Below are 60,948 nucleotides of genomic sequence, written 5' to 3'. Positions count from 1 at the left end.
TCATAATTCCAAAGGAGGAAAAACTAACAGGAGAGAATGATTGTCTACCTGAGTCTCATCAACAAGAAGAATTGCAGACATGATTACTAAGTTGCTATCAGTAACTTTTTAAAATATTATGGAGGGCAGCTAGGTGGTGCAGTGGATAGAGCAAAGGTCCTGGAGTCAGGTGGACCTGAGTTCAAATCCAACTTCAGACACTTAATAATTGCCTAGCTGTGTCATTTAATCCCATTGCCTTAAATAAATATAAAAAAGATTAAGAAAAGCAAAAGTACAAAAGAGGAACGAATGTCCCAATTTTCAATACAAGGGAGAATGGAGGATACAAATTATAGACCAGTGAATTTGACTTCCATTCAGAAAAACTTCAGAATGCACTTTTAAGGGAATTATTCGCAAACACTTTGGGAAGTCAAGACCACAATAAACCAAGTTGACCATCAAAAACAGGTCATAGTAGATTAAAATAATATCCTTTTTCTTTTCTTTTTTGGAGGGGATGAGTAACTAGTCTGGTAGATCAAAAATACTACAGATGTAATACACTTAGATTTTTGCAAAGTATCATTTGACAAAATCTCTCATGCTACTCTTGGAGATATATGGGCTGATGGAACCAAAAAGTAGTCATTAATGAGTAAATTTCAACTTGTGCTGTAATTTGAGTAGATTATTTGAGGAACTGTGGATGGTCCTGTGATATCCAACTTTTTATCAATAACTTGGATAAAAGCATTGGCTTGTTCAAAATATAGATGGCATGGAAGTATAATCAGATGATAATTTCAATGTCATCATCTGGACTTCAAAATATTTCAAAAGACCAGAATAATGGGTCAAGCCAAATAATATTAAGTTTAACAGAGATAGATGTAAAGTCTACATTTAGGTTTAAAAAATCAAATTCAAAATAAAGAGGGAACTAGAACTAGACAACAGTTCCTATGAAAAAGATGTGAATATTTTAGTATACTACAACATCATTTTGTGAAATGCAAAGCTTTTCTGCACTATATCAAGAGATCATAAATCCAGAACAAGGAACATAATAGTTCTGTTGCAGTGTGCTTGGGCAAACGTTTTGGGTTAGTACTTTTATCAATTCTTAGTAGCACATTTGAGTAAAGATATTGACAAGATGTAATGTGTCCAGAAAAGAGGAACCAGGATGATGGGAGCACCGGAAAAAGATACTATATGAGATTTAGTTTAAGAAACTTATGTAAAGGTTGAAGTTATAAAGAGGCAGATTTAGATTTGATATAAAGAACAACTTCATAATAGATTAGAACTATCTAAAAATGAAATATGCTACCTCAAAAGGAAATGAATGTTTATTCACTTGGAGATCTTCAAGCTAAGGCTCGAAAACTGGGTTGGATTAATAGGCCTCCTAGATATTTTCCTGTACTGAAATTCTGTGAATTTGGCATAACATCAAGAGATTATAACATCCAGAGGGGAAAATGGAGAAAGAAATGAGAGTGATGAGGAAAATCATGGAAAGAGAATCAACATCTTGGTAAAAGAGGTACAAATAATATTGAAGAAAACAAAAAACCAAAACTGGACAAATTGAAAAGGAGGTATATAAGTTCTCTGAAAAAATAATTCCTTAAAAATTGGAATTGGACAAGTGGAAACTGACTATGAGACATCAAGAAACAATAAAACAAAATCAGAAGAATGAAAAATAGAAGAAAATGTAAAATGTTCATTGGAAAAAAACATGATCTGGAAATAGTTGAAAGATAGACAACCTAAGAATTAACTCAGTTACCTGAAAAGATTTTTAAAAAGAGTTTAAAAGGTGTGCTAGATGGCCCAGAGGAGAGAGTGCTAGCCCTGAAATCAGGAAAACCTGAGTTCAAATTCAGCCTTAGACACTTAATAATTACCTTGGGCAAGTCACTTTAACCCCATTGCCTTGCAAAAAAACAAAAAAGAGCCTGGACATCATAGTTCATGAAATTATCAAGGGAAACTACTACAAGGTCCTAGAACCAGAGGGAAAAAATAAAAATAGAAAAAAAATCTACCAATCATTTCTTAAAAGAGATCCCCAGATGAAAACTCCCAGGAATTTGTAGTTAAATTCCAGAGTTCCCAGATCAAAGAGAAAATATTGCAAGCAGCCAGAAAGAATTCAAATAACATTTCTGAGGCAATCAGAGTTAAGTAACACATAAGTGTTGAGTATCTGAGGTTGGATTTGAATTTAAGTCCTCAGGGCTTGTGCTTATCCACTGCACCACCTAATTGTTCCAGTTCTACTGGTTCATATCTGGCCATTGGACCCAGATGACGACACTGGAGGAAAAAGTTAGACTTGTGTCTTTGCAAAGCACCTGCCTCACTCAAATCCAATTCACGTGTATGTCATGGCATCACCTCCCGGATGTCATGGTCTTCTTTGAGAATGAAGTAAAACAAGAACACAAGATTTAGCAGCTTCTACATTAACATATATGAGGTCTTGGAATGTGATATTCTATGGGGCAAAGGAACAAGGATTAAAATCTATAATCACCTAATCCAGCAAAACAATATAATCTTTGGGGGGGGATGGATATTCAATGAAAAAAAAAAGATTTTAGGGATCCCTGATGAAAAGATCAAAGCTAAATCTTTTAAGAATTCTGATATAAGACTCTAGAGAAATATAAAAAGAGAAATCATAAGGGATTCACTAATATTAAAATGTTTATATTTCTATATGGAAAGATGATACTTATAATTCCAAAGAACTTTCTCATTAAAACAGAAATATAATTAGACAGCAAAGATGGGGATTGATCATGAAGGGATAGCTTAAAAATTAATGGAGGAAAAAGATATATATATATTAGGAAAAGGGAGAAGGGAGAGTTAGAATGGAGTAAATAATCTCACATAAAAGAGGCACAAAAGGAAAAGATTTTTCCTGTAGAATGGAAAGATGGGTATAACACTTGAATCTTACATTTACTAGAATTGGTTCAAAGAGAAGTTGGATATAGAAATCTCTCACTAAATAGGGAAGCAGGAGGGGAGATAGGTAAGAGGAGAGGACGTTTACAGGGATGGTAGCTTAGGATAGGTGGGAGTAAGATGAAAGACAGACTTTTGAAGAGGGAGAGAAGGATTAAATGGTGGGCAGTGGGATGGAGGGAAATACACAGTAATCACAACTGTAACTGGGAATGAGAGGAACTCATTTATAAAACAAAAGCAAATAGCAGAGTGGAATAAAACCCAGAATCTTACAATATATTGATTTCAAGAAACAGAGATACATACACAAAGTAAATATAAGGGTCTGAAGAAGAATCTATGCTTCAGCTGAAGGGAAAAAAGCAAGGATATCTATCATAATCTCAGATAAAGCAAAAACAAAAATAGTTCTAATTAAAGAGCTAAGTATAAGAAACTACATCTTGCTAAAAGATACTTTGGTCAATAAAGTAATATCAATACTAAACATTTGTTCCAAATTATATAGCACCCAAATGCTTTAAAAGTATTTTTACAATTACATGTAAAGATAGTTTTCAACAGTCATTTTTGTAATATTTTTGTATTCAATATTTTTCTCCTTCCCTCCCTTACTTCCCACAGTAAGTAATCTTATATAGCTTATTCATGTGCAATCATGTTAAACATATTTCTATATTAGTCAGGTGAAAAAAGAATCAAAACAAAAGGGAACAAACTTCAAGAAAGAAAAACAAAAATTTTTTTAAATAGTATGCATCCAAATTTTTTAATGAAAAAGTAATGAGTTATAGGAGGAAATTATAAAATTATATTAGTGGGAGACTTTAATTTTGCCCTCTCAGAACTTGATTCATCTAGCTATAAATAAGAAAAAAGGAGGTGAATGCAATTACTAAAAAGACAGATATGAGAGTTCTGAAGAAAATTGAATGAGAATAGCAAGGAGTATATTTTTTTCTCAGGGGTAAATGACATTTACCCAAAACTTGATTATGTAATTAGGCATTAAAACCTCACCATCAAATGCAGAAAAAATAAATATTAATGCATATTTTTCAAATTATAATGCAATACAATTATATTCAATTAAAGGCTGTGGAAACAGATACTAAATAATCTAATACTGAAAAATGAATGGATCAAAGAATAAATCAAGGAAAAATAATTTCATTAGAGAGAATGAAAGAATGAAAGAGCATACCAAAATTTTGGGGATACAACCAAATCAATACTTGGAGAAATTTTTACATCTCTAAACACTTACAATCAATAAAATAAAGAACAGATCAATGAATTCGACAGCCAAATTTAAAAAAAAAACACTAGGAAAACGACAAATTAAAAATCTTCAATTAATCACCAAACTTGAAATCCTGAAAATCAAAGGAAAGGATAATAACGTCGAAAGAAAACCACTTAACTAATAAATAAAACTAGGAGCTAGTTTTATGAAAAAAGAACAAGAAAATAGATTAAACATTGCTTTATTTGACTTTTAAGAAGAAAGCATAAAAATAATCAGTATCAAAAATGAAAATTCATTATCTCTAAGATGAAATTAAAACAATACTTAGGGCCTCTTTTGCCAAATTATAAACACCAAAACATCTGAAAATCTAAGGAAATAGATGAATATTTATGAAAATAAAATTGCCCAGATTAATAGAAGTGGTAATGAAACAGTTAAATAACCTTCTTTTAAAAAGAAGAAATTGAACAAGTCATCAATGAACTGCCTAAGAAAATTCCTCAGGATCATATGAATTCAGAAGTGAATTCAACCAAGGATTTAAAGAACAATGTATTTCAATACTATATATATTATTTGGAAAAATAGACAAAGAAGGATTCCTACCAAATATGGAGGAAGAGGGAAAAACAAAGAAAGGAAACTATACAGATCATTTTCCTTAATGATCACAATTTTAAAATAAAATATAGCAAGGAAATTAGAGCAACATATCACAATGACCAGATGTTATTTATACCAGGAATGAAAGGTTGATTCAATATTAGGAAAACTATCAGCATAATTGTTAATATCAATAACAAAAGCAACAAAATCATAAGATTATCTCAATAGATACAGAAAAAGCTTTTGATGAAATACAACTCTTATTCCTATTAAAATGCTGGAAAAACATAGGAATAAATTGAGCTTTCCTTAAAATGGAAAGTAGTTTTAATCTAAAACTATCATCAATCATTATCTATAGCAGGAATAAACTATAAGCCTTTCCAATGATATTAAGGGTGAACAAGGATGCCATTATCTTAAGATATTATTCAGTATTGAACTAAAAATGCTAGCTATAGTAATAAGAAAAGAACTTTAATGAATTAGATAGGCAATAAGGCAACAAAATTTATTCTTTGCAGATAATATGATAGCATAGAGAATCCTAAAGAATTAACTAGGGGCGGCTAGGTGGCATAAGTAGATAAAGCACCGGCCCTGGAGTTCAAATCTGGTCTCAGACACTTAATAATTACCTAGCTGTGTGGCCTTGGGCAAGCCACTTAACCCCATTTGCCTTACAAAACCCTAAAAAAAAGAATTAACTAAAAAATTAGATTTACCGCAAAATTGCAGAACAGAAAATAAACCAAATCATTAGAATTTCTATATATTACCAACAAAGTAGGTTGAATCAATATAATAAAATGATAATTCTACCTAAATTGAATGTCCTTTTCAAAACTAAACCAATCAACCTTGAAAAAATGATAAAATTCATCTGGGAATAATATAATGTCAAAAATGTCAAGGGAGGGAGGCTTCCAGGGCAGAGTTAAGTTGGCAGCATGAAGTTATCATGCTCCCAGAGCTTTTCCCTACACAACATTAAATGAAGCCTATACACAGATATTAAAGCTATAGATCCCAGCAAAAAAAAAAAAAAAAGACAAGATCAAAAAAAAATTTTTAATTGAAGACAGTGTGCAGGATCTTTAGTGAAGATTTGTCTCTTTGGGAGAAAAGGGGACGTAAAGCCCAGCTACACTGAAGAACTGGAAGGCCAGCAGGAGGCTTCTAGCCATCATGCAGTCCTGGTCCTGGCAGCTAGATAGCAAGCTAGCAAGGAGGGATCTAACCTCAAACAAAGACTGAACCCTGGGAAAACCCCACTGGATTGGGAACATACTATTGCATAGGCAGAGCCATAAAAGAGGAAATAAAATTCTGCATAGGCATAGCCTGGGCTTATAGGCAACATCTTGGCCAGTGATAAAGCCAGGGATCAGACCCAGCTCCAGCACAAAAGGCTTGAGTCTATACTTCCTATACCCGAGGAGCAGAACTCAAACAATCAAAAAAAGCTCAAAGAGTGCAATGATAAAAATGCTACCTCGGAAGAAAAAAAAAGTGACAAATTACCTACATGGGAAGTCTTAAAGAATTCTATGAATTGGACTCAAATCCAAAACCTCAAAGAAGACCTTAAAAAGGAATTTAAAAACCAAAGAACAGGAGCAACTAGGTGGCATAGTAGATAGAGTACTGGCTCTGGAGTCAGGAGGACCTGAGGTCAAATGCCGTCTGACACTTAATAATTACCTAGTTGTGTGACTTTGGGCAAGTCACTTAATCCCATTGCCTTAAATAAAATTTTAAATAAAAAAAATAAAGAAGAGAGGAAGAAGAAAAAATTGGAAAAAAAGAAATGAGAGCCATGCAGGAAAATTATGAAAAACTTGACAAAAGAAATTAACTCCTTTAAAAGTAAAAACAGACAACTGCAAAAGGAATGCAATTCTTCAAAAAATAAAGTCAATCGACTAGAAAAGGAATACAACTCATCTAAAACTCAAATTGACCAATTAGAAAGGGAATGAAACTCAGCAAAAGGTAAAATTAACCAAGTGGAAAAGGAAACACAAAAGCTAACTGAAGAAAATAAAACTAAAAATTAGAATTAGACAAATAGAAACTAATAAATCTATGAAACATCAAAATTCCATCAAAGTAAAAAGGCTTAAAAAATGGAAGAAAATATAAAGTACTTTTTAGGAAAAAGAAATGACCTGGAAAATAGATCCAGAAGAGATAATTTATGAATTACTGGTCTACTAGATTAAAAAAAAAAGAGCCTGGAAAATGTATTTCAGGAAATTATCAGGGAAAACTGTCCGCTAGATCAAGAAGACAAAATAACCATTGAAAGAATATGCAAAATTCCTCCAGAAAGAGACCCCCAAGATAAAAACTCCAAGTACTATCAGCTAAATTCCCAGAATTCTCAAATTAAGGAGAAAGTACCATAAGCAACAAAAATGAAGCAATTTAAATACAAAGAAAGCACAATCAGCATTACATAGCACTTCAACATTGAAGGAATAGAGGACCTAGAATACTATATTTTGGTGGGCAAAGGATCTTGAATTCCAACCAAGAATTTACTATTCTGCAAAATTCAGCATATTCTGTCAGAAGAAAAGATGGATATTCAAGGAAACAAAGGACTTCCAAAATTTCTCATAAAAAGACCAGAAATGAACAGAGAATTCAATTTTCAAATACAAGACTCAAGAGATACATAAAATGATAAATGGAGGGGGGTAACCTCCAAAACAAATATTTGTCAAGAATATTAAAGTATATATAACACTATAAAAGAAAATAACATAACTTTTGAGAATTGTATTTCTCTTAGGATAGTTAATGTGTTGAATATAGTTGAAAAGATGGAATTTAGAGGATATGGGTATGGTTGGTTCTTGTCCTATCAAAGAAGATAAAAATGATATCACTATGTTTGAAACAAATTACAGGGTATCTGACTGTGACTGATCAGACCAATAAAAGCTCAGAAGATTCTATCACAGATCATACATAAATTGGACAAGTGAAAAGCTGGCGTTTACTCTAAACTTATCATGTTTCCTTTGAGATACCTTAATTCTACTTTTCTCATAGAGCTCAGTACTTTCTCTGATGAAGGCATCCTATACTGGGCAGTCCTGTGCTAGTGTCTCCCATTCCTTACATTCAGTTGTAAGAGAGACATTCAGAGTGTTCCAGTACTTAAAGACTCTATGCTTAATTAAATCCAAAGTGACTTTACTAGATACTTAGAAATACTTAAGCCATGGGGCAGAATGTGGAAATCTACTTAGAATTTATCTCAATCCATACTTTAGTTAGGGTTTAAGTACCATTGATGGGGTGCTAAAGGGGGTGAGTATGGGAGAGAGTATGCTGGGGGTGGGGTGGGGAAGGAGGTACAAATAGTTCAAGAAATGATTTTGCTTTGCATGATGCTTTGACTCATGAGGATTGTGTGTTCATGGAGGTTACTTAAGTGATTATAATTTGATGTAATTCATGATTCTTGAGAAATGTATTTCAAATTAGACAGAAGGGGGAGGGTACTTAGTGATTATGAAGCATTGTTGCTTATCAAGCAAGCAACCAACCAACCAATCAGTCAACCTTTGATTGATGGTACTTTGATTGATAGTATTTCAATAAAGTTAGATAAAAGGAGTATAATTTGATAAAAACATATAAGTATAAGACAAGGTTGAGGTTAAAACAATAAAAAAATAAAAGGCAGAAGAAGGCTAGGCATTAGTGAATAAATAACACCAGGTGAAGAAGCACAAATATCTATTGCAATAGTGGGAAAGAAGAGAGGGTGTGAACACTGAGTAAATCCTATTCAATAGGTTTAAACAGAGAAGGAATAAGATACATTTCCAATTGTGAAGTGGGGTGGGAGAAAGAAGGGAAAGAAAAGGGAAGAAGGGACTGATAAAAGGGAAGGTGGAGGTATAAGCGAAAATAAACTGAAAGTTAAAATTTTAAAGAAAAAGGGGGAAAGCGAGTAAAACATTGGTTAGGAAGAATAAAAGGAAAGGAAAGAAAAAAGTATAAATGAGAAAGCTAGCATGGAGGGAAGTACAGAATTGGTAATCTTTTTTTTTCTTTTTTACAGAATTAGTAATCTTAACTATAAATTGTGAATGTGATGCACTCTCCCATAAAATGTAAAAGGAGAGCAGAATAAATTAAAAATCAGAATCCTATGATATATTGTTTACAAGAAACATATTTGAAGCAGGGTAAAGATAAAAGACTGGAGCAAAATATATTTTACTTTAGTGGAAGAAAAAAATCAGGGGTAGCAATCCTCATCTCAGACAAAAGCAAAAGGAAAGCTACATCTTCTTAAAAGGTATATAGGCAATGGAGTTACATCATTATTAAACATACATGCACCTAGTAATGGAGCATCCAAATTCTTAGAGGAGTTGAAAGAATTACAAGGAGACCTGGCAAAAATTTATTAATGGGAGACTGCAATCTCCCTCTTTCAGAACTAGATAAATATAACCACAAAATAAACAAGAAGGAAGTTAAGAAGGTAAATGAAATCTTAGAAAACTTAAATATGATAGACCTCTGGAGAAAAATTAAATTTAATATTTATATATTTTCATTTTGTACAAATAGTGTTTTTTTATACATTAATAAAATATTCTTGTTTAAGAGTAAACAAAATACCCCCTCCCCCCCAAAAAAATATGGACTCACTTGAGCGATAAAGTAAAGGGGAGAGAAAAAAATTAAAATTAAAATTAAAAAAATAGTAATAATTGTAGGTATGGCCAGGTGGCACAGTGGACAGAGCACCAGCCCAGGAGCCAGGAGCACCTGAGCCCATATCCGGCCCCGTACACCCAACAATCACCAAGATGTGTGACATGCAAGCCACTCCAACCCCACTGTCCTGCAAAAACCAAAAAAAGGAAAAAAAACACCTAAAATAAAATAAAATAGTGATAATAGTAGGGGCTGCTGGATGGTAGACAGAGCACTGGCCCTTGAGCCAGGAGCACCTGGGCCCAAATCCAGCCTCAGACACCCAATGGATCACCCTGCTATGCGGCCCCAGGCAAGCCATCCAGTCCCATTTTCCCTGCACCCCCCAAAAATAATTAAAAATGTGCTTTAGTCTGTGTTCCAACACCACCAACTCTGTTGCAGGTGGATCACATTCTTTATGATAAGTCCATCACAAAAGTTACTTCCATATTTTTCCACCATTGCCATTGCTGCTCGCAATTCACTCCTTTTGTATTTCTTCACTACCATATACTATATTTTCTCTCTCCTTTCACTCTGACTCTGCTGTAGGGTAGCTGAGGTGGCGCAGCAGACAGATCCCTGGCCCTGGGGCCAAGAGGGCTGGAGCCCCCATACCACCCCTTAGGCCCAGCATCCACATGGCCCTATGGTCCCGGACAGGCCATCCAATCCCAGCCCCTTGCAAGAAGTAAAAAAAGAAAATGTGTTATATCTGACCATTCTCCCCCAATGATCCATCCTCTCCTCCTTCATTCACATCCCCACCCCTTCTTCTTCTCTCTCTCCTTCCCCCCTCTTCTTACTCCAATGTCTATACCCCATTGAGTATATATGCTGTTTCCTCTCCTAGCCATCTCTGATGAGAGCAAAGATTCCCTCATTCCCCCTTGCCTTCCCCCCTTCCATATCATTGCAATAGCTCATTGTAACAAAGAAAAATCTTATTATATGAAATATCTTGGCCTATGCCTCCCTCTCCTTTTTCTTTCTCCCATTACATTTACCTTTTTGCTATTGACTCCATTTTCCCACCATATTTTATCTTCAAATTCAGCTTTCTCCTGTGCTTCATCTATAAAAGCTCCTTCTACCTGCTCTGTTAATTGAGAAGGTTCATATGAGTATTATCAGTGTCATTTTTCTATACAGGAATACATGCAGTTCATCATCATTAAGTCCCTCATATTTTCCCCTTCTCCTCCAATCTCTGTGCTTCACCTGAGACCTGTATTTGAAGATCAAATCTTCTGTTCAGCTCTGGCCATTCCAACAGGAACATTTGAAATTCCCCTGGTTCATTGAAAGTCCATCTTTTTCCCTGGAAGAGGACATTCAGTTTTGCTGGGTAGTTGATTCTTGGTTGCATTCTAAGCTCTTTTTGACTTCTGGTATATTATATTTCAAGCCCTACAAGCTTTTAATGTAGTTGCTGCTAAGTCCTGTGAGATCCTGAGTGCAGCTCCATGGTATTTGAATTGTGTCCTTCTGGCTGCTTGTAATATTTTCTCTTTGACTCGGGAGTTCTGGAACTTGGCTATAATATTCCTGGGGGTTGTTTTTTGGGGATCTCTTTCTCAGGGGGATCTGTGGATTCTCTCCATTCCTATTTTTGCCCTCTGCTTCTGGGATATCAGGGCAATTTTCCTGTAGTAATTCTTTGAAAATGATGTCAAGGCTCTTTTCCTGATCATGAATTTCAGGTATTCCAATAATTTTTAAATTTTCTTTCCTAAGTCTGTTTTCCATTTCAGTTGTTTTTTCAATGAGATGTTTCACATTTTTTTCTAATTTTTCATTCTTTTGGTTTTGAAGTATTGAGTCCTCATTTCTCATAAATTCAGCAATCTCCCTGAGTTCTATTCTTTGAAGGATTTGTTTTCCTCAGAGAGATTTCTTATCTATTTTTCCATCTGGCCAATTCTGCTTTTTAAAGAATTCTTCTCCTCAATAACTTTTTGAACTGTTTTATCCATTTGACCTAAGCTGGTTTTTAGCATATTATTTTCTTCAGTATTTTTTTGGATTTCCTTGACTAAGCTGCTGACTTCATTTTCATGTTTTTCCTGCATCTCTCTCATTTCTTTTCCCAGTTTTTCTTCTCTCTCATTTTATTTTCATAGTCTTTTTTTTAGCTCTGTCATAGCCTGAGCCCAATTTCTGTTTTTTCTTGGAGTCTTTAGATGCAGGAGCTTGTGCTTCCTCATCTTCAGACTGAATGTTTTGATCCTTCTTGATCTCACAGGCAAAATAATTCTCAGTGGTGTTCCTCTTGTTTCTCTGCTTGCTTATTTTCCCAGCCTAAGCATGACACTCCCACAAGGATCTCAGTGTGTGAGCCTCTGTCCTCCCTCCTGGTCTGTGAATGACCATAAGTGCCCCCTTCTGTCACAGGGCTGAGGTTGGGGGGCTGCTGTTCTATTGGGGGGCCTAGACTGCAATCAGGATCTGAATGTGGTCAGAACCCCAGAGTCCTGTTCCAGGGGCTGAGGACAGAGCTTGGCAGCCTCTCTTCACTCCCCTCCCTAGGCTCTGCACTCATGCCCTGGGGGCTCCTGCTTACCAGCTTCTGCTTCCTGTTCCTGGATCTGGGCTGCTGCAGATCACACTGCTCGCTGTGTGCCCTGAGGGCTGGACTTCACGTGCTCACTCTGGCAGAGGTGCCCCTGCTCTTCCCCCAAGTTGTGCCCAGTGCTCCCCAAGGCAAAGGTCAGGAAACTCCCCCCCCAGCGAGGCTCCTAGTGCCCTGGGGCTGCCTCCGGGAGGCTGAAGTTCTTTAGCTCTGGCAGGCCTCCCTTCCGACCCCGGGGAGCAGAGCCTTTCTGCTCTTTTCCAGGTTACCTTGAGTAGGAGAACTGCTTCACTGTGTCCCTCTGTGGGTTTTGTCTCTCGAAAATTTAGTTAGAGTCCTTAGTTTATAAATTTTATGAGAGAGTGCCTAAGAGAGGATCCTCTCTTGTCCCATCTTGGCTCTGCCCCCTCTGGAGAAAAATTAATGGGGATTTCTCAGCAGTACATGGCACCTATACTGAAACTGACCATTTACTAGGGCATAAAAACCTAATAATCAAATGCAGAAAGGCAGAAGTAATAAATACACACTTCTCAGACCAAGATGTAATAAAAATTGCATGTAATAAAGGGTCATGAAAAGTTACACTAAAAACTAATTGAAAACTAAATAAGTTTATCTAAAATAATGGGTGGATCAAACAGCAAATAATAGAAATAATAATTATATCCAAAAAAATGATATTAATGAGAATCATACCAAAATTCATGGGATGCAGCCAAGGCAGTTTTGAGGAGAAACTTTATATCTCTAAATGCCTTTAAGAATAAAACAGAAAAAGAGGAGATCAATGAATTGGGTATGTAACTAAAAAGCTAGAGAAAGACCACATTAAATATCCTCAATTAAGTACCAAATTAGAAATTCTGAAAATCAAGGAAGAGATTAATAAAATGGAAAGCAAGAAAATCATTGACCTAATAAATAAAACTTAGTTGGTTTTTATGAGAAACCAATTAAATAGATAAACCTTTAGTTAATCTGATTTAAAAAAAAAGAAAGACGAAAAACAAATTACCAGTATCAAAAATAAAAAGGGTAAATTAAACTCACCACCAAAGAGGAGGGAATTTAAGAGATAATTCAGTTATTTTGCCTAACTGTGTGCTAATAAATTTGATATCCTAAATGAAATGGATGAATATTTACAAAAAAACACAAACTTCCCAGATTAACAGAAGAGGAAATAAAATATTTTAGCTGATTTCAGAAAAAAGAATTGAAGAAACCATCAATAAATTCCCAGGGGTGGCTAGGTGGCACAGTAGATAGAGCACCGGCCCTGGAGTCAGGAGTACCTGAGTTCAAATGCGGCCTCAGACACTTAAAAAAAATTACCTAGCTGTGTGGCCTTGGGCAAGCCACTTAGCCCCATTGCCTTGCAAAAATCTAAAAAAATAAAAAATAAAAAAAATAAATTCCCCTAAGAAAAATCTCCAGGTTCAGATAGATTTACAAACAATTAAAGAACATTTAATTCCAATTCTACATAAGCTATTTTTTAAAAAATAGAAGAAATTATGTCAAATTCCTTTTATGACACCAATATAGTGCCAGCATCTAAACCAGGAAGAACCAAAACAGACAAAGAAAATTATAGAGCAATCTCCCTAATGAACACTGATGCAAAAATCTTATATAAAACTTTAGCAAAGAGATTACACCAGATTATTACTAGGGTAGTACACCATGATCAGGTAGGATTTACACCAAGTAGGCAGGGATAGTTCAATATCAGAATAATACTCAACGTAATTGAACAAATCAATAACAAAAAGCAACAGAAATGAGATGATGCAGATAAATCATGAGAACCAAGTCAGCAGCTTGGTGAAAGAAATACAAAAAAAAAAAAAAAAAAAAACAACTGAAGAAAATAAAATAAAATAAAAATAAAAGTTTAGGCCAAATGGAAAAAGCTGCCAGAAACCAACAATTCAACTACCTTGGCTCTATAGTCAGGATTACACAGGATCTGACAGCATCTACATTAAGAACTCATAGGAATTGGAATACGATATTCTGGAAGGCAAAAAATCTTGGTTTACAACTAAGAATCAACTACCCAGAAAAACTGAACATCCTTTTTCAAGGGAAAATATGGACTTTCAATGACACAGGGGACTTTCAAACTTTCCTATTGAAACAACCAGAGCTGAACAGAAAATTTAGTCTCCAGGGACTCAGGTGAACCATAGAGGGGGTGAACAAGAAGAACTAGTTATGAGGAACTTAATGATGTTGAACTGTCTATATTCCTGCATGGGAAGAAGATACTGGTAACTCATATGAACTTTCTCATTCATAAGAGCAGTTAGAAGGAGCTTATATAGACAAAGCACAGAAAGGAGCTGAATATAATGATATAATATAGTAGTAATAATAATATGGAGTCAATGGGTGATAAAGGAAAGTCCTGGGAGGAAGGGAAAGGAGAGGAAGAAGGGGCTAAGGTATTTCACACAAGAGTCAAGATAAAACTTTCACAATGGAGAAGAATGGGGGGAAGGTGAGGGGTAATGAGTGAGCCTTCATTCTCATCAGAAATGACTCAAAGAGCCATTGTGCATGTTATAAATACACTTAATAGGATATAGAAATATATCTTACCCTAGGGAAAAATGAGAGAAAGGGATGGGATAAAGGGGGTATGGGGAGGGAGGGAAGGGGGGAGTAGGTGACAGAAGAGAGAGTACTCAGATCATGGGAGAGGGTACTTAGATACAACTCACTTCTGAGCAGGGACAGGGTGAAAGGAGAGAGAGAATAAAATAAATGAGAGTGGGGAGGAATTGAGTGGAGGGAAATACAGCTAGTAATAGTGACTTTAGGAAAAATATTGAAGCAACTTCTCTAGTGGTCTTATGATAAAGAAGGCAACTCATCCCAGAGACAGAGCAATTGGCATCTGAACACAGACTGAATTATACTTCTCTTTCTCACTATTCTTGATGTTTCTTATCTTTTTTGGGGGGGCATTATGTTCACTGTCACAAGATTATTGTAATAATATAAAATAAACAACCCCCCCAAACAAAGATTAAACACTTCCTAACATTGTGAGTAATCTAAGTCCAAAATAATAAACTGTCCTAAGGTAGTAAGTTTTCCAACAATGGATGGCTAGTAGTAGATGATATTGTAGAAAGGATTCCCAATTCAGAGTTCCTTTCTACTTCAGACTCAAGTATTCTAATGATAACATTTAATAAGGTGAATAATATTTCACTCTCAATTATTCATGACAATGGAAGACAGGGATGGGGGAACTCAAATACCCACTAATCTAAATAAATTTCATTTCAGTTGATTAAAAAAAAAGAGAGAAATATGGCTTTTAGCCTGCAACCATCATTTATTGTACACATTGCTTCAACACATCCATCTAGTTGATTGGATTTTCTTCTAATTCAAGGTTTCTTTTCCAGATTTTTTGAGAAGATCAATATTGATTCCAAATGGCTCTTTCTCTACTTGTTTCACGTGAATTTCTCTAACCTGGGTCTCATTGCTATCACTCTCTGTAAAATTTTAAAAAACAAACGTACGTCAAAAGTCAAATATCTGCCACAAAATCTTTATTAATATTTAATGAATGACTAAATATAAATGAATCATTCAATTTTCTTTTGTACTTCAATGATTGCAAAGTGATTACCTCACAATAATCCTGTGGGATTAGGTAGTATTATTATCACCCCCATTTCATCTGAAGAAAGGCTCAGAATTTTGATATGACTTTGACCAGGATTACCCAGGTTTCCTGACAGCAAATGTATTTTTTAAAAAATGTTTATACCAAAAACTAGTTGCAGATTTGATTTGTCAAAACATTTTATGACTACCCAATTCTGGTGAATTATATGAACATAAATGATATTGCCAAAACCCCCTAAAAGCACTGCTTTAAAAATGCAAAAAATAACTGGGGCACAAAAATGAAGACCTTAGAGTCACAGATAATATTTTCATCATTTTTATCAAAGTTAAAGGATTCAGAAGAGAGAAACAGACTTTTGGGAATAACTGGTTATAAAAAATGTCTGGGAGAGGTGGATTCAGGCTGGAGAGATAAGAAGCAATAAATGCCTGTGAGAGCTTCTTTACAAACTCTAACTGATCTAGACAATGTACCAGACTTAATTCTGATGAAAAAAATCCAGGAAAAAAAAAAGTCACAATTAGTCTTTTGTTTCACTAAGCTCAACACAAGATAACAAAGTAGTTTGTGGACAGTGGGAACACACTATGAGTGGAGGACTGGCATCCAAGGAGAGGCTAGACACCAGGGCAAGAGGGTGGTACCAGGCTCATGCCAATATCTAGGGCACTACAACAGGGACAGGCACCAACTGGCAACTTTGTTGTGCACTGTGCAGTGTCAGATTGCATATACAAGGAATAAGAAGAGGATCAGTGCCCTGCAGTGGCATTCTCAGCTAGGAAGTCCTTGGACAGTCCTGAGAAGGTGAGAAGTTCAGAAGCTAGCAGCAGCAACAAGCATTGGGCTCTCAGATCTCCCCTGCAAAGCAGGATTTCACTTCCAATGTCCAGCTCAATATGCAGAGGGATGACTGGGGTAGGAATATCAAACCAAAAGGGAACTGACATTCCTGCTTCTCTGAGCTGTCTGGAAAGGGTCGGGTCTAGCAGCATTCTACTTTTGCTCTAATCCAAACCCAGGTGAGGAACTTGTCAAATTCAGATCTGGAAGGGCAGCAGATTCTCTCCTGGATTAGACTATTCTGGGAATACTGAAAGCTTGTAGGTCCCCCCACCTGATCCTAACCTCCTAGAATAACACACTTTAAGAAAGATCAGTTCAGGTCTTTCTTCCTGAAGTACTGCCAATCCCAGCCCTAGCATGCAATATGAAGTTGGGAAGCAAGCTAAAAGAATGGACCAAAAAAGACTCCCCACTATAATGAGATGTTAGGGTGTCAAGGATCCTTAAAAATATAAATCCAGAGAATGACTCCAGAACATCTACAAGCCTTATCTCAGAGTAAAACAGAGCATGGGCACAAATTCAACTAGAATTCTTGGGAAAGATGAAGCAAAAGTTTTGGAGTTTTTAATGTGTTAATTTTTTTAATAGAATGAGAATGTTTGAAAGAAAAAAGGGGGAATTAACAGTTTGGCACAAAAAATACAAAACTTTGCCCAAGCAACAAACCCCCTAAAAATTCAAAAGATTCCATAAAACCAATGACTCTGTGAGGTAACAAACACTGTTAAAATAAAGGCACAAGTGGGGCAGCTAGGTGGCTAAGTGGATAGAGCACCAACCCTGAAGGCAGGAGGACCTGAATTCAAATTTGACCTCAGATACTTAATGATTACATAGCTGTGTGACCTTGGGCAAGTCACTTAACCCCATTGCCTTGCAAAAACCAAAACCAAAAACTAAAACAAAAACAAAAAACAAAGTCAAAAGACTGAAAGAAAGTATAAGAAAAGATAAAGTATCTCACAGCAAAAACAACTAACTTGGAAAACAGATTAAGAAGAAAAAAAAATTAAAAACCACTGGACTATTTGAGTGTTATTATTAAAAGAAAAAAAAAAGATGACAACATTGAGGACATCTGGGTAGCCCAAAGGATAGAGTGCCAAGGCCTATATTCAGGAAGATCTGAGTTCAAATCTAGCCTCAGACATTTAGTAGCTGTGTGACCCTGGGCAAATCACTTCACTCTGTTTGCCTCAGTTTCTTCACCTGTAAAATGAACTGGAGAAGGAAATGACAAATCCCAATGAGGTCAGAAAGGCTGAACCCTTAAATATTAAGACTGGAAAAAACTGGATATCACTCACCTGCCAAATCCTAGGCTGAATCTAAAAATTAGTCATCTCTTATTTTGAGGCACCTGCTTCCTACTTAGAAAAGGCTCAGTTATTTTTTAGGTATTTCTTCAAAAAGCCATAGTCCCACAACTGTATACATCTTAAGGCTTAGCAAATATGGATGGTTTAATTTGGGAATCTAATAAAAAAAAAAAACTATAATGTACCTGTAGGCTCAGACAGCTTAGACCCCAGATCAGTTCATGATTCAACCTGATTTTAAGGTGTCTATGGCAAATGAAAAATATGTACTATAATGCTTTATTATTTCCCTAATCTCCCTGAATTAGGTGAGCAATCAAAAGCACTTTAAAAAATCAGGAATAACACAATAAAAAAAATTTAAAGTGGAATGAAATGTAAAGGCTTTACTTTACAATGTATTCTGGATTACTTGTTAAATTTTTACAGGTTTTACTCCCTTAGTTGCAGGTTTGGTAAATCTGCTGTTTTTTTCCTTTTTATGTGTCAAGTAGAACTAAATAATCTCAGGTACCAAAGGAGGGCAGAAATTCCTGAAACATAATGATATCAAAGCTCCAAAGTTACCACTGAGCTGAAATGAGTTACTGGGGGAGTTCACTTTATTCATTTATCCCAAATAGAAGAAATTTAGTTTTGTCAACCAGAATCAAACAAATTGAGATTTAAAAGCATTTCTGATGACCTACAACATGTGAAATGATCTCCCTCTGCCATGACCAATGTCACCCCCCCCCACTACAACCACTTTCACAGGCTTCTCTCAATTGACTTAAAGAAGACATATCTCTGACAGAGGATTGAAAGATAAGAAGACATTAATAGTATTTCTGCTCTGAACAACTCTGACTTTACCTTCCCAGTACATCTTAATGCTGACCACATATTCCTAGTCTATTATTTCATAGGGCTTTGGGGCAAGAGAAAACTAAAGAAGGGGGAGAGGAAAATCAGGCAGGTGACATGAATGAAGTAAACAAAGAAGGTGGAAAAAAGGAACTTCCAGGAACAGTTAATACTCAGAAAGAGACAAGCAGGATTAAGCTGCCTTGTTACAAAGAAGGCTATTATTCCACAGTCTAAAACATTGGTTTGAAGGAATCATATTCATGATTGTCTCAAAAAATACACGTTCTCTGGAAAGCTCTTTCCTACTCCTACCTACAAAAAAAAGGAAAAGAAAAGAAATAAAAGGTTTATAGTTTCTACCTCTCCTTTTTCCTCCTTCAGTTCCAGGCATCTACCAAAGGAAAGAGAAAAGGGGCAGTTCCCACACTTCTTTCAACTTATCCCACTACTCCCCCTGAACCCCCTACAGATTGTTCCAGGCTGAGACACTGTTCTCTTCACCATCCTCAGTTTTTTTCTCCTTATTTTGGCACCAACTCAAGCCATACAATATTACTAGAGCCCTGTCTCAGTCCTTCATGCAGGCCATTCCATTTATTCAGTAACCCTTGCCCCAGTTCACAAGAGTCAGCACCCATGACTTGGAATTTGGATAATTCCTACTTCTAGTGGTAAGCTAAGGGGAATTTCATGGGGATCCAGGAAACTGTGTGGTTAAAAAAATAAGTCCAGAAGATAAGTCAATTAGTAATAGGACATTTATTTAGGTCAGAGGTGTCAAATATACTTGTAAACCAAAATTCTTGAGTGCTGTCAGAAACAAATTAAAATGCAACTGGAAAATATTTAACAAAATAAAAATACAACATAGATAATGTTAATATGTCGTTTTTAAAGTCAATATGTGACCCACAGGGATCCTAATTTACCTTCTTCTTGACACACTTGACTTAGATTATATCTTAGTATATGATGCATATATCAGACATTTCAATCCTACTTTTTAAATATTATTGACGGATTAATAACCAAATTTTTGAGGAAAAAATCTAGACCTATATAGTATTATGGTAATATATTTTTAAAAATAAATTGAATGATCCAAAGGTAAAATAAAAAGTTATATTTTATCAAAAAAATAAAATTAAAGTCTACCTCGTATAGGGACACATTTGTCCTTGGACAAGATACATTTTGCAAGGTCACTGATCCTTTCGGCACCATGATAAACAAGTTCTCCCACTGTTGGTTTAACATTATACCACTCTATATAAATGACAAAAAATAAAATTTTTTAAGTATGTAAGATAAGCATCCATGACCCTGCAAGAAATGAGTTTAGACTTGTCATTTTTATCTTATCATTACTACCAGATATATAAATATTAGTTAAGGATTTCATTTCATCCCACCACCACCAAATGTCCTATTATCTACCTTCAATCCAGATGTGATAAAGACATTATATGCCTAATTGTGCTAGCTATTAGGAATAGCCTAGTATTTTCCATAACTCTTACTTCAGATCACAAAAATAAATGTCATATTAAAACAAGACAGCAAATAAAAAGGAAAACAATTTATATCTTATTCTATAGGCCACACTTGAAACTGTTAAGAATACATTTTCTATATTCCCATTAAAATCTAGCTCTGGGGATTCAATGATGAAATTGAAACAGTCCCTGTCCTCAAGGAGCTTGCCTTGTCTAATGGAGACATTCACATTCTGAATAACTATTTTCATGGCAAAACAACCAAACTACTTAAGACAATAAGTCCTTATCAGTAATCCTCCTTCCATTTTTTTTTGTGTGCCTAGAGAGTTACTTATTCATTCATACATCCCCTCCACAAACCAATCTACACTGTCCAAACTTAGCTCATACAACTACATAAAATATTTTGTGTTCTAATCAAACTACACAAATCTCCCCCTTCTAATTTTTCTCTTTTATCTTCATACCTATGCTCATACCAACTGCAATGGAATGTAATTTCCTCTCCCATTTGTTGATGTTCTTCCCTTTTTTCCTCTCTAATTCAAAATATCGGCCTATGTAACTGCTTCCTTTTCCTCTCCCCACACACATACATACATCCGATAAAAATCATTTCTCTCCAGTCTCAAATTTCTCCTAGTTCATTACTTAATTCTTTCTTTAGAACATTTCTCATTCCTCTTTCAAGCCTCATAGTAATTATTTGTATGGTTGCCTTTCTCCCATTAGATTATAAATTTCTCAAGAACAGAACTATGTTGTACACTTGTTCCACATCTCAGGGATTAAAGGTGCAGTGCACCCATGTTCTAGAAAATCCACTTAAAAAATTTTGGCCCTCCCTTGATGCTAGAGAAGAAGTCTTGATTTTTTTTTTCTTTTATGGGGTGTTTATAGAAACTTATTGTAAAACTTGGATAGATATTATACAATACTATACATACATTTTATGCATTTCTGAATTTCTAAACTTTTTCTGTTCCGAATGCTGGCATTCCTATATTATCTGCAGCTTCCACAAAATACCTCCAAAATACCCATTATATTCTTATACTCACCTGTGTTATATCGAAACCATGATGGGGAAAGTCAAGATGTAGAAGGAATAACTAGTTCTCTTTCTCAGTACTTAACACTTTATTTTCTACACAATAGACACTTTAGTGTTTGTTGAACTGAAAAAAAAAATTATCTACCAGGTACAGGACACTATGACAGGATTGGAGAAGATACAAAATAAAAAAGACAAAAGTCCCTACCCTAAAGGAGCTTTTATTGCCCCCCAAATTAAAAACTAGAATCAATTTAAAGTCACAGAATTTTAGAATTGGAAAAGCTCTTATATTTTAAAGATAAGGATTCTGAACCTACAACAAAGCTATTTGCCCAAGATTACACTGGTTGATGAGTAGAAAATCTAGAATTCAAACAGATATCTGCTCAATTAAGAGAGAACTTTTTCACAACTATGTTCAATAAATGTAAAAGAGTGTTACAGAGAGACTGTATTTCTTGTCATTTTAGACCTTTAAGTATGTGCTGGGCAGCTGCTTGTTGAGACATTTTGTAAAAAGGTTTATTTCATTAAGTGAGAAGAACTAGGTGATGACCTCTAACAGAGTCTTTTCCAACTCTCAGATTTTTTGGTTTTGAGTTTTAGTTCACAAAGGGTAGAGTGAACCAAGACACCACTAGAGGGTAGCATGGAGCTACTGCCTTGCTAAGATTTTAGCTGATTTTTAGCTTTATAACTCTTGACTTTATTATTACACAACCACTAGCTCATGATGACACTGTTCTAATACACTAGTTGGTGATCAAATATTGACAGGAATGTGCTGTGTGAGGTACAGAGAGAATGCCCCTTTGACTTGATTAGAGAGTATATATAGGAGAAGGAATAATGTCTAATGAGATTGGTAGAACAGGTTGAAGGCAGGTAAGACAGATGCAGGGAGGAGGAATTTATAGTTCATTCTAGAAGCAACAGGAAAGTCACATGGTCATATCTGTGCTTCAGAAAAATTACTTTGGGAGCAGGTAGTAGAATGGACTAGAATAGTGAGACACTTGAGGTAGGAAGAGACTGACTGCTGCAATAATGTAAATGAGAGCTCATAAGACCCAGAATTAGGATGATAATTCTATGAGTAGAAAGAAGGGATTGGATTAGAGAGAAGTTGTGAAGGTAGATATGAATAGAAAGATATGGAAACTGATGGAATATATGGGGTGAGAAAGAATGAGGGATACTGGATAATTTCAAGATTAGAAAACAGGATATTTATGCCTTTGATAGAGACAGAGAGAGGTTTGGAAGAGGGGAGGGTTAGGGTGGGCAGGGGTTTGAGAAAGAGAATGAGTTTAGTTTGGAGATATTTAGTTTAAGATTCAGTATGAAATTTCTGACAGATAATTGACAATTAGACTTTAGCTCAGAGGGAAGATTTGAGCAGAATAAATGAGTGTCATCTGCATGAAGATACTAGTTAAATTAATGGGAGTTGATTATAGACTGTGTAGAGGGAAAAAATGAGAGAATATCCATAGTTGGGGGGAATGATATGGATGTTATGTTATAATATCTCAAGGCTTCAATATAGCATAGTGGATAGAAAACTGACCTCTAAGCCATGAAGACCAGAGAATGAGTCCTGGCTCTAATACACTCTGACCCTGTTACTCAGGGCAAGTCACTTAACTGACTAATCCCCTAAGCACCTCTCATTTTCTCTTTACTTCTGACTCACAGCATTTCTATCTTCCTTCAAGGCTCAAATGTTTCTTCCTATCTTTCCTGCTTTTTCCATGTGTGAGAGTTTTCTGCCTCTTAAAAAATTGTCTTTAAACTGTTTTGCATACACTTAGTATTTGAAAGGCTGCATAGAAGAGTGAATAGAGAGATGGCTTTGAGCCAAGACACCCAGGGTCCAAGTCTCTACCCTGGCTCTGTGAACCTGAATAAAATGTATTCAATCTTTCAGCACCCCAGACATTTCTCCAACACCCAAAGCTATATCTGTTTTGTGCTGGCAAAAAAGATTCCTTAACAGGAATTTCTTACACAAATGATATCTCAGGTTTGGACTAAAATGAAAAAAAAATCTTAGTATTTACTTATGTAAGTACACATTGTGTATATCCCTAATAAAAAACTTAACTTCTTGTGGGAAGGAACTGGTTTTTAAAAAAAAATTATTGTATCCTTGGTACCTGACTCTATGCTTTGAACATTTTTTTTATTTAAAAAAATTTTTTTTGGATCAGATATTTTCATTGGCATAGGGAACTCTTTGTTCCCTTAGGGACCTGACACAGAGTAGGAAGTCAACAAATGTTTAAGTTGGATTGAAAAGTATAGAAGAGAGATTATTTAGTCATGGAAAGAGGTAGTGTGAGGTGTGTCTAGAAATGGAAATAGAGAACAATAAGTCTGCCTTTGTGCTATAAGCTTTTTCAATAACAACCTCTCTCTCCCTAATTTTCAATCATTCCCTGTTCACTGGGTCCTTCCCTTCTTTTAAACATTTCCAAATTTCCCCAACTTTTAAAAACTTTCATTTGGATTACAGTCAAAATGCCTGAATGGTAGAAACACTGCTCTACTCCTACATTATTTCTCCAGCAAAACCCTAAAGTTTTCACTAGATCAAATATTGACAAAGCAATTCCACAAGAAATCAAAGTAATCAACTTCTTTAACACCAGAATTAAACAAAAACTCAGTCAGAAGCCCAAATACAGTAGAAAATACCAAATATACAAATATAACAGAAAAGGGACTGCCATCAAAGCCAGCACTGGATAGGTAAACATGCAAGCAAAGACAGATTAGGGACAAGTATAGCCTGCACAGTGTCCAAATGTAGCCACAGAGGAGGGATCAGTCAAGAAAGCCCCAGTGTATAGACCTCGGAAGTACTGGAGAGCTTCATAGGGTCTGTCAAAACCAATGTGCAGCATAATAATGGTCAGGTTAGGACATTCCAGACCAGGGGGGTCTGAGATAAAGCATATTATCATGAAATGCAAGATAGGACCCTGAATGACCCAGTGCTCTGACTTCAAGAGCCTGGGAGATAGAAATTAAAAAAAAAAAAGATAGGAATAAGCCAAACAGTCATACTATCCCAAAATGCAGCAGGAGATAGGACTTAGTCCTGGCAAAATGATAAAATTCAGAAACTAAAGCTAGATGATGAGTAAATTGTTTAGAAAATAACTACTAAAAAAGTTACTACAAATTAAAGAATTGCATTCCCTCTTCCCTCAATAGAATATGATTCCATAACAATTATAAGAACAAACTGAAAAGAAAAATTGGACTTTCAACAAGGACTAGATAAAAGCAAAAGCTAAAAAAAAGTAAATGATTTTAAAGAAAGAACTGTTTGAAGAATATACAATTTAAAAAAAGAAACTGTTAAGTCTAACTAATGGAAATCCTGAAAACTAGAAGGGGTGGCTAAAGTGGCGCAGTGGATAGAGCACCAGCCCTGGAGTCAGGAGTTCAAATCTGGCCTCAGACACTTAATAATTACCTAGCTGTGTGACCTTGGGCAAGCCACTTAACCCTATTGCCTTGTGAAAACTAAAAACAAAGGGGCGGCTAGGTGGCATAGTGGATAAAGCACTGGCCCTGGAGTCAGGAGTACCTGGGTTCAAATCTGGCCTCAGACACTTGATAATTACCTAGTTGTGTGGCCTTGGGCAAGCCACTTAATCTCGTTTGCCTTGCAAAAACTTAAAAAAAAACCCTAAAAAACCAATGACTTCAGAGCTAAGAGGAAAATGTAAATAATAATAAATAATAAAAAAAAGAAAGCATAAGAGACCTACTATCAAAAAACAAGATCAAAGGGAGATTATTTACAAATTAGTAGAGACTAAACTACCAGATTTATTAGAATCAGACGGCAAAGTGAGTATTTACCAAAAAAAAAAAAAAAAACCCTTAAAAGAAGCCCAGAAAGAAAAAAAACATTCTAGGAATGTCACAGAGAAAATCCAGGTTTAAAAAAAAAACATTTAAAAAAACCCCAAACTTTTGAAAGAATCCAGAAAGGAGCAGTTAAAGTATCAAGGGACCAGTCAGGACCAGTCAGTTAATTAGCATTTTTTTTAAAGCATCTACTATGTAAGAGGCACTGGGCATATGAAGAAAGACAAAAAACCCAGTCCTTCCTCTCAAGGAGCTCCCAATCTAATGAGGGAGACATTTAAATAATTATGTACAAATAAAATATAATCAGGATAAATAGAAGATAGTATAAAAGAAAAGACCCACCAAAAAAGTAAAGTAAAAAACGGTATTCTTCCATTTACATTCAGATTCTATCGGGTCTTTCCCTGGAGCTGGATAGCATTTTTCATCATAAAGCCTTCAGAATTGTCTTGGATCTTTGTATTGCTGAAAATAGCTAATTGCTATATCATTGCTACTATGAGCAATGTTCTCTGGGTTCTTCTCACTGCTCTTTGTATCAGTTCATATAAGTCTTCTCAGGTTTTTTTGAAAACATACTACTCAACTTTTCTTATAGAATAACAGTATTTCTTTACAATCATATGCCACAACTTGTTGAGCCATTCTCCAGTAGATGGTCATCCCCTCAATTTCCTATTCTCTGCCACCACAAAAAAAGCAGATATAAATATTTTTATATATACAAGCCTTTTTCCTTTTTTAAAAAATCTTTTTGGGATATAGACATAGTAATAGTATTACTGGGTCAAAGAGTATACACTGTTTTATAGCCCTTTGGGCATGATTCCAAATTGCTTTCCAGAATGGTTGGATCAATTTACAATTCCTCCAACAGTACATTAGGGTCCCAATTCCCTCCAACATTTGTCATTTTCCTCTTCTGTCATATTAGCTATTCTGATAGGTGTGAGCTGGTACCTCAGAACTGCTTAAACTTGCATTTCTCTAAACAAGAATGATTTAGAACATTTTTACACAAATAGCTTTTGATTTCATCTGAAAACTAACTTTTCTTGTGTTTGGGAGAAATATAATAAGTTTAGTTTAAGGCATGATGAATTTAACATTCTACTAGATAGTTCTAGTTGCCTAAAGTTCTAGATGTCTAAAAGGCATTTGGAGATCTGAACTTGGAGGTTGGGAAAGGAGTTAAGGCTAGTCAAGATTTGAGAGATAATTGAAACTGGGAGCTGATGATATCAGAAAGTAAAATACTTCATGGAAAGAAGAGGATTCAAGACAGTCTTTGAGAACCTGCAAATAGGTGAAGCAATAGGTGAAGAACCAGCAAAGAGCAAAGTGTTCAGACAGGTAGGAAAAAACCAGAAAAGAGTAGTCTCATGAAAATGTAGAGAGAAAAGATATCTAGAGAAAAAAAGATAGTGCCAAAGTTTGCAAAGAGGTCAAAGAAGGATGAGGACTGGGAAAGTTATTATTTTTGGCAATTTAAAGATCATTAGTAATTTTGGAGAGAAGAGCTTCAAAAGAACAAGAAGTAAGAAGCCCGATGATAGATATGATGAAAGAAAGTCAGAAAGAAATAAGTGGAAGCACCCTATTTCCCCATGTACGAGATGCATCCTTTTCCAAAATATTTGAGGTCTAAAAACTGGGAGTGCCTTCTACAGTAGTTGTAGATCTTTTTACTTGCATTTCCCGTTTTTTCGTGCTTATTGTTTTTGTGCTCATTGTTTCACATTTGTTACTGGTATATTAAGTCATATTTTGCCACAGTCTTCAAAGTGATTCAGTTTGTATAAATGAATGGAAATTGTGCGGCTGAATGTCAGTTTTGTCCTCTTTTAACTGAGAAAACAATCCAAGACTGGCTATGTGAAAAAGAAAACCTCCTGAAAATGTCCCAGCAGAAGAAGACCATGAGAAGCAAGTCAGCAAAATGGTCTGATTTAGAGAGGGAATTAAGATATGGATTGAAGAACAAATGGCAATTGGAATTCCTGTTTCCACAAAGAAGGTTCAGCATGAATCAAGAAGAATTACTGATGAAAAAGAAGTGACCTATTTCAAAGGAGGGCAAGATTGGTGCTTCAGGTTCATGAAACAGAATGGACTAAACATGTGTCCATGCACCAGACTTGCCCAGAAGATGCCTTGAAAGCTATGAGAAGGTTCTTGAATTTTATGATGAATAAATTTCAATAACTTTATGTAATACATTTTTTTCAAATTTCAGGCCCTAAAATTAAAGTGTGTCTTACACATGGGGAAATATGGTAAGTAAGAATGGGTAGATCAATAAATGAATAGATGAATTTTAAGGATGGGGAGACATAAGTATGTTTGTAGGCAGTACGGAAACAGTCAGTAGATGGGAAGCAATAAAAGTGAGAATGGGAATGATAATGGGGAATTCTGCTTGAGAAGATGAGATGGAATGAAATCACTTGTATATGTAGAATTTGTATTGGTATGAAAAAAGACACCTCTTCAGGTAGAGAGAGGAGCAAAGGAGAAGACAGTTACAGAAGGTTTTTGAGTGATATGAAATGAGAAACAGGGGAGATGAGGGAGCTCTTAAAAATGACCTCAATTTTTTTCAGTGAAATATGAGGTCAGGTTCTCACTTAGAAAGTGAGAAGAAGGGCAAGTTGTAGGAGTTTTGAGAAAAGGTTTCAAAAGGCCCCTAAATGGGGTGGGCTAAAAGGGGAGGGCTAAAAAGAAGGGCTAAAAGTCTAATTGTGATTATACAGCATAAAATTATAGTGGACAAGGTTAGCATCTTTATTCAGAAGCACATGATTAGGAACAAAAGCAAAAGATGATGGGAATAATGCAAGGCTGGGTTTTGGAAGGCAAGATCTTCAATAGGATAAAGATAAAAAGTGATTCAGAAAACTGTAGAATTGAACTGGCTCACCAAGAAGTTAAGATAGGAAGAGAGTAGTTAGTGCAAGCATATGATGGTCTGGGAACGAATTGAGGGAATTTTGGAATTGAATGAGGATGAAAACAGAGTTTGGAACTTCAAAGCAAAGGAGAGATGGAATGACAACTGATTATGATTAGATATGGAATACTTGTGGGTGATATCTAGATCAAAGAAATGACAATGACTGTAAGTCTACTGTTGGGTAAGGTGGTGACATTGGGAAGTTAGGGTATTTGAAGTAGAATTGGCATGTATACTGAAGTTCCCAAGTATAAGTGAGGGCTGGAATTGGGGAGGAGAAAAACACACTGAACTCAATGAAAAAGGAAGAATGCCTATCAATGAAGATGAAATCAAAGCAATTATTAGAAGTTATTTTGCCCAATTCTGTTCCAGTAAAAATGACAATGTAAGTAAAATGAATGGTTATAAAAATGTAAATTGCCCAGATAAGCAGAAGACGAAATAAAATACCTCAATAACCATATTTTAGAAAAAGAAATTGAACAAGCCATCATCAGTGAGTCTCCTAAAGAAAAAAAAAACCCAAACCAAATAGATTTATAGATGAATTCTACCAGATATTTAGGGAACAATTAATCCCAATATTATATAAATTATATGAAAAATTAGTCAAGAAAGGAGTCCTACCCAATTTCTTTTGTGCCACAAATATAGTTTGGGGTGTTTTTTTTATTTTTAAGGGACAAAAAAAGGGATTTATTTAGGTATTGATGTGGTTAGCAGAAGTTAAGAAAGATTACAGACAGCTGAATCAGTTAGAGGTTATTAATCCAATAAGGGGATTAGCAGTAGCAGAATAGGTGAATACACAGCATAAAGAGAGGTATAGTGCCATGAGGTTATTTAGGGGATCTCACTCTCCCCAGAGCTGGTTGCCTTCCCAGAAGAAGATGAGTCATCAGGATATAAGCATAAGAAATGGTATAGGGCCAGAAGAGTTTATTTGGGTAATGACATTCCCCAAGAGCAGGAGAATTTCCCAAAGGAAGACAAGTCACAAACATAGTTTTGATACTTAATTAAGGAGAGTAAAAAAAATGGAGAAAGAAAATTATAGACCAATTTCCCTAACAAATATCAAGACAAAGTTTTTAATAAAACTATTAGCAAGGAGATCATAACAATATATCACAAAATCATATACTAGGATCAGGTGGGATTTATACCAGGAAAGTAAGGTTGGTTCAATATTAAGAAAACTATAAATATACTTGACTATATAAATATCAAAATTTATCTGTAAGAACAAAAGATCAAGAATATAAAGGGAATCAATTTTTAAAAATGTGAAGGAACACAGTCTATTAGTACTAGATTTTTGAACTACAATCTGGTATTGGCTAAGAAATAAGAGAGGTCAATCAGTGGAATACGTTAGGCATTCAATGCATAGTAGCAAATGACCATAGTAAACTAAAACTTGATAAATATAAAAATCCATGTTTGGGGGGCCAGAACTCAACATTTTATAAAAATTGCTAGGAAAACTGGAAAGCAGTCTGGCAGAAATCAGACTGTAAGCATAGACTAACACCTCATACCATACAAACAAAATAAGGTCAAAATGGATAAATGATTAAGACATAAGAATGATATCATAAGTAAATTAAGGGAGCATGGAAAAATGAACCTATCAGATCCATGGATAAGTTAAGAATTTATGACCAAACAAGAAACAGAGGATCATGAAAAGTAAAATGAGAAATTAAAATGCTTTTGCGCAAACAAAACAAATGCAACCAAAATTGGGGGGGGGAGAGGGATTTACAACAATTTTCTCTGATAAAGACCTCAATTCTCAAATATATAAGAAACTGAGCCAATTTGTAAAAGTATAAGCCATTCTCAATTGATAAATGATTAGTGATATGAACAGGAAACTTTCAGAAAAATAAATTCAAGATAAGAAAAAAAATGAAAATGCTCTAAATCACTCTTGATTAGAGGAAAAAATTAAAACAACTGAGATACCATCTTACACCTATAAGGTTAGATATTATAATAGAAAAGGAAAATGTCAAATGTTGATGGGATTTTAAAAAAAGTGAAACACTATTGCACTATTGGTGGAGTTGTTAACTAGTCCAACCATTCTGAAGAACAATTTGAAACTACACCCAATGAGCTCTAAAACTGTCTATATCCCTACCTTTTGACCCAATGATTCCACTACTAATTCTTTATCTCCCAAAAAATAAACAGGAAAAGAAATTATTTGTGCAAAAATATTTATAGTAGCTCTTTATGAAATTGAGGGGGAGTTCACCAATTATGGAATGACTGAACTAGTTGTGGTATATGAAGTAATGGAGTACTATTGTTTTATAAGAAGTGATGAGCAGGAAGATTTCAGAAAAACCTGGAAATGAATTGATGCAAATGAAGTGAAAGAACAAGAACATTGTATACAGTGACAGCAATATTGTAGGAATGATCAGCTGTGAAAGACTTAGCTTTTCTGATCAAGGCAATTCCAAAGGACTTATGATGAAAAATACAGGTAAAATAATAGAGAACTGATTAACTCTGAGTATAGATTAAAGTACTTTTTTCCACTTTATTTTGTGTGTGTGTTTTCTTTTGCCATATGTCTAATATGGAAATATGTTTTTCATGATTTCATATGTTGATATCATATTGCTTGCCTTTTCAAGAGGTGAGGAGGGGCAAGAGGGATACACTTTGGAGTTCAAAATTTTAAAAAAAATAAATGTTGATTTAAAAAATGTCATTGAGAAACATTTAATAAAAAAAGAAAAATTGTTTTTTAAAGGCAGGAAAATATCCTAGGGTTCTATAGACAACAGAATCTTTACTGGGTGATAAGTATGGATCTCCTAAAAGGAGAGGAGTTTACTTAGTGATGGTGGTAGAAGAACTTGTAAATGACAATGGAAACAAGAAGTGATCCAATAATTCACCCACCTCCACCAGTGAGTTGAGGGGTATGAGTGAAAATACAAGCAGATGTCAGTGACTACTAGAAGAAAGAGCAAGAAAGGACATGGTCCAGTATGAAATCTAGTTTGTTACCTACGGAACAAACGACTCCAGAGAGAAGAGTAGAAGGGGTGAGTAACTTTACAGTGAATGGTTGGAGTGGGGTTGAGTTAAAGGGGATGGCAATCAGTCAGTAGGAAACTGAGAATGGTGTTTGGACAATGACAATCAGGACAGTTCAGTATTACAAGAGGCAGAGAGAAGCATGTTTATCTTTAATTAATTAGTTCAAGTAGATTATCACTATCCATATAGGTTTGGCCATGGTATCAGGCAGCTATTTGTGACTGAAAAAGTGGTGGGAATGCAGGTTCTATAGAGCTATAGGCTGCTGGAAAGAGTACTTACCTATAGTGCAATGAAAGAATTCTGGTAAGCCATTTATGGAGTTGCATCAGCTACATTACACTATCACTTAAAACTTGAAAACTTCTCTTAAAACTGAGAAATCTTAAAATGACTTTCAAAAATCAAAAGACAGACTTACAATCAAGAATGACCTACCCTGAAACACTAGTCCTACAGGAAAATCCTACAGAGAAAAAAAAATAGATCTTTAATGGAAGAGAACTTTTAAGATTTTATAACAAAAAAGACAACAGGACCCTTGATTTATAAAGCCAAAAGTCTAGGAAAAAACTGAAAAAAAATAAATTTTGGGGTGGGGCAATTGGAAGGAGCTATATGATGACATAGCACTAACATTCTAATGGGGGTGAAGAACAAATATTCCTTCAAATCTTAAAAATCTTTAATGCATGCTTAAGGAGATAAATAAGAACAAAAATTCTGCAGATGTACTGTTTCAGTTTTGAGGACTTTTGTGGGGGGAAAGAGAAGAGAGATTAAAGGCAAAAGGAGAGAATGGGGGTTGGAACTTGATATTTCTCATAAGTAAAGTGCAAGAAGACTATACAAATATGAAGGAAGGGTTGGAAGAACAGCGATTAGATGAAGTTCATTTGTATCTAAAACAAAGGATTGAACACATTCCCACACATACAGAATTTGGCTTAGAAATATATCAAACAATGACCAAGCAAGAAATAGAATACATTATAAACTGCAAAATGGGATGATTTTGACTGTTAAATTAAAAAAGTCTTTGCAGTAATAAAACCAATGCTGCCAAAATTAGAAGAAAAACAGAAAGCTGCAAAACAATTTTCACAGCCAGGGGTCCTAATAAAGGTCTCATTTCTAAAATAAATAAGAGAATTACATCACATTTATAATGTTACAAGTCATTCCCCAAATGATAAATGGTCAAAGGCTATGAACACACAGTTTTCAAATGAAGAAATTAAAGCTATATGTAATCATGAAAAAATGTTCCAAATCATTACTGATTAGAGAAATGTAAATTAAAACAATTATGAGATTTCACCTCACACCTGTATTGGATGGGCTAAGATGACAAAAAGGGAAAACAATCAATGTTGAAGAGGTTGTAGGAGGATTGGACATTAATGCATTGTTGGTGGAGTCATGAACTGATCTAACCATTCTGGAGAACAATATGGAACTATGCCCAAAAAGCAATAAAACTGATCATACCCTTTAACCCACCCATACCTGACTCCTATCCAGAAGGAATGATAAAAAAATGGGAAAAATCTCAAATGTTACAAAATATTCATAGCAGTTCTTTTTTGTAGGTAAAGAATTGGGGATTGAGGGGATGCCCATCGATTGGGGAAGTGGCTAAATAAGTTATAGTTACATTAACAGCATGAAATATTATTGTTCTATAACAAACCATAAATGATCGGACTCTAGAGAAGTATACAATGAATTAAAGGAACTGATGCTGAGTGAAGGGAGCAGAACCAAGAGAACATTGTACACATTAACAACCAATGCTGTGAGTTGATCAGCCATGATGGATGGAGCTTCTCTCAGCAGTTCAGAGAGTTAGGAAAATTTCAGGAGATCTGCTCTGGTCAATGCTATCTCCATCCAGGGAAAGAAAAACAAACACAATGAAAAAATCCTATAGAATCTGAATGAACATTATATTCACTTTTTAAAATTTTCTCTTATGTATTTCTTTCTTATCTCCTGTTTTTCTTTCTTTTCCCTTAATCCTAAACACAAATGTGTCTGTACAATATTTACCAGACTGTTCACCACTGTGGGGATGGGGGTGGGAAGGGGGGTTGATAGGAAATTATGCAACTTAAAAATATGCACATACATGTGGAGGAATATTGAAAAACTTTCATAGCATGTAATTGGAAAAATAAAATATCAATTAAAAAAAGAAATATGTCGGGGCAGCTAGGTGGTGCAGTGGATAAAGCACCAGCTCTGGAGTCAGGAGTACCTGGGTTCAAATCTGGTCTCAGACACTTAATAATTACCTAGCTGTGTAGCCTTGGGCAAGCCACTTAACCCCATTTGCCTTGCAAAAAAAAACCCACCAAAAGAAAAAAGAAATATGTCAAACAACAAGGAAAAAAATAGAGATAGGGAAGAGAGAAGATACTACTAGGGAAGGAGTAGCGGCAAGCAAATATATTTACTGATCCTGAAGGTGGAAGTAAAAAGGGGAAAAAGAAAACAACTAAAGTCTAAGGGAATATTTTAGATTGTCTTTTTTTTTCTTTTTACTAGGCAATGGGGAGGGGGAGGGTTAAGTAACTTGTCCAAAGTGATACAACTAATAAGTATTAAGTGTTTGAGGCTGGATTCAGAGCCAGTGCTCTTATCCACTAGACCACCTAACTTCCTCATAGATTGCCTCTTAAGACAATTGGGGAATGACTGAACAAATTATAGAAAATAAATGTAATGGAATATTATTTTTGCTTTAAGAAATTACCAATGAAATTATTTCAGAGACTCTTTGATAGTATGAACTTTGGAGTAAAGCAATCAAAAGAGATGAACAACCTATACAAAGACAGCAATATTGAAAAGTAAAATGACTCTAAAGACTTATGAACTGATCAATGCAATGACCATGGACACAAGCACAGAAAGAGATGTATGAATTCATTTGTGTGACTGAGGTTGTTTATTATACAGTTTTCCACTCCCGTTTTTTTTTTTCTTTCATTTGGTTTTTTGGAGGGGAAGGGAAATTAACAATACTGAGCCAAAAAAGTACAGAGACATTAAAATATTTCTAAAATGAATACAGTAGAAGTTCAGAGAGAAAAACAGTTTTGAAAGTAATGTGCAGAATTTGACATTTTTATTTTAAAAAGCAAATGATATGAAGATTTAGAGAATACTCTTTTTGGAAGGGGTATTCTGCCCCATTTAAATAAATATCATTGTTTTGGGGGTTGTTTAAATTTATTAAGGAAAAAATCTCTTTTAAAAAAAGACCTTCATTTGATACCACCATCCTCTCAAGTTGTCATATTAATAGCTCTCTTCCTTTCATAAACTCCTTGAAAGGGCAATCTCTACTTCTCCCTCCACTCTCTTACCTCCAATTCATTTCTAAACCTCTTACAATTCAGTTTTCATTTCCCTACTAGTAGTCTCCAACTATTCTAAGGTTGCAAATGATCTCTTTATTGCTAAAGTTAATAGGTTTATAGTCTGCATCCTTTCTGATCACTCTCCTATTATAGTACTGTTGACCACTCCCTTTCTAAACATTCATCTAACCTTGGTATTTTTAGGTATTCTTCTATCATTCCCTTCTTATACATCTGACCAGCCTTTCTCAGTCTCCTTAGCAACAGTCATTAATTAATGAAGTATTGTGCTTCTCATGACCATCTCATCAACAACACTGTCTTCCATTTGCCTAAATGGAATAAAATTTTGACTAAGTCACTGTAAAAAGAAGAGACTGACAAGATGTGAGTAATGAAGGCAATGTGTGGTGCAGAGTGTTGGACTGATCATAGACTTATCCTTTCCAAACTAAATATTCAGATTCAAAAAAAGCAGTGGTCCCAAGGCATACAACTTAATATCAGCAGATTAGAGTACTTCTTTGAGTGTAAAAAGTTTATAGCTAACTTGAAAGAAAAAGTTGAGTCATCATATGTTTGTCAACAGTAAAGTAGAAAAGGAGTAAAAAGCTTTTAGAGATTTGGTGTACAGCAATGTAATCTACTCAACTGGGCCAGGACATTCAAAAGCATCAAGCTTGTTTTGATGACGATGAAGGGGAAATTCAGAAGCTGCTAAACAAAAATTATTCTACAAAGCTTACCAGTCAGGATAGTCTGTCTAACTCTGAGAAGGCAGTGTTTAAATCAATCAAAAGTAAAGAGCAGATAAAGCTTAGAGAGATGCTCGATTCCCTGTTTAGTAAGAAAGCCAGGGTTTTATACTGATAGTAACAATCCAAAGTGCTTTTATGATGCCCCAAAGGCTATTTGTGGGCAAAAGATGTATGGCAAGATCCTGGAGAGATGGATTGAACATTTCCAGAGTCTATTTATTTGTTTGTTTATTTATCTGAGGTTTTTGCAAGGAAATGGGGTTAAGTGGCTTGCCCAAGGCCACACAGGTAATTATTAAGTGTCTGAAGCTGGATTTGAACTAGGTACTTCTGACTCTAGGGCCAGTGAGTGCTCTATCCACTGCACCACCTAGCTGCCCCACTTTCTAGAATCTTTTTGAGAGATCATCATCAGTCAATTTTGAAGCCAATTACTATATATCTCAGGTTGAAGTCAATGTCTCACTAGCTGAATTTCTATCAGAAGAATACATTTTGAATTCTATTAGGCTCCTTTTTTTGTGACAAAGTGCCTGGTGTTGATTCTATCCTGGTTGAAATCATACAAGGACTAATGAAATTCTTCCAGTTTATATGGCAAGAGAAAGTTATCCACCAGTAGTTCAAAGATGTCTGCATTGTCCATCTCTAAAAAAAAAAAGGAACTACTGTCTTTTGAAATTTCAGAGCAGTCTCATTCTCTTAATACTTGCTAGCAAGATTCTGACTAGAGTCCCCTCTTAATCAGCTAATCTTTCACCTGGAAGATAGTTATCTACCTGAGTTAGTTTGATTTCAGAAAGGAACAGTTAATATAGTGTTCGCTGCTTGACAACTCAAGGAGAAATGCCTGGAGCAGACAGAGATCTATATACAAAATCTATCAGTTTGATCAAGGCTTTTAAATGGTCAGTTGTGAGGGCTTATGGAATTCAAGGCAGAATTTGGTTGCCCAGAGTTCATCAGTATTGAATGTCAGTTTTTTGATGGCATGCTTATATGGATTCTGGATGATGGAATCAAGCAAGGTTGCATACTTGTTCTCATGCTTGTTAGCATAATGTGTTCAGCAATGTTGTCAACAAGGCTAAAAATGGTATCAGGGTCAGCTACTGTATTGACGGTAAATTATTGACGGCAAAGAGTAGAGGGAGACTGGGTTTGTGACTTTTTATTTGCAGATGATTATGAAATGCAACAAAATATGGATCAATTTTCTGCTGCTGGTGCTAATTATGGCCTGAAAATTAACCCCAAAAGACCATAGGTTTTTCATAGCCAGCACACTACCATCCATACTTGGAACCATAGTTTATACCAAATGGTCAAATTGTAAATACTTTGGATAAGCTCACTGCCAAGGTAACAGTTCCATGTACCGGTGGTATTGTGCTGACTGTGGAAAACTTCTGGTCTTTTGACTTGTCAGGCTAAAATTAGCATTAGCAGCAGAGAATCGATAGATATTTTGTTTGCATTTCATCCTCAGAGGCTGAATTGAGTACACAATCATCTGCAAATAAAAAAGTCATGAACCCACTCTTCCTTTACTTTATAGAGTGCTGGTCTTGGAGACAGGAAGACAGGAATTCAAATCCAGATTCAAGACACTTGACATTTACTAGTTATGTGACCTTAAGCAAATCACTTAACCCTGATTGCCTCACCTTCAGGATCATCTACAGATGTCCTGATCCTTATCTGACCACTGGAATTCAGATAGCTCTGGAAGAGAAAGCGAGGCTGGTGAGTGGGTACAGAACCCCCCTCACTCAAATCCAATTCATGTGCTTGTCATGGCATCCCTCCCTGATGTTAAGGTCTTCTTTGAGAATGAAGGACAGAAAGAATTATTCAAAAAATCCATCAGTCATACTTTCCAGAGATATGGACATAGATGATAAAGTTGATGCATACAATGCCAGAGCTAGTTCAGTATTTGGGAGACTCTAAGAAAAATGTGGGAGAGGGGGCAGCTAGGTGAAACAGTGGACCTGGAGTCAGAGTACCTGAGTTCAAATCCTACCTCTGACACTAAATAATTACCTAGCTGTGTGGCCTTGGGCAAGTCACTTAACCCCATTTGCCTTGCAAAAACCTAAAAAAAAATGTGGGAGAGCAGAGGTATTAGAATTGCCTGCCAAACTGATCTACATAGTATTGACCTCATTGTTGTATGTCTGGACAATATATCAATGCAATTCCTGAAAACTGAATTGGTTCTATTTGAATTGTTTTAAGAAGATTCTGAAAATCACCTGGCAGAATAAGGTAACAGCACTGAGGTTCTTTTTTGAGCTGAATTGCTAAGCATTCAAACTCTATTGCAGAGAATGCAACTCAGTTGGGCTGACCACATTATTTGAATGTCAAACATATGTTTGCATAAAAAATTATTTTACAAGACAAGTACTTGCATGAAAGTCTGAAGTGATACAAGGGTATTCTCAAAGTCTGTCTCAAAAACTTTGGAACATTGTGAAACGCTGGAGACATTGGCACAGGAACACCCAATGTGTGCCTGCATCAAAGCAAAATTGCAATAGCTCAAGAGAAACATGAGATGTGAAAATTTAGAACCATCTCCACTCCCAATGTTCATATGAGCTATTTTTGCCTCATAGAGGCCCAACAGAGCCTTCTGATTGCATATTGGTTTATCAATCACACTTGTAAGAGAACCTGTTGGGGTTTTGTGTTTTTTTTTTTGGTTTTTTTTTTTTTGCTTTAAGAGAATGAGATATAGGGGCAGCTAGGTGGCATAGTTGATAAAGCACCAGCCCTGGAGTCAGGAGTACCTGGGTTCAAATCCAGTCTCAGACACTTAATAATTACCTAGCTGTGTGGCCTTGGGTAAGCCATTTAACCCCATTTGCCTTGCAAAAGCCTAAAAAAAAAAGAGAGAGAGAGAATTAGATGTCAACATGAAAACCTTTTGTTTCATGTAGGTTAAGAATTTAATGTTTAAATTTTAAAGAAGCAAAATCACAGATTTCTTCCCCCATGTTAAATGCAGATTCATTCTGCAATCAAATGTATAAGAGATTGGGAGGTATATCTTAATGCAAGATACCCTTTCCAATAATACTGTATAAATGTGAGGGGCTTTGGAAAATGATTAGGAAATTAAAAATTATGTAACCCTAATTAGATAATTTATCAATGAGTAAGATGTTTAAGAGTGTTATCAGACATGTGATCTACTTTTGGAAATATAAACCATTTTATTGTAATGTAGTCAAACCTGGAAATAATTGATTGCTTTGTAGGTATAATGAGGGAAATTATCAAAGATCATGACTCTCTGGGTTCCATGAAATTTTAAATGATGTGTCGGACCCTGCTCTAGATCTATAGGTCCAGGTATAAATGTAATAATAGAAAGATTGTTTTGTGAAATCTAGTTCATAATGTGTTACATTTACTACTGATTTATTAAATTTTAGAGACCCTTAAGATATTCTAATGGGTTGAATTCTGAAAAGTAATAATTTGCATTTCATACATGGCTAATAATTAAATAGGTTTATTACAGAGAATTATTTGCATAAGAACTTGCCAATTATTTATATATATATATATATATACATATATATAAGTTGGAATTTTTGTGACTTTATGTGTGTGTGTGTATATATATATATATATATATATATATATCTACATATAGATGTATATATTTCTATTTATAATCTGAAAGTTGTGGTTGTTTGCTTTGAAGTAAAGGCACCTGAGCAACATGGGAAAGAAAATAATAATTTGTGATTTTTTTTCTGTGACAATCTGGCTAATTGTTATGTGAGAATTCTTAAAATAATCTCCTAGCCAAAGGAGGTGTTTATTGTAATAGAGCAGGCTATCCAAGAGGCCTCTCCAGGAATAAAACAGATATTATTTCACACAAAGGGATGTGGGTCTGCAGAATAGAAGTTAGTGCCACTAGGAGGATAGACCTTCTTGTTGAATTATGAAACACAGTTGTGAAGAAGTTGGTTTTTTTGGTATGTCAAGGAATACTCCAGATGCTGGGGGAACTTGACTGCTTTTTGAATGTTCAGAAAGTAATTTATTTAATGTATTCTGATGACAGGAACACTCAGAGTAGATACAGTTGATATGTGTGTAGGGAAGGGGGCTGATTGTGTCCCCCCATCCAGATTAGAATTAGCATTTAGTCCTTGTGAAGTCGATTTACTTGGAGATCTAATCATATGGAATTACTATTTTAGATCATGGGACTTTTAATTGGCTTTTGTTTTGTGTCTGACATCAGGTATGATTAGCAAAGGAAGTGCTGTTGAGTCAATGCTCTCTTGAAGTCTGGAAACCCAAAGGAGGTTTGGACACTACATAGGAGACAGGTGAATTGGGAGAAAAAGCCAAAGGGGTGGCTTTTCAATGCAACCTGAGGTTGGACCCTTTTGATTTGACTTGCCCAAATGTGACATCTGAATAATGTCTCACTGGATAAATCAAAAATTTGACTTAAGGCATTTGACTATCCACATGACCTCTGCCTGGAAACTGACACTCAAAATTATACCTACAAAGGAATGTTCCTTTGATGTCCTGGATCTTTAAAGTAAATCACTAAAAGTCAATCTGATATAGAAATTTTAGGTCAAGTGAAGGTTAATAGCTAGATACACCAGCAGGTGTTAACCTCTGCTGTTAGCTATATGTTTTGAAAAGAATTAAGATTCTTTGATTTGATTTGATGCTAGGGAAAGAATATTTAAGTAAGAAGAATAAAGAATGTTATATAATCTCAACATACACTTCTGTGCAGTGGCAGTTTCAAGTTCTACTTTGAGAAGGGAATGTAAGTCAGTTTAGTATATCAGAAGAATCACCTATAGTTTAGTTAAGAAACATTTTTGGGAAGAAAGAGGAATTTATTTTAGTTAAGTATGCTTGAGTTATTTTAATGAAGAGCAAGAGATTAAGACTATTTGTATGTCATTTGCTGGAAATTCTTTGTATGAAGATGGTCATCTAATGTAAATGTTATAAGCTCAAGTTAACTTGATAATTCTCAACATATTCACTTGTGAACAGTTATGGGAGTTGTATTTTTGTTAAAGTATGTTTATCATTTGTGACAGTGAGACAAAATGTGAATTTTAATAGCTTTAGAATTTTATGGTCTAATGATGGAAATATGAGTCTATCTGATAAGATGTTGTGTAAAAAAAGCCACAGGGCGGCTAGGTGGCATAGTGGATAAAGCACTGGCCCTGAAGTCAGGAGTACCTGGGTTCAAATCTGGTCTCAGACACTTAATAATTACCTAGCTGGGTGGCCTTGGGCAAGCCACTTAACCCTGTTTGCCTTGCAAAAACCTTAAAAAAAAAAAGTTCCTTTACCAGAAGAGGAGCTCAACAAGTCATCTGAATTGGAGATTGGAATGGACTCTGCAGATACAGAAAGATATTGAATGTCTCCAGGAGAAAAGAGAGAGAAACTGGATGAGTTCATCTTTCCCCATTGTGTCTATGTGTGTGAATGGGTTGTTTGGTCAGGGTTCTAAGAAGAAGATGAGTCCCAAGTGGACCGGAAGAGAGAAAGAATAGAACCTGAGAGGGTATCAAAGATAGTGTGAGAGGATTTCAGATGCCAAATAAATATATGTATATAAAAGGAGGGATTGAATCAAATATTCCCTCTTAAGAGTTAATATTCCTAGTGAAGTGCTCTCAGGTTAAAATCATTAAAACAAAGGCAGACTATTACTCTTAGACTATTCTTAGAAGAGGGAGAGAGACCATGGATTCCAAGCCAGGCACCCTCCCAACTCTGTTAGGGAAGGAAACAGTGGACTATTACCAGAGAGATCTTGCATTTTTTTTAATTAGTCACCTATTTGATGATAAAACTATCTTAACTGGGAAAACAAGTAGACTGTTTCCATGAGAAAAACCTTGCATTCCAATGAAGCTCATAAGACTACTCTTGTTTGATGATAATTAGACTGTTCCTAAACCTTGTGTTCCAAGACAAGTTACATTACTTCAATAAAATAGTTATAATCCTGAAGATTATTCTCACCATCTGGATGATGAGGTAATATTTTATGAAAACATTTCATTCTTTTCTTTGTTGCTGGGGTAGATTTTCACAAGTAGAATGTAACTCTGAAGACTAACCAATGAGTCAGCAGAGAGGGATGATAGGAAGGAAAAGGAAATCTTGTTAGGCCATGTAATCTTGCTTGACTGTCAAATCAGCACAGCTCCTTGATCTTCACTACTTTTGTGAGACTTGGAGTGTGCCCTTTTCTCGAGAAAAGCCAAAATAAACTTTTTTTTTTGCTCAGAGGAGTCTATAGTTTTTAAGTGGATTTTTATTTTTATCCCCTCTACCCTGAACCTTGACCCCAACATAATGGTGTAATTTTGTACTGCTTCTAGAACAAAAGACAACAACCAATACCAAAATATTTTTTTAAAAGAAAAAGAACCTATATATACAAATATATTTCCAGAAACTATTTTTGTGGTGGTAAAGAATTGGAAATTGAGGGGCTATCCATCAACTGGGGAATGACTGAAGATATGATTGTGATGGAAGGTACAATGATGGGTAGCAGCTTATTCTCAGAAAGATCTGGAAAGCCTTAAGTGAACTGATGCAAAGTGAAAGGAACAGAATCACAAGAGACCATTGTACACACTAATTGTTCAATGATCAATTGTGATTGATTTAGCTATTCCAAGCAATATAAAGATCTAAGACAATTCCAAGGATTTACAATGAAAAATACTATCCACCTCCAGACAAAGAATCAATGGACTCTAAATGCAGATCAAAGAATGCTATATTTTTTACTTCCTGTATATTTCTTTTTTTGTGTTTTGTTTCATAACATGACTAATATGTATGATATATAAAACCTATATCAAATTGCTTGCCTTTCCAATGATGGAAGAGGGAGAAGGACATTGTAAAACTTGAAAGTTCAAGATTGAAAAAAAATTAAAATTAAAAACAGTTCAAAATGTTACACAGATTTTTCAAGTTGATTTTTATTCTGCAAAAGAAGGAGAAAGTTGTTGCAAAATTGCACTAAAATTCATGATGGGAGGATATCTATATCAATGCTGAGCTTTTATAGCAGTGAACAGTTTGGAATCATTAAAAGAATTACCTGAAGTCATAATACTGAAAACCATATTGTACAGTTGGAAGAATAATAAAGTAAATTTGAAGATAAAAGACCTATCATCCATATTTGTTTCAGAAAAAATACATATGTATACTTAAACACAAAATTTTATGTTACAATTAGTAAGTTTACTAAAATTTTGCTAACAAATGAGAAAAAAGTTAATTAAAATGATGGCGAGTCAAAGAAAAAAAAAGAGGAAATAGAGGCACGTCCTAGAGATGTAGGGATTACCAAGGACAAACTCAATTTTCTTGTGCATAATACAAGTTCAGCCCTCATTTCTTCTTTTAGGAGACCAGGTATGGAATGGTTCACAAAAAGGAGAAAGAAAAAAACTATTTTCAATAGAAAACTTACTTGGATGTTGTTTCCTACTTAATCTTCTGTGTAACATTTGTAAGAGACACAGAAAGTCAATTTTAAGTTGTTGGTTGAGTATGTTGGGATTGGTCAGTAATTCAGATAATCTAATGTTACTCTTGATAAATTTTGAAGCTGTTGTTTTGAGTGGCGGTGGTAAATTGACCTGGTAATTACAATCTGTGAAGTTCACATAGTTGTCTTCCATATTTTTAATTCTGAAAACAAAATGAAAATTCTGCTGTTGACACAAAACCTTGACAATGAAAAAATACATAAATCTTAGAAGATTTGTTTTAAAGTTTAACTGTCTAAATAATAACTCACTCTCGTTTTGTTAACAATGTGTAGATTTCTTGTATCAATATTTCTGCTACTCCAGGTTTACAATGAAGTGTCCCATGAATTAATTCTTTGGCTATTTTCAAATGTTTTTTGGAAAAAAACTTTAATAATAAAAAAACAAAAAATTCAGCTGTCAATTAGAGATTTTAATAGGAAAGAGATATATATTATACTTTCATTTTTCTATTAATATACTTAAATTTCTCCCACATGTATATCTTTCAATTAATTTACTTCTTTACAACTGAAAAGCACAGTAATTATTTCAATGGAATCAAATATATCCATACTACTATTATTACCACTACTATTACTACTACTACTACAACTACTACAACTATTACTACTACTACTACTACTACTAGCAATAACAATAATAGTAAAAAATAATAATAGCTAACATTTATACAGATTTTATGTTCCAGACATGGTGCTAGATGATTTACAATGATGATCTCATTTGGTCTTCACAACTGTGGCAGGTAGGGGCTATCATTATCCCCATTTTACAGATGAGGAAACAGGCAGAGAGATTAAGTGACTAGATCAGGGTCAAAGAGTCCGAGGCTGGATTTGACCTCGGGTCTTCTTGATTCCAGGTCCAGCATTCTTATCTACTATACCACCCAACTGTTCTCATATGTCACAGTAATGCATGCTTAGATTATAAATATAATAAAGATCCAAGTTAGCAAACTATTATAAAATATATATATATATATATACATATGTATATATATATATATGTATATATATATATATATATATATATATATAAAACTAAAGGTTCTTAGGCAGGATCTGGCATTTCAGTGTAATTGATTTCCTTTGTAATCTTATGGGTTTTATTTTATATCTTTAACTTTTTTTTTGAGAAAGTGTCCATAGGTTTCACCAGACTACCAAAAATATCAATAATATACAAATGGTTAAGAAGCCTGGCTCTTGAATCTTTGGTTTATTGTATATTTATATTAGGGCTTGTCTTAAAAAAAAATAATTGTTTCTTTTCAGCATTATAAACATCCATACTTAACCCCCTTACTGACAACATTGCTAATACAACCATTCCCAGATATTCTTACTACAAATGTAGTTTGCAGGCCAGCAGGATTTTAGAAAGGAATTTTCAGATTTTCTGGATTTTACAGAAATTCAAATGCCAGGAATTGCTTCTTCAACCGAAAATTTGTACGACTTTTCTGTACCCAAAAGAAGATGTAATTGAATAGTATATACAAAGAAATAAACAACAGCTCTGCCCTCTCTTGAAGTTTATTCTTTAAGACACCTTGGTTCTGTGCAAGGTTTCATAATTTATACTTTCCACTGGTTCCAAAAGAGAAGTAGTTACATGTAAGACTCAGGACAACCCATCATCACAGGTGGGGGAAAAAATCAAAACATATGTTCTCTGGACAGTTTGTTAAAAGGATCATTTTCCAAAATGAAAGTCAGCCATCAGGAAAATTCAAAGTCAAATGGGGAATTTATAACTAAAGACATTTTTTTAAAAATCCAGAAATCAGGGCTAAGTAAAATTATATGTGATTAATAACTTACCGTTTCCAGCTGTCCCCAATTAGCCAATTTGGATTTTATGGAATTTCCATTCTCAAAAGTTATGAGCTTAAGATCCAAAGGATAATAGATACTGAATATTTCTGCAATCAGGAAGCCATTTGAAAAGTCCCTGACCAGTAACAAGGAGAGCAAACAGAATGCTTTTATTTTAGTCTGCAATTGTATTATATTAACATCAATTAACACTCCTCTAAAAGGGATGGGACCCTGGCTTATATAAATGTTTCATGTCCTTCAGGGCCTAGCATAGTACTATACACCCAGAAGGCACCTAACATACCTCAGATATTAAGCATGGACCAGAAACCATAGTAATAGAGTTTTACAAAACCTTAAGTGGGAATCAGTTTGTTACACCTAGAATAATTAACTAGGATTCCAAAGCCAGTTCTGCCTCTTCAAAGCTATGAGACCTTGAGGAAATCACTAAACAATTCTGAGCCTCAAATTCCTTATTTATAAAAAATGAGAGTTGCACAAGATGATCTATAAGTTCCTCTCCATTTCTATGAATCTAAGAATAATTTTTTGGGAGCTAAATTCTATAAATTCCAGGAGACACTAATTTTATTATCTATATTATTTGATGTGTCATTATCTCAATGCATATTGGTTAATATTTGACTGAAAATTAAAATACTTTTCAGTACTCTTGAATAGGTTACTAATTATTGCTGGGAAAGAACTTGGAGAAAAGATAGGAGTAAGGCTAGGCAAGTATAATTTCTCCACTTTCATTTATCTCAAGGTAATCCTATTTTCACATTGGTTGACTGAAGCTAGAATACTGGGAGTATATCAGGATTTTAGATTGCCAGAACCTAAAATGGTTATAGAGTTGATGATTCATTCCTATACAATGGAACAGAATACAAGTGCCCTCAAGTACAATGTTGGAGCAGTAAGGTGGTGAAATGCTGGGCCTGGAGTCAGGACGACCCGAGTTAAAATTTGATCTCAGATGTCTAACTCTGGACAAGTCACTTATCCCTTTTTGCTTCAGTTTCATCTATAAAATGAGCTGGAGAAGGAAATGGTAAACCAGTATCTTTGTCAAGAAAATCTTAAATATGGCTGCAAAGAGTTGGGCATGACTGAAATAACTGAACAACAATAACAACATATGTTCAGTTCATATCAATTTAAGAAACATTTTAAAAGAACTATTTATTATTAATATCCAATAGTAATTTATTGGGTTTTTTACTTTTTTTTTTAATTTAAGGCGATAGGGTTAAGTGACTTGCCGAAGATCACATAGCTAGGTAATTATTAAGTATCCGAGGATGGATTTGAACTCAAGTTCTCCTGACTCCAGGGCCGGTGCTCTACTTCCCCTCCTAGCTGCCCCATAGTAATTTATTATTGTTAATAGAATTTATTAAGAATTAAGCTTTGGGCTATTACCTTTAATTTAAACAAACCTGTTATCTTATGTAATTTTGCTCTTATACTTTATGTTCCTTCCTTAAGGATATGATTTCTCTCTCATGACATTCGTCTTGGATCAGTGCACAGCATGGAAACGATGTCAAGACTGCTTTCTGTGGGGGTGGGGGGAGGGAAGCAGGTGAGCCGGAACTTCTAGGCCTCTTTAGGGCTAAATCGGGACAGTTAGGGAGGGGGCACTGGTCCTGGAGTCAGGAGTACCTGGGTTCAAATCCGGCCTCGGAGACTTAATAATTACCTAGCTGTGTGGCCTTGGGCAAGCCGCTTAACCCCATTGCCTTGCAAAAACCTTAAAAAAAGGTGCAAACTCGAGGGTGGGAAGGGGCCTGCAGCAGGAGGGGAGGGGAGGGGAGGAAACCAGGGAAGAATGCATCATTTCAAGGGTGTCTTCGGCCTCAGGTGGGTGAAGGCTCACCACGCCGAAGGGACCTGGAGGAACGCTTCCGGGGCAGCCCTTCCCGCCAAAGACGCCGCCGCTCCCAGGCCAGGTGGGCAAGGCACCCGGACCGTCAGCAAGCCTTTAAGGGCCGCAGCTCAATGAAGGGGCCGGCCTACCACGGAGGGGTAGGGGAACCAGGGGAAGCGCGCAGGCGCTCCGGGACCGGGAGTTCCGGGGCGGAGCCAAAAGGTGCGGGCGGAGAGCGCAGGCGCTAAGGGGAGGCAAGCCAGCGCGAAGGAGGGGCCGGCCATCAGGAAGTGAAGGCAGAACGCAGAACTGCGCAGGCGCAGGGCACGGGTGGGGCGGAAGCCGGTTGGTGCAGCGCAGGCCCGAAGGCGGAGCGCAGTCGGGGCCGCCTTCGTGGGCGCGCACCCACCTGTGGATGTTCTTGGGGAAGAAAGTGAGAGTCAGGCTTTGAAGCCAGCGCAACACGGCCGGGGGCAGGTGGCTCTTCTTCGGGGGACTCCAATACGGCTGGATTGTCTTTGGCCGCTTTGGAGGGACGGCGGGAGAGGCGGGTGGCCACGGCGGTGGGAGGAAGGCCGCGGGATGATCTGTGGCGGCCATGGCCGGTCCTGGCTGGCTTCCGCGGGCGCGGGCGCGGGCGCGGGGCGGGGGCGGGGCGGGGGCGCGGGGCGGGGCGGGGCTTCACGCGCCCTTCTCTCATTGGCGCAGGCGCAGCCCCGAAGGGGGCGTGATCTCGGAGAGGCCGCGGAAGTTCCTGGGCCGGACGCCTTGGGGGTGGGGCAGGAGGCTGCCCTCCCCCCACCTCCCGGGCGCCCTTTCCTCCTCTGTAAATTAAACGGGCTGGATCCCTCCCTCTAATCTTCCTTAACACATTTTTTTCCCTTTATAGCCATGAAGTTAAATGATTTAACCACGATTAAGTTTCTGAAACCGAATCTGAACTCAGGTCCTCCCAACTGCAGGACCATTGCTTCCTCCCTCCCCCTTAGAGTCTTTTTTTGTTTTATTTTTAGGTTTTTGCAAGGCAAATGAGGTTAAGTGGCTTGCCCAAGGCACACAGCTAGGTCATTATTAAGTGTCAGAGGTCAGGTTTCAACCCAGGTACTCCTGACTCCAGGGTGGGTGCTTTATCCACTGCGCCATCTAGCCACCCCCCCCTTAGAATTTTAATTCAATCCCCCCACCCCCCAAGGTGGCATCACAGGTTCCCTGTTTTGTGTGATACCTGCCCTGGGCATTCATCCTCCTGACACACCTCTAGATTTTACTTTACCTGGCATCCTTCTCCAGTTCACCTGAATGGGGTGTTTTGGAGGACTGGCACCTCCAGTATGAGAGCTGGCAGAGCCCTTTTTAGGGCTTTGGTATCTGAAAGATGATTAACTGTCTGTCAGAGACTGCAGAGAACTCAGGAAGAATAAGAATTGAGAAAATATTTGGAAATTAAAAGATAACTTAGAAACCAAAGTGCCACCTCTCCCTGGGACTCCAAGAAGTTGGAGCATACTCATTGGCCACATTGAGTGGACTAGGCCTCAAACCTGTTGGTGAATTAGGGGAATGTCTACCCCAAGCCTATGAAGACTTTCCTTTGTGCAACAGATGGATGGAGTAGGCACCATAAAGCACCTAGAGCTTAGGCATCAAGATGCCAAGGACATGCACAGACGATGGCCAGTCGGCCTGACTTGTTTTTCACTGGACTTGGATGACTCAGGAAGGGAGAGTGGGACTCTGTCCTAGGGCAACTCTGCCTCACTTTTATTCCCTTTTTTTTACTTGTAAAATAAAAAGTTTTATTTTATTTAATATTCTCATTTTGTACAAATAATGTTTTTTACATTAATAAAATATTCTTATTTAAGAGTAAATGAAATACCCCCTCCTCCATAAATATAGTCTTGCTTCAGCGAAAAAAGTAAAGGGGAGAGAAAGAAATTAAAATTAAAAAAAATAGTAATAATTGTAGGTATCGCCAGCTGGCGCAATGGAAGGAGCACCAGCCCTGGAGCCACAAGCACTCAAGCCCACATCCAGCCCCGTACACCCAACAATCACCCAGCCGTGTGATACGCAAGCCATCCAAATCCCACTGCCCTGCAAAAAACACCCCCCCCCAAAAAGACCCAAAATAAAATAAAATAGTAATAACAGTAGGGGTGGCTGGGTGGCAGACAGAGCATTGGCCCTTGAGCCAGGAGCACCCGGGTCCAAATCCGGCCTCAGACACTCAATGGATCACCCTGCTATGTGGCCCAAGGCAGGCCACCCAGCCCCATTTGCCCTGCACCCCCAAAAAATAATAATAATAAAAAATGTGCTTGAGTCTTTGTTCCAACACCAACAACTCTGTCTCTGTCGTGGGTGTATCACATTCTTTATGATAAGTCCATGGCAAAAGTTACTTCCATGTTTTTCCACCATTGCCATTGCTGATTGCAACTCCCTCCTGTATTTCTCCACTACCATATACTATATTTTCTCTCTCCTTTCACTCTGACTCTGCTGTAGGGTCGCTGAGTGGTACAGCAGACAGATCCCCAGCTCTGGGGCCAAGAGGGCTGGAGCCCCCATACCACCCCTTAGGCCCAGCATCCACATGGCCCTATGGTCCCGGACAGGCCATCCAATCCCAGCCCCTTGCAAGAAGTAAAAAAAAAAATGTGTTATATCTGACCACTCTCCCGCAATGATCCATCCTCTCCTCCATTCACATCCCCACCCCTTCTTCTCTCTCCCTCCCCCCCTTCTTACTCCAGATGTCTATACCCCATTAAGTATATTTGCTGTTTCCTCTCCTAGCCACCTCTGAAGAGAGTGAAGTTTCCCTCATTCCCCCTTGCCTTCCCCCATTCCATATCATTGCAATAGCTCATTGTAATAAAGAAAAATCTTATTATATGAAATATCTTGGCCTATTCCCCCTCTCCATTTTCGTTCTCCCATTACATTTCCCTTTTTTCTATTGACTCCATTTTTACACCATATCTTTATCTTCGAATTCTACTTTCTCCTGTGCTTCAACTATAAAAGCTCCCTCTACCTGCTCTATTAACTGAGAAGGCTCATATGAGTATTATCAATGTCATTTTTCTATACAGGAATACATACAGTTCATCCTCATTAAGTCCCTCATATTTTCCCCTTCTCCAATCTCTATTCTTCACCTGAGTCCTGTACCTGAAGATCAAACCTTCTGTTCAACTCTGGCCATTCCAACAGGAACATCTGAAATTCCCCTGGTTCATTGAAAGTCCATCTTTTTCCCTGGAAGAGAACATTCAGCCTTGCTGGGTAGTTGATTCTTGGTTGCATTCTAAGCTCTTTTGCCTTCTGGTATATTATATTCCAAACCCTACGAGCTTCCAATGTAGTTGCTGCTAAGTCCTGTGTGATCCTGACTGCAGCTCCACGATATTTGAACTGTGTCCTTCTGGCTGCTTGTAATATTTTCTCTTTGACTTGGGAGTTCTGGAACTTGGCTATAATATTCCTAGGGGTTGGTTTTTTGGGATCTCTTTCTCGGGGCGATTGGTGGATTCTCACCATTTCTATTTTGCCCTCTGCTTCTAGAATATCAGGGCAATTTTCCTGTAGTAATTCTTTGAAAATGATGTCAAGGCTCTTTTCCTGATCATGACTTTCAGGTATTCTAATAATTTTTAAGTTATCTTTTCTAAGTCTGTTTTCCATATCAGTTGTTTTTTCAATGAGATATTTCACATTTTCTTCTAATTTTTCATTTTTTTTTGGTTTTGAAGTATTGATTCCTGATTTCTAGTAAATTCATCAATCTCCCTGAATTCTATTCTTTTCTGAAGGATTTGTTCTCCTCAGAGAGTGTTCTTACCTCTTTTTCGATCTGGCCAATTTTGCTTTTTAATGCATTCTTCTCCATAACTTTTTGAACTGTTTTATCCATTTGACCTAAGCTGGTTTTTAGCATGCTATTTTCTTCAGCATTTTTTTGGATTTCCTTGACTAGGCTGCTGACTTCATTTTCATGTTTTTCCTGCATCTCTCTCATTTCTTTTCCCAGTTTTTCTTCTAACTTCCTCATTTGATTTTCAGTCTTTTTTGAGCACTGTCATAGCCTGAGCCCAACTTTTGTTTTTCTTGGAGTCTTTAGATGCAGGAGCTTGTGCTTCCTCATCTTCAGACTCAGTATTTTGATCCTTCTTGAGCTCATTTGCAAAATATTTCTCAATGGTGTTCCTCTTTTTTCTCTGCTTGTTCATTTTCCCAGCCTAAGCCTGGTTTTGGGGTGCTTCTTCACCTTTTGGGACACTCCTACAAGGGTCTCAGTGTGTGAGGTTCTGTCCTCCCTCCTGGTCTGTGAATGACCATATGCACCCCCCTCTGCCAATGGGGCTGAGGTGGAGGGGGCCCTGCTGTTCTATGGTGGGGCCTAGACTGCGATCAGGATCTGAATGTGTTCAGAGCCCCAGAGTCCTGTTCCAGGGGCAGAGGACAGAGCTCTGCAGTCTCTCTCTCTTCACTCCCCTCCCTAGGTTCAATGGGCTCATGCCCTGGGGGCTCCTGCTTACTGGCTCCAACTGCTTCTGTTGCTGGATCTGTGTGCCCTGAGGGCTGGGCTCCTCATGCTCGCTCTGGCAGAGGTCCACCGCTGTTCCCACAATTTGTGCCCAGTGCTCCCTGGGGTGTAGGTCAGGAAACTCCCCCGCTGCTGTAAGCCAGCTCCCAGTGCCCTGGGGCTGCCTCCAGCAGGCTGAAGTTCTTTTGCTCTGGCGGGCCACCCCTCTGGCCAGCCACCCCTCCGATCCTGGGGAGCAGAGCCTTTCTGCTCTTTTCCAGGTTACCTTGAGTAGGAGAACTGCTTCACTGTGTCCCTCTGTGGGTTCTGTCTCTCGAAAGTTTAGAGTCCTTAGTTTATGAGTTTTATCAGAGAGCGCCTAAGATGAGATCCTTTCTTGTCTCCATCTTCACTTTTATTCACTTTCAAGAGTATCATTGATTCTCTTCAATGAAAGACAAACAACAGCCCTGGATGGTCTTTGTCTCTAAGTCGGCTTCATTGTCTGCAGCCACTGGGGAGCTGACTGCTATTGGTATAAAATATCTAGATAGCAGATGAGGTTTTGAAACAAATCAGTACTGAAAGTCTTATCTCTTTGTCTTGATCTATGATGGGTGAAACTGTTTAAAGTTTGCTCATTTTCCCTTGCCATATTTAATAATTGTTGTTTCTGTGGCCTAAAGTCTGCAGAACATTTTGGACACAATTCATTTTTTTTCTTCAAAGCACAGCTCACATTCTCTCAAATCCCCACTTTTTCTTGAAATTATTTTGTATATACTTACTATGTGGAGAGACATCCCTTTGTAGGGCTATATTGATGGTAGACCCCCAGATAAGCCATTTAATCTCCATATCCTAGGTAATTCTCTAAAACAGAAACAGTACTACATTGATACAGGGAATTTGCTTACCTGGAATTTCCTTATACCAATGAAATCATCTGTCCAAGTCAGGTCAGTTAGAATTATTAACCTACCATTTATCAGCACTGTGGATACCAATAAACCCAAAAAACATTCCTTATTACCTTCAGGAAGCTCACATGCCAACGAAATGTATCCAAGATCATAAATGGAAAAAAAACTGATTAGGAAACATTACATACAAAAGGGATTTTTAACTTGGACCCCCCAAAAAATGGAACCTGGGAGGTAGAAGTGAGAAAAGAAATCCATGCTTGGGGGATAACTTGTGAAAATATCAAATGGTGGGAGGGTCTTATGCAAAGGATCAAAAAGTACATAGGAAAGGGGAGAAGTGAGGTGTAAAGCACATGATAGGAAGAAGCCAGATTTATGAGGGGCATTAAAAGTCAGGATTTTATGTTTCATCTTGAAAGTAATAGGATTCAGTGAAGTTTATTGAATGGCATGGGGTGGAAATGTGAGGTGGGGGGGGGAATGAAATGGTGAAATCTGTGCTTTAGGAAGATGAGCTTGACAACTAAATAGAAGATAGATTGCTCTCGGGGAAAAGACCCCAGATGGACCAACCAAAAACCTATTGTAATAGTCTAAGCATAAAATGAAAGCTTCAACCAGCATGATGATTTCAGAAAAGGGGCAAATGCTAGAGATGTTACAAAGGTTTTAAAAAAAAGCCTGACAACTGGTTGGATATAGGGAGTGAAAGGGAATGAGCTAAGGAAGGCATGTAGGTTGCAAGCCTGGGTGACTGAAAGTATATGGCACCCCTGGTAGTAATAGGGAAATTGGGAGGAGGGGAGGATTATTTCAACAGAGGAATGACAACAGTTTTAGATGTAGTGAGTTTAAGATATACATTTACAGACTTGTATATATGCATATATACACACACACCCTTGGGTATGGAGATACAACACAAGAGAAGTAACAGGAAGAGAATCAGGAAAAGAGTAGTCTCAAGAAAACCAACTCAAGGAGAAAGATGATTAACTGTCAGAGACTGCAGAGAACTCAAGAAGGATAAGAATTGAGAAAATATTTGGAAATTAAAAAACTTAGAAACCAAAGTGCCATGAGTTAAAACTCCCTTCTCAGGGAGTATTTTTTTTCCCTTAAGTCCAAAAAAGGAGAATAGACCTACTGAATTATCCCAGGAATGAAGTGAGAAAGGAACAAATAAGGTTTTGAAAAGGGAGTAGACATTGGCATGTTTATAGATAATAAACAGCCAGTAGATGGAGAATGATTGAGGATTTGAGCATAGAGATGGAGCAATCTCCTAGAGAAGAAACCTATACATAGAGCCATGTTATTTGAATGCCAATTGCATGCTTGCCAAAGGGCAAGTGTTCACATAGTAGTCAGAAAAGCAATGGAGGGAAACTGAACTTTGGAATTGACTGTGTGGCATGGGAAATACTGGCACAGGACTGCCCAGCTATTACCTGCCCTTATCAGAGAAGGTGCTGTGCTCTGAGCAAAGCAGAATGGAAGTAGCTCGAAACTCCAGAGGTGCAAATTTAGAGAATTCACCTCAAATGTTCATTGGACCTTTTGTACCCAAGCTCATACGGATCTGATTACAGTCATATACACTGTATCTTGACTAACATAGTGATGTCATTTTGGTTCTCCTTAAGAATGAAGGACAACCAATTAACCAATGTTATTTTAATATACCATAAATAGGTGCATAAAGGTATGCATAATTTAATATAGTCATGGTTCCTCAGAATGACTACCAATTCACAACTTCACTAACAGTGTGAATGTAAGCTCTTTTCAGGAAAAGATAATTGTAATCTTTTTTGTGGGGATGGGGAGGGAAGCTAACAAATTGTTTAATGGAATAAATGATTTAAATACTCTGAATTTAAATTTTTTAAGGTTTTCTTGGTTAGCTCCATTTACATTAACAAGAGTCTCTTCAACACTGCTCCTTTGCAGTATTCATTTTCTCCATCTCCCAGCAACAAGTCATAATTCAAAAGAAGTCTCTCTTTGACTCAGCAAAAGGCTGAATAGTTTCAAATAGGAGAAAGTAGAAGGTCTTCCAGGTTAGACTACTAATTTACTCAGCATCAAGAACAGAAAGAGTCTCTTTGACACAGTATAAAGGACATATAAATATATCCTTTAACATCTGTTTTATCTTTCTAGAATCTTTCTGTAAATGATCCCATATTTTGTACCAGTTTTTCATATTCTATTATCAGGTAAATTTTACCTGCCCCATAAAAGGACCTGATAGCCAGAGCTTTCTTTTCTGGATCTTCAGTAGATGTGACCTGTAGTACCAGCAGAAACACTAACAGGCTGCATCTTAGCAGCGTTACTTTTCCCAAGATCTTGGGTTCAGACCTTGGGTTGTCTGAGGGGAGATGTTAGCAGATTGCCTTCATGGAACATGCTGCTTCCTTTCTCTCATAATACTTTACTGCTTCAGTTAGGTTGCTGTTGGGTACCAGGGAATTGACTGGAAATTTAGTGTTACTGTCAGACTCTCTTTCCACAGGGTCTACTTACTTGGAATGAGAGCTGCGAGCTTGGGGCAATGGGGAATATTGACTTAGAAAACCACAAATGAACATTATCTATATTGTATTTTTATTTTTAAAGCACTTTTCCCATTATGTTTTAATTGGTTTGGGCACTATTTGGGAATAAGCTCAGAGGCCTGTTGTCCTAGAATTTGTCTTGTACTGTCACTTCCGCATTTCTTGTGAAAGACAGTCAGCAGTTGTTGCTGGTAGTGATGAGGAAAGGTAGTGGACCCTTTCTTTACAATTTCTCCCCTCAGCAATGACTGCAGGGGCTGGGCTAGGGGACACTGCTATTCCTAAGACTCTTGGGTTTATGTGATGATTTGACTTGCCAGGCACACGTACATCCCCCAGGCTGACTTGCTGCTTCATTTAATTTGTACTTAATTGATTGATAAAGATAAAAATTTTTTCTTTCAAAAACAATTCTTTAGTACTTATAGATATTTGTTTTATTTGACTTTATTTCTTTTAGGCTGAATAAAAATACAAAATTTTAATCTTGAGTTTTAGCTTTTTAACATTTCATTTTGTATTTTAGATGAATCTTCAGCAAAGCTAGATGTTTTTCCTGTTATGATTAAACTGTAAAAGTATAAAAAAATGAAAGAATATGAATTTTAAGGGAGTTTCAAGATAGTGTTTCTTAGTAAACATGAATATTTAAGCAAAAAAAGGCAAAAGAAGGATTTGTGTGATTTTCTTCATAAGATTATGTGTCATAAATATTTTCCATTCATCCTTGTCAATACTTGATTTAAATAAGCTAAGGAAATAACTTATTTTATTTGTATTAATCTGAAACTACATGAAAAAACAATTTTATTTGTTATTATTTGTGTTGTTTTTAGGCATAAAAATAAATGCTCCTAAATCATGTTGAATTACCTTTCTCAAGAAGAATATGGAGATAGTATTTTGGATTTATATACATATATGTATATATATATATATATGTATATGTATAAAGTGAAAGTTTTTCCAAATATGATATAATTTTAAATGTATTGATTTTAACTATTTCTGAAATTGTTCTTTTTCAAGAAAAATTATTTTGCTTCATTTTGCAATCTCTGAAAATACGAAATTTAGTGGTAATTTGGAGGTTTGTGAAGATTATTTGAATGCTCCCCCAGTGATCAATAAAGAAGAGTACATGCAGGCATCTCTTTGTCTTAATGAATATTGATATAGGCCACTAATTTGTAGGTTTTTCATCTTAAAAATTATTGTATTTAAAGCAGTTCTGAAAAGTCCAATTTTTAAGACTGGATTTTATGCTTTTTCTATGGTTTTATTAGAGTGATAATTTAAGGTTCTAAAAATTAGTCTCATGAGAGCTTTAGTTTCAATGGTAGAGAAAATAAGAGTTGCATTTGCACCTACCTGACTATCCCATAACTGCTTGTTCACTGGTGGAACGGAGGCCAGGGTACAGATTCATTGAACAATTAGCAACTATCCTAGGTAGGTTGTAGCAGAGTCACTAGGCTTACCCCAGATATGGAAGTAGAGATGGAAGCACCACTTGAAAATTTTCTCACTGTTATTTAAATAATACACAACATTTGTTAAAGACTTAAAATTTGGCAAACATTGTGCTAAATTCTGGGTAATCAGGAAAGAGGGTTCCTGCTCTTGAGTAACTTCTACATAAGCATATAAGAGGGAGCTGGAAAGGGGAGGGAAGAGGTGCCTGGAAAGATAGGGCTTGAAATTCCATTACCATAATCCAGTGTCTGGTGTACCAGGGACAAAGTCCAAGGTGGGGGGGGGGGGGGGGGAGAAAGGGAATGATGATGGAAATAGAGACAGCATATTGTGGAGACAACCAGGAAGTCCATCCTTTCAATGTACAACCACTGGAGTGGTTTGGGTTGCCTGAGATTGTGCCTCAAACTACAAGATGCCCATTTCAAGGACCTGTAACTTCAGATATATTGATACTCTATCAAGCTGATCTCAATACTTTCCTACCTTAGTAGGCATCTCTCCAGAATGGTAACAAACATCATTGTGACTAATGTATACTGTGTATTAGACAAGAGAGATCAAGGATTGTACTTAAATCTTTCTCATTTTGGATGGTGGGCATAAGGATCAGGAACCTGAGGCATCAGAGTAGGACTTTAGGAGTGAGTTTATAAATGCAACTACCTAAATTAACTTATACTATCATGCTTCATTGAACTTGTGATTACCCTCTTTCCTATACCCCCATGTTGGTACTTCAACAGTAGCTATGTTATATGGAGGTCTATTCATATCTTCCCATCCTGTATGATTATTTCTATGCTCATAAATTCTCCAAGATAAGTTCAACTATTTAAAAATTACTTTTAAAATGAGTAGTTCAAGTATGGTACCATTACCTACTCAAATTTTTTTTTTATGTTTGCTCAATCATCCATTGTAGTATTATGCAGTCCTATGTACCCAGAGGTAATACTATGATACAAGTTTCTGTCTCTGTCTCTCCTCTTTTTCTTTCCTCCCATCACCCCTTTTCCCTTTACTTTTAGCCTCTTTTGTCTCCTATTTACACAAAATTGCCATGACTCCATTAACTCATAAACATAAAACATTTTTAATAAGGCAAATTTTTTTCTCATTAATATTCAGAAGTTGAAGTAATCATTAAAACTACCCAATAGGAGGCAAAATCAGTAATGATCTGAGAGTAACTCAATAGAAGGCAAAAGAAAAAAATTACCCATAAACCTGATTTATACTCAACTACCACTATACATAGTATCTGTACACACTTATGAAAAACCTAGTAAGGAGGACTATGAGTGGACAAATTGATGGGCTGGGGTATCTTCCAACTCTGGTCTGCACGTGTCGATGCCCTTTGTCTCTTCAGAAATGATCTGTATCTCAGAAAGCTGCTTCTCTGCTACCTGTTCTATTTCTGGTTTTTACCACTTTCCTATTGAACAAAGCCCTCTTTATTCTTGAGCCAGTGAAAGTGACAGCTCTTTTAGCTCATAGGGATCTGTTGTAATGACAAGTAGTTCTCTTAAACCAAAGAACTGTCAAGTTCCTCTTATCTGTAAATAGAAGAGGATTTGTCTTTGTCTAATCAGTTCTCTGCATCTTCTCTCAGCAAAGGACCAATCTCAGTAAAATAGATGCAAAATCTCTATATACCATAGTTTCTCCTTCTCAACCAGACAGAAGCAGAGGGTAATACAGGCATTCTCAAAAGGGTTCCCATCTCAACCTGACTCAACAATAGACTCAAAGAGTTCTGTGCACAGCAGTAGGATTCTACTCTCAATGTACTTTCAGCCACTGCTTCACCGATTGTACAAATGCTTCTCTTTTTATCAAGTTCCCAGCAAAGTGCCTGAAGAATCCTCTCTTATGTCCATGAAAAGCCACCTGTGCTTCCTGTCCTTGACTTCTTGGGATTCCTGTTCTGCTCAACTTACCTCTTGCTTCTCCTATAGTGTCTTCTCCTGTTGACTTTGCAACTGCCTATAATGTCTTAAAGTCTCCTATTGAACAGGGACTCATCTATACCTTATGATGTAAAACTCTAAGTCATCTTTCTATAAGGCAAAACCAGCAGTACCTATATTTTTCCATACTCCCTATATACTTATTTGATTTACATTTTTGTCAATTATAACCTTTAAAACTAAAAAATATTCACATGTCAATATAGTAATAGACCATAATGCCCTGTAGCCACCATCATCACCATCATCATCAGTACTTATATAGTATTTAACATTTACAAAATATTTTACAAATATCTCATTTTATCCTCACAGCAATACTGAGAGGTAGGAACATTACTCATTCACTGATCTGACTTCAAATAAATCCTCAGTTCATCTGAAGAACTGTTCTCTAAGTAGTCCTCTGAACAGTCTCTGTCTCCTTAAAATTCTATCTGAGACACCATTCTTTATAAATTCCTTTTTATCAGTTTTTCTGGTTTGCTGGAAAGCTGTTGATTGGAAGAGAGGCATTACTTTACAAATTGGAAACAAAATTATACAAATTATTTTTCTGTCCCTTTAGGTCTTCAAACAGTCCACCAATAAAAGGGTCAGCACCTTACAAATAATATTATGAAGCCAGAAATAACTTGTTAAAATAACAAAAAGAATACAATTCCATTTACTTAAATATTTCATGTTAACATAAATGACCTGTCATAATCATTTTCTAGTCAGTGAAAAATAACAAAACTTCATGTTTGTTTTAATTCAGCAAACATAAAGCAGCTGTGTGAGAAGTACTGGACTATGGTGGGATGAGGGTGAGAGAGGAGCAGGATGTAAAGTCAAAGCCCTAAAGGAACTTAAAATGAAATTAGGATGATAGCACATATATTTGCTTAATATGAAACAAGGTCAAATATGATCAGAGTAAATAAGAGATCCAAAGTGCTCTAAGAAAGTTTGAAGAGATAGAAAGCATTTATTTGTTGGGAACAGAGGTGAGGGATGAGAGAGGGAAGGCAAGAAGTGGGCAAAGAATCAGGGAAAGCATCACTGAGTAGAAAGAAACTGAGCAGAACCTTGAAAGAAGAGAAGGATTCTAAAAGAAATGTGGGGTGCGATACATTCCACTTAAAAGCAAATTAACATAAAAATATTTCCTGGGATAATTTGGTTGAGACTCCCAAGCTACACCTATTTCAAATGTTTATATTTTAGTATAAACTCAAAGTGCTTAGAAGAGTGATGAGTCTTTACTGTGTTATTGAAGCTGAAAACAGATTTGTGTTTAGATCTTCATAGATTAATGACCACTGTTGTAGGTGCTGCTGTAAGGCCAGTACCCTTTTATTTCAGGGTAAATGTTGGAATGAAATGGGGCACTAGCAAGTCAATGAGTATTTAACAAAGGAGAGACGATGCCCTATCACAGCAACATGGATATGGTGCACTTAGATTCTCTGGATGCAGCCACCCTTTTTTTTCCATCTCGAAGTGTGTCTAGTCAGTCTTCAGGGAAAGATGACTTATGTGGTCTCAAGTGCCCACCAAGTCTGAGAGACCTGACTACATGAGGCTGGAATCTATGCTCCAAGACTAAGAATGTGTTCAAGAAAGGACTTGTCATGCTGTGTAGGGACTATGTCAAGCAAGCTCCATCAGGAAAATGATGATGCCATCATATACCACCCCTTGGTAGCAAGGTTCCAATGGTCTTTTAAAGGACCTTCTACCATTTTAATGACTAGATAGTTCCCCTGTCATGGGAAATAGTAGACGAGAGAAAAAAAGGGGAAAAGAAAAAAAGAAAAAAATGTGGAGTACAAAAGTCAGAAATCCTAAACTTTTCCTTGTCCCTTCAGAAAGACAAGTCTCAAAGTCTCACAGACTAGTCCATATGATGAGTGATGCTACAACTTTGTAGTTTACAATGGATTCCTTAATGCAAAATAGTAATGATGAACCAGAGTAGCAAGAAAAACATGAAGACCACAGCAGTGATAATGATACCAACAAGGTCATCACAGACATTTTCTTCTGATATGAGATGTTGATGATGGGTAGGAGTGGTTCCAGGAATATGTGTTTCTAGGTGTACATATGGCACAGTTAACAATGTCATTCGGTTATCTTTAGGAGGCTGCTCACAAGGTCTTAGTGTCTTGTAGTCAATTTAAGAGGACACTGAGGCTCAACTTGGACTGCCATTTATTCAGCGTTATCTGTCCCATCTGTTGAAACCTTCCCCTCCCTGAGAACTACATCAGGCTTCTGAAGTGTTGAATATCTGACACAGACAGGCAGATGCATAATGATATAGCTTGTTCATTAGGAGAAGTGACATTGTTGGACTGAGGAGAAAGTACCATTTTGCCAGTTGGGGCCCCTTGGGATAGGAATAGCTGCCTTGTCCTTGGTGAAGGGGATAACATGATCCTATACCCAACACAAGGAAAGGAAAGAAAGGAAATAAGCATTTATGTAACATCTGCCAGGCAGTGTGCTAAGTTTTTGTATCATTGGATAATAACCTAATAAGATACATACAATTATTATCCCTATTTTACAACTGAGTGAACTGATGCAAATAGAAGTTTAAGTGATTTGCCTTTGGTCACACTGTTTGTGTTTGAAGCCAAATATGAACTCAGGTATTCTTGACTACAGGTCTGATAAAAGGTGATATAACCACCAAATGTTTAAATTACCACTAAATTCACTTCCTTATTATTCATTTTATTTTAGTATTAATAAAT

General features: G+C 36.5%; 1 protein-coding gene and 1 long non-coding RNA gene across 2 annotated transcripts; both read right to left on the bottom strand.

Annotated features, from left to right (window-relative positions):
* Positions 1-15,530: 15,530 nt before the first annotated feature.
* Positions 15,531-47,381, bottom strand: LOC141517668 (spermatogenesis-associated protein 4-like). Its single transcript, XM_074228934.1, has 6 exons — positions 47,135-47,381; positions 44,850-44,979; positions 43,269-43,387; positions 42,939-43,159; positions 19,974-20,084; positions 15,531-15,661 (listed from the first exon to the last, which is right to left on the bottom strand). The coding sequence occupies exons 1-6, from the start codon at positions 47,323-47,325 to the stop codon at positions 15,546-15,548; spliced, it is 888 nt and encodes a 295-aa protein (XP_074085035.1). The 5' UTR covers positions 47,326-47,381; the 3' UTR covers positions 15,531-15,545.
* A 7,817-nt stretch (positions 47,382-55,198) lies between these two features.
* On the bottom strand, positions 55,199-58,023 carry LOC141516140 (uncharacterized). The gene is made up of 3 exons (XR_012476617.1): positions 57,888-58,023; positions 56,121-56,277; positions 55,199-55,319 (listed from the first exon to the last, which is right to left on the bottom strand). It is a non-coding gene; the product is annotated as an uncharacterized LOC141516140 (long non-coding RNA).
* Positions 58,024-60,948: the final 2,925 nt, after the last annotated feature.

Source organism: Macrotis lagotis, chromosome 3 (assembly GCF_037893015.1).
Source record: "Macrotis lagotis isolate mMagLag1 chromosome 3, bilby.v1.9.chrom.fasta, whole genome shotgun sequence".
NCBI classification, from domain to species: domain Eukaryota; kingdom Metazoa; phylum Chordata; class Mammalia; order Peramelemorphia; family Peramelidae; genus Macrotis; species Macrotis lagotis.
Note: the sequence above shows the minus strand (reverse complement) of the source record. Positions and strands in the feature narration are given on the sequence as shown.

Bases quoted from the DNA above. Each gene is read 5' to 3' on its own strand.
- LOC141517668 (XM_074228934.1), bottom strand. From the start codon at position 47,325: ATGGCCGCCACAGATCATCCCGCGGCCTTCCTCCCACCGCCGTGGCCA. The intron at 43,388-44,849 runs GTAAGTTATTAA...TTATTATTAAAG, and splicing joins ATTGGGGACAGCTGGAAACG to TTTTTTTCCAAAAAACATTT. The intron at 43,160-43,268 runs GTGAGTTATTAT...TTTTGTTTTCAG, and splicing joins ACATTGTTAACAAAACGAGA to AATTAAAAATATGGAAGACA.